Here is a 68160-nt window from a genome sequence, read left to right as displayed (position 1 = left end):
CAGTGTGTCCAGTGGCCAATGTCCGCGGAGCGTTGTCGGATTTCACACGTTCACACACTTCGTCCGCTGGCGCTCGGACGCGCGGCACGCACTGCAAACCCCCGTCCGTGGTAGACGGCGGTCCGACGGTAACCGAAAAATGAGGAAAAACTCAAGAACGGCGCTCGTCCAGCAGCGGCAGGCCGTAGAATGCATAACACTTTTTCCAAACCCTCTACACGGGGTCTCCCCCGAGAAAGCGGAGCGGATCGATGTCGCTCGAGAAGAGCGAAAAACGTGCGAGGCGAGCAGCGAGTCGCGAGTTTTCCATTATTCAGCGAGCTTTCGGGCTCGCATGCGCAACCGAGGCGCTGCCGCGTTTGACACATATCGGAAGGAATACTACCAGCAGCAGCAGCAGCCCCAACAATAGCGATAAAAGAAACAACGTGCATGCACTTTCGAGCCCGCCCCGACTGTGTGTGTGTGTGTATTGCGTGGGGCTGGCGAATCGACGGTTCCCGTGGGTGTCCTTTCATTAAAAACCCAACTCTTGCTCCTGCAGCGGTCGCTCGGTTGACATGGTGGCCGTCGTACCTGGAGCCATCTTCTTAACCGCCATTGCTACACTTATCTCACCAGTCTCCGGCCAGAAATGTTTGTTTTACGAGATTAATTTGCTTTGCACCGACGTTACCCAAAGCAAGGATAGACAAGGGAAGGCATGGCTGCGCGACATTAGTCAATTGGTCCAGCTGCGAAAGAGTTTCATTTTGTACAGCCCAACTGCCATTCCGAATCTAACGTCTCGAAATTTGAACGGAAACATTGTTTCACCGATTCATCTAGAAGCCAGTCGAAATCGAATACGCTCAAATTGATCACCACGCTTTCGTGATCAGGGAACCTCTTGCCAATCTCAACGGCCTTCTACGAATCGCACCGACCGAAGTGTATCCTTTTTTGTTTATTGTAGACCCATTTTGGGTTGCAAATAAAGAACATTTCGGAAAACTGGTAAAAGTGAACAATTTCGCAACGGCCTGTAACAACCTTGGCATCTGTCAAATGCGATAAATAAAGACGCACCACCGACTGTGTAAGCTAACAGCACCCGTTCCGGTTTAAACCATTCAACAAAAACCGGTCCCGATACACTTAACTTTGTTTACGCCATGGAATTAATTTGACCTAATTAATCCAGCTCTCCCGCGCAGTACTCGCCCGTTCAAACGGAGCTCCCCACCTGAACATCTAGCAACCTTCGGCAGTCGACCGTGAATCGCGCGGTGGGATTCGTCGACCACCTGCGCTGGCAACACTGGCAAGGGCAAAAATTGCACACCGGTAACACTAGCCAAGCGTTTGGTTTGGAAAAAGGCAAAAAACCAAGCGGTTTTTGGTTTTGTGTTCACGTTTGTGTATTTTGTGAGAAAGTGCGTGGTTTTTGTTCGTCCCGTCCCTTCCCGTTCCGACGCGACCCGGCGCGGCCGTATTAACCCGTGCACGCACTTCGTCTGGGCCCTCGTCGCACCTTCCTCGCTGATCGCTTCCATCGTTAACCCGAATTAGCCGATTCGAGGGCTTTGTTCCGGTGTGATTCCTTGCCGCTTGGTGCGAGATGTCAGCGAAGCGAAAGCCAGACGGAACGAAGAAGGCGGTGAAAAAGCGGAAAAACTCGGAATCGAACTACGATTCCGATCTGAGCGATGAGTATCCGCGCGTCGGTGGCGGCGGCGGCGGCGGCGTCGGTGAACCTTCGGCCCGCGAGGTGCTGGTGGAAGAGTTGCGCCCGATGGAGAAGCTGCCAGAGGAGTTGCTCGGTGCGTACGACAAGGGCCCCGGCAAGTTGCTCATCGCCGGCATGGTGTCCTGGGATATGACCGGCAAGCGGGACTCGAAGGGCGTCTCGAAGATACGGCCCAATCTTTTCTCCTTTCATCGGTTCACCGGCGAAACGGTAAGCAATGGCGAACACGGTGGTGCGAAAGCCGTTCGCTCGCTCACTCAGCTGCTGTTTGTGTGTGTGCGTTCGTTTTTTTTTTGTATACGAAGCATTTTTTCGAGTTTAGGGCAAGAAACATGATAAATCATCAGCAATGACCGGGTGCTGTGTGCGCGTCCCGTTCCCTTGTGTCCGTTCTTCTCCCCGCCTTCGGTCTCTGATTGTTTCGTCCCAATCCCTATTCATCTTTTCTGGTGTCACCCCTTCGTAGTTCCGTTCCGCTGCGAGTTTTTGCGCTGCCGCCCATTCAGTATTGATCGACTCCAATTGGAAGGCCTGGACCTTCGGTAAGCATTAGTCGGAAGCGTGTAGCTTGATGGTGGGACCGATAACACTTTTCGTCATCCCGACAGGACGTAACCAGATGAGCCAGCTGGGCCACAATGACACGACGACGTACGAAAAGCCGACTCAGGTCGCGGATCTGGCCGACTTCAACGTGATTCAAGCGGCCTGCGGTCGGAACCATACGCTCTTCCTCACCGACACCGGTACCGTGTACGCGTGCGGAGACAACAAGAGCGGCCAGTGCGGGGTCGCCAATAAGAACCCCACGATCCCGTCGCCGACGCGGATCAGCTACAGCGGACCGCCGATCATCAAGGTCGGATGTGGTGCCGAATTTTCCGTCATCCTCGATATCAAGGGCAGCCTGCACACGTTCGGGTTGCCGGAGTACGGCCAGCTGGGCCACAATACCGACGGCCGGTACTTTGTCAACTCGACCAAAATGTCGTTCCACTTCGAGCTTCAGCCGCGCAAAGTGCTGGTGTACATGGAGAAGAACAAGGAGGGACACGTGCTGCCGATTGAGAACGTTAACATTATCGACTTTGCCTGCGGCAACAATCACACGGTAAGGCCCGGGTTGGTGCTTCCACCCACGGAATAGAATCGGTTAATTGAAACGGTTTCGGTTCTTTTCCCCCGTATCCGTTAAAGGTGGCGATCGATTCGAAAAATCGTGCGTACAGTTGGGGCTTCGGAGGAATTGGCCGGCTGGGGCACGCAGAACAGAAGGACGAGATGGTACCAAGGTAGGAACCGGTAAGGTACGCCTGAAACCAACGGCAGACACTCATTCGCCTCGATCGCCGCTATTTTGCAGACTGATTAAATTCTTCGACTCACAAAACCGTAAGGTAATGCGTGTGTTTTGCGGCTCGTCGTACAGCTTAGCCATCACCGACATCGGCTCGCTGTATCTGTTCGGGCAGAACAAGAAAACGGGCGAAGCGAACATGTACCCGAAGCCAGTGCAGGATCTGGCCGGCTGGAACATTACGAGCGTAGGCACCGGGTACACTTCGATCGTCATATCGGCCGACGACTCGCTGATCGCCTGGGGCGCCTCGCCGACCTACGGTGAGCTGGTAAGTGTGAACCGTGAACCGCGTAGTCTCACGAGACCACGACCCCGGACGGCACGTCCCAAAAAATTAACCGTTTGTACTTAAACCACCCAGGGGCTTGGTGATCTGCAGAAGTCGTCCTCGACACCGAAGGAAGTGACACGGATGGAGGGCATGAAGATCCCGCTGGTGGCGCTCGGTTACTCGCACACGCTGTTGCTGGTCAACACGGAGCACGAGAAAACGAAGGAAAAGTACGACAACTTGCCCGAGTTCGTGGTCTAACTTTGCGCGCCAGGCAGCGGGGCGCCGTCCCCGACCGCACTCCTATCTCTCCACTCAATCATTCACAAACACTCCATTCTCGGATATGCGGCACGGAACAGCCGTCGAGCGCGCGCGGGTACACAGTGACATTATTTTATTAGATTTAATTTTCCATCAATCAATCTTAAAATATTTGTAATAGGTTTAGATTAAAAATGCATTTAAGCTTCCGGTGGGCTGCATTCAGCCGCCGGAGTAGCGTTTGCGGTTTTACTACAACAAAACTCCTGACTCCTGAGAGTGCCACACAACCCCGAAAGAACGGTCCGGCAGGTCGTTGATCCTTCGACGAGCGCGTGCACGGGAACATTCACCACGGAAGCTCACCACGGGGCGACAAGAAAGCTCGGCCGATGGAGCCAAAAGCACGCGACTGGTTCGCCCTGGCTGGAGGCGGGCGAGATGGCGAAAGTGGGGCCGTTTGAAATGTGAATAAAAATTGCCTCCACGCCAGCGAACGGCCACCGATACGCATGATCCGTAGACGGATTCGTTCATCAAAGATTGCGTTGCTCAGAACCGTTGACAAGTGAAGAAAAGGCAGCCAAACCGAACGCACGCCGTCACGCCGCGCCGTTAGTAGTGCCACCGTCGGCCCATTTGGTGAAAGCCTGACAATGAGTTCGTGCCCGTGAACGGTTAAGCGCGGGGCCACCAACGGATCGGAAAAGCAGTTTTCTTTTATTTCGGTTTCTGTTTCCGCCGCAGCCACGGGACGCGGGACGCGGTGTCGCGAGTGTTCGGTGCTTGAGCGTGTCACACTGCACGGTTCGTTATTTTTGCTCGATTTTACATTCCACATCCACCAGCTCTGGCCACAGCCTACTGAGCGCTGGGTGATCACGGGTGGTAATCTGAAGTGCGGTAGTCACAGATTGCTAGTCTGACGGTGCAACAGTTAAACGAGGGAATTGAAGGCGCCCGCAGCAGCAGCAGCAGCAGAGAAAGTGGCCAGCCATTCGGAAGAGATTCTTCTTGCCAAACCAATCAGCACCATCAGCAGTGAACGGCGAGCATCATCACCATGCTATCGACCATGCTCCTTGCCAGCGGCCATTGAGCTATCTTTTCTTCACGAGAACCCCGTCCCCGTCGGGCGGGAGAACGTGTCCAGCAATTAGTACGTGAATATCTTGTCCCTTATCGTTACAAGCGAGCGGGGGCCGTGCAGTGGGATAGAAAAACGGATTTCCCATTTCCCTGAAGCACCCTCATTTTATCGCCGAAAGCGCGGCGACGCTGTAGTAGGCCAAAAACGAGCCTGTGCCCGCCGTACCATCTTCTAATCATCCCATCAGCATCGCACTTCATAAAAATCTATAGGCCCCATCCTCCCTCCCCCACGTTCGCACCAGGGGACAAGGGGCCCCTTTTTGTGGCAGGTCCGCTCTTTGCACAATGCCCTAGGTGCACTGTTGATACACATCTAGATGTATCTCCGAGCGTGTGTGTGAGAGCAAGGACGCGCGCGCGCACCGTCAGAGCCGAACCGAAGGAAGGAATCAGCTTGCGAAAGCTTCTTCGGTCGCGCGCTCCGCCAGCGGTCCATTAGCGTTTCGACGGCGATAGAGAGGCGCCCGCAGCAGATGATGCCCCGTTTTGGCAGCGGACGAAAGCAGTAGTTCACCGAGCGGTGCTCCTGAAGCGGACCACGGAATGACGGAACGGTACGTCTGTGGCCGCCTGTTGAAGTGTCCGTGTTGAATCGGGCCGTGGCCCTACCGTGTGGTCGCGAGTGTGTCTCGTTGGACACCTGCCAACTGTCCAGAGAAAGAAAGTGTAGTAGTACTGGCCAGCGAAGTGGGAAAGTTGATGCAGTCCTTGGGCTCGAGAGGTTTCGTTTTCAGTGCCCGTCGCCTTGGCGATTGCTTTTCAAGTTCAATCCAGGGATCGAACAGCGATTCCCGCTCGGTGTCTAGGTTTTTCCTACATTTCGTCCCAAAGTGAAGACATCGGACGAAGTGCCCCAGTTTGCTCGATACTGCAACAATGTACTGTATTCCTGGTTAACCCAGTTACAAAACTCAAGGACAGTGTGTGTTGTGCGCCAGGTGTCCATGGGAGCGTGCTGGTATGCGTGCGCCAGTGCGTGTGTGACCACCAGGAGTGCGAATCCTTGTGCTGTGTGTGCGTTGAAGGTACAGGGGTGTTTCGGCAGGCCACGAAGCTGGCATTGGTGCTCCTGTGGTCCACGTTACCATTAGCCCACTTCGTTCTCGCTGTTCGCGAAAATGGAAAATTCAAACACACTCCCTCTCACTTACTTTTCGCTCTCTTCCCCTTCCTCTCTCTCTTTCTCTCTCTTTCATTCTTTCTTTCACTGGTGCGTCGTTTGCTTCTGCATTTTCTCTTTCCTCGGTGATCCTTGATCCTTTCTCTTGACAACTCTTTGTTCTCTCGCTCTCTCTCTATCTCGACGAATCGAAACGAGTGAAAGCTTAGGTCATGGCGCTGCGGAGCTGCGGGGCTTTGAGGATTGGCACAAAATCGCAAAATCGAACATAATCTCACTTTTCCGTCGATTGCCATCCCAGCAGCAGTATGGCGTGGTGGCCGTGGTGCGGGCATCGCCAGCACCAGCACAGATGCTGGCCATCAGTAGCAGGCTGTCATGCCGCAGGCGATATCCAGAGCCTTCGTCCTTGTCCGTTGCTTCTCCTCCGGCCGAGGAGCGAGTCTTTTGAACGTCGTAAATCACATACTCTCGGGCACCGTCAGTATCAGTAGCAATCACCAGCAGCAGCATCAACGCTGTCCACGACTCTCGCGCGCGCGAACCCTTCGGATCTCCCTGAGTCCCAGCGTCCGCGCCTGGATAGGCGCCCTCGGGGTTCGGTTATAGGGCATTGGCGAGTGAATGAATGAATGAATGAAATTTTCAAAACTGGGACACTGGCGCTGAGAGTTGGCAGTGCCACCACCACGATACGACGGTGAAGCATGCCGAGCATGGCCACTAGGTTAGGTGGGAGAAAACACGAACATGGACAACATGTGTCGCAGCCTGGTGCTGGTGTCCTTCGCGAATCGAGTTTTACTGCGGAACAAGTGTCGTCGGAAAATCAGTTTAGAGCACTGAACTCATTTCGATTTCACACCGCACGTGTATATAGCTGGTAGAAGTTTTTACTTCTACACGATATATATTCTTATATTCTTCTGTTCGTACATTTCTGAACTTTCTATCCCTCTTCGGCAATCCGCGGCACTTTAAATGTAAATTTATTGTCCCACACTATAGTTACACCCTTGCAAACCACTTCTTTCGCGCCTCTTTGCAGTAGAAGCAATAGAAACAACACGGTAAACCGAGATATTTCAGGCTGGACCACCCGCAGCACCAACCCGGGACCCGATGGGAAATAAGCTGTCCCCTTCTTCGAATTAACCCGGACAATTAACGTCCCGCTCCCGTGCCAACACGCGCTTACCATCGGTTTCGCGCAATCCCGTTCCTCGGTTCTGCCAAAAGGTCTCATCCTACGAGGGGTTGGCCCCACGTTGCCCAGGTCCACCGCTAGGATCCCGAAACGCGGCGCCAGTAGCATCGTGCTCACCGCCGCCGCGCCGCTCGCCACCTACTGCCATGTCCGTCTTCGCCTGCAAGCTACCCGTTTGGCGCCGGAATTGAACTGAGTCCAAGATCACGCTCCACGCTTGGCACGCTCCTTACGTTTAAACGGAAATATAGCGCGGTAGAGGATAGAAACCGATCTGGCGCACCTTAGACCATTGAATCCTTTGTGCTGCCAAAAATCCCACCTTCCGGACGTCGAACGCTCTGCTGGCCAGGAGGACAGCGAAGCACAGGAATTGGGCCCCCTTGATATTGGGCCACCGTACGCAAGGAATTGACTGAAGCTACGGCCCGAATTGCAAGTGGTCCGGGAAGCCGTTGGCGTCGCCACGGCAGGTCACCGGCGGGCAGCTTTGCCGCTTGGCATTGGTAGCAGGTATTACTGTAGGGAGCGCACCGTGGAACTGGCAGGCACCGTGAGGAGCGACGGCCACGACGACGACGGGGGCCGCTGGCACACCCGCAAACCCGCAACTGCCCACACGCACCATCCTCGGCCGCCATCTTGTCCCGCTTCGCTTCCGATGAAGGTCAAGAAAAACGCGTGAAATGTGTAATCGCTTGGCGTGGCGAAAAGATTCGTGTTGCGGCGTTGCGTTCAACGATGTATTTTGTTATGGATTTGTATCTCATCGTTTTGTGTCTTTTGGTCATTTACATTAAAGGTAAGCGTGCCCGACCGACCGCGCCTAGTGTGCGGATTTTGACGAAGGTTCTTGTTGTGCCCGGTATCCATCCCGTCCGCTTACAGATAGCCTCCAGGGACCGCACGAGAAGCGGCTGCTCAACAATCTGCTGGCCACGTACAACACCCTCGAACGACCGGTCGCCAACGAGTCCGACCCGCTGGAAGTGAAGTTTGGGCTGACGCTGCAGCAGATAATCGATGTTGTGAGTATTGCGCCTTTTTACGTGGCCCCAGTCTTTGCGGTTTAAACTTCCGTTCTGGTTTTTTGGTTTGGTTTTTGTTTCCGTGTTTGGACTTCCTTCAACGGTTGTGAAACTTCGGTTGATTGGTTCTTTCTTTTATCGGTTTTTGGATTTTTCCTTCGTCTCCTTTTTTGTTTGCAATTGTTCTGTGTCCAGGCGCGACGCGAAATTGAAGGTTTTTAGATTGTTGAACGGGTCCCACTTGACCGTGCTGCGTGTAACTTTAATAAACGTACCCTATTGAAACTATTTTAGGATGAAAAAAATCAGATACTCACTACCAACGCGTGGTTGAATCTGGTAAGTGGCATGTACCCGAGCGCAGCGACTCTCTTCACACAGCATATCGTCGTTACCGTACCAGGTTTTTGGGTTGAGTCTTTGCATTGGATGATGAAGCCTGCATATATTTATGAACAGTTACGTTACTCAATCCATACGACGGATGGTTGAAAGGATGATTTCTTCGGACCTCTAACAGTGACAGTATTTCACTATTTTTTCACTTTCTCTGTCGCTCTATCTGTCCCCCAACTCTGTGCAGCGCCACTGCAAGGCGGCGATCCCTTTTCTCTGTCCGCCAATTCACGTCCTGAACTTTCAGTTGATGGTTTTGATGGTGGTCACATTTTTAAACTATACAACTTTTCTTAATCCTATCGACACAACCTGAACTCCCTGCCAGCCAGCACAACACCTTAAACGAAAACCAGATTCGCCCATTCAACAGCACACACGCATAATCACAGCGCGCAGAAATCATCTTTTCAACCAGAACGGCATTAAACGGTGGTTTACTAATTCCAATGGTTTGCGCAACGCATTTTGCTATAAAATATTTGTCGTGCCTTTTCTGGAATTTCCGATCGGTGTGTGTACTTTGTAATTTGTGGACAAAAACAACCAAAAAATAACCATCAAACGAGTGCTTAAACCTAAATCCGGACCGGAACAGAGTAACCGCATTGTGCTAATCGGGCCAATTCAGCAGTCTTAAAAATGGTCTATAAAATCGAAACCCAAACGTAGCACTCAACTAAACCCTAAAACTTAAACCCGACCTTTAAACTGCTATGCTAAAGAAGATATAAATACGATACACAGATTGGTAAAGCTAAGATTCGTTAGAACACGGCATCTGTTTATGTCGCTTATAAATGGGTACATGTCATAAGTATAGATTATCGTTTGTGATACTTATCGTATTGTTTTATTTTCTAGCCGTTACATTGTTTCGTCTTTTTTTCAATTAAATCATATAACATTTCTAAAACGAATAACTGCATGTTTATTAAAATTGGAAAAATTGAAACATTTTATTGTTTTTGTTTTGGAAACCAGCAACGATGCTGGTTTTGAGCGATCCGTTGAAATATTATCACGTTCTTTCTCTTATGAATTGTTGCCATCTGCCTCATCTGCGTCTGCCGCATTTTCGCTAATATATCAATCGTCTCTCGAGTGGTCGCCATTTCGGTGTGTTCCTTATTTCTGTCTGCAGCGTGTTTTCTTACCATTTCGATTTTTCGTCTTCTTTAATTATCACAAATTACCCACTTTTAATTTTCGAACGCACCAGATCTATCAGTTTGTTGCGCAAATAGATTTGTTCTTTTGATTTAATCCTTTCATTTTTGCAAATTGAACGTTTGATTGTAGGACGAGAAGAATCAACTTTTAATAACAAACATATGGCTGTCGTTGGTAAGTTTCACGTCTTCACGGTAAATTTGCATGCCTTAAACATGGATTAAAATAACTAAATCACAAACTACTCTAACTGCCACGTACATTAGTTTCGGAAGTTTAGGACTGTTGGATGCGTTAAGTTTACACCATTTGTACCGATATCACTGGAACATGTTGGGGGCGCATTACTGCAAAGTATTAAACATGCTTCTTAGGTACTGCATTGCTGCAAACCTTGTATTTTTCCTACAATATCTCCTATGACTCTATCTGCCTAACATTTCAAATATCATAGTTGAAAAGTTGTACAAACTGCTTACTCACTACCTTGGATATGATGTACGTACTGCTCGAGATACTTTTCTGTTACCTTACATTATCACAAGTATGCATTACACTGACCTTATGAAGGGGTTATCGGATTTCCTTTAGAAGTTTTCTCTTTTGTCTAAAGATGTCTACATTCAACCAATCAAGCAATACTATCCCGAAGCGGGCTTTTAGTTACATGCCATTCTACTTCAGAATGAGGCAGCTTCAGGCCCGATATCTGAAACGAAAGATCAGCTAAGTTTCAACGTAGCGTAAAGTGCAGGATTTAACACATGAACTAAAACTATGCTTAAAACTGAACTAACTGGTTTGTAAAAACAAAATGCTTCATTACCGAAAATCACAATAATATTCTCTATTGCATGGCTCTTGAAAACGTTTGGCCTAACGGCGCATTTATATCTTATGTATTCGTGTCCCTTAAATTTACTCATTTGTTGTGATTGTTTTAATTGGTACGGGCGTTCCGTGTTGCATTGCTTTACGCGTAGTGGCATTGATCTTTAGTGTTACAAAAGAATGCTTCGGAGTTATTCCCATTTCTCACATTTCAGGCTAGCAAATAAACGGGGTTCCTTTGCAGCTGTACAGCTGGTCGAATCCTGCTTGCTCTGTCTGTGACCTTCAGCATCATGTGCCCATATACGCCATCTGTATCGCATGCTTGATTTGCTAAAAATACTAAAACGCTCTACCGCTTGTCGTAAATGTTCATAAATATGATTATCGCAACGGCTTCATATCATAAGTAGTACCAACAGTCTCATATGCAATCTCACTGGTGGGGTGTATGGTTTATAGCGCGACCATAAGGCGCCGTGCGGTCCCAAAATAGCATTGATTCAATTATTGCAATGCATTATAGGAATGGAACGATTACAACTTGCGCTGGAACGATTCCGAGTACGGTGGCGTGAGGGATTTGAGAATTACCCCGAACAAGCTCTGGAAACCGGATGTGCTGATGTACAACAGGTGCGGATCTATGTGCTAGAGAGGCGTAGCTCGCCCGGCGCCCGGCATCGCTCGTGCTGGTCAGAGGTTGCCACTATTCTCTATTGATTCTCCCCACAGTGCTGATGAAGGATTCGATGGAACATATCATACGAACATAGTTGTGAAGAACAATGGAAGCTGCTTGTATGTTCCTCCCGGCATTTTCAAGAGCACTTGTAAAATCGACATCACCTGGTTCCCGTTTGACGATCAACACTGCGAGATGAAGTTCGGCAGTTGGACGTACGATGGCAATCAGGTACGTTTTTCCCTCCGGTCCGGTTTCTACACATAGTGTCAAGTCGGCATTCATCTAAGTATATCGATTGCTTTAACGAAATTTTCTGTTTCAGCTGGATCTTGTACTAAATTCTGAAGATGGAGGAGATCTATCGGATTTCATTACGAACGGTGAATGGTATCTTATAGGTGCGAATCTACAAGCTTTACAAGTACTTTCAGTGCACTTTTTGCTAATCGCCGTTCGATCCGTAGGAATGCCTGGAAAGAAAAATACAATAACATATCAGTGTTGCCCTGAGCCGTACGTTGACATTACGTTCACCATACAGATTCGAAGAAGAACGCTTTATTACTTCTTCAACTTGATAGTTCCATGCGTCTTGATTTCATCGATGGCCCTACTGGGATTCACGCTTCCACCGGATTCTGGCGAAAAGTTGACTCTAGGTAAGCATTGGATCCGTGAGGGAAAAGCTCTTTTCTCCGTAATTATGCCAGCAGTCTCTAGGGTGCCGATGGGGTATCTTCGAAACTAAAACCACAATACCACCAGCACATCGTATCATCTCATTATGCAGCTGCGGAAAAAAACCGTAACATCGCTTGAAAAGACATTAACGCATTCTTAGATAATTACAAACAAAACGGATTCCATACAGTAACTCCGTTCGACGCAGTCCCACAAACTTGCCTGATTGTACCAAATTCATCGTCAGTGAGCCCGGGTCATTGCGGGTGGGCCGGTAACGTGAGCAGCAGCAGAAAAGAAACTACTTGTTAAATGTTACTTCCTACAGATACTCTGCCGCGCCGCTTGCCTTTGCCAAGTTTAACTAAACATAAACTCTCATTTCAGGTGTAACTATACTGCTATCACTCACTGTATTCCTTAATTTAGTCGCGGAGACGTTACCTCAAGTATCTGATGCAATTCCGTTACTAGGTTAGACCATTGAAATGTTAGGCATTTATGCGTTTCTTTCTTTCAACCTCAATCATTTTCGGTGAATGATTAGCTGTTGTCCCGATATCTGTAACTGTGTAACTGTGTGTGAATGCTTGGCTTGCTCACTTTGGTTGATATCGGTTTTTCGATCTCCGTTTCGTTGATGTTTGGCTTAGTGAAGATCGAACGTTCACTAGAGAAGCAACTAGCGCGCGTTGGGTAGTGTTGGCCCATTCCAGGCAGGCCGTACCGTAGCTGCAGCCTGCAGCAACACGAGTGCAAAAGGCATCTAAAAAGGGAGCAATCTTTTCGAAGCAATTCCAGCAAGCTATCGCAAGTGGGATTGAGTAACGAAACGGTGTGGTTTCTGATAATGTACCGAATTCATTCACGCGAACGTTTGCGCACCACATATCGCATATCGTGCTAATGCATAGCGGCGTGTTAGAAGTATTGCCCTTAGCATCAACCCATTCGATAGTGTTTCGTTTTCAATTCAAAACAATCCACGCTGAACAGCTATGTTACCTTTTTCCTTAATGTCATTTGAACTTTGCGCTTAGTGTTTTCTTCTTCCGCATGCGTAGATTAACTGGCCTTTGTTAGTTTTTGTTTGCGTACATCTTCTCTATACCTTCTTTGTGATGATGTTTGTTCCTGTTTAATATTAAACTTGTTAATGATTTTCTTCTCTTTTAATTTTACAACCCCTTTAATTCAAGAGTGGTTCTTGGCTTTCGGGCGAAAGTTTGAAAGAAACACGGTTTTCATTTATATCAACTCGCCGAACGCACACTTCAAGCCCATTGTTTTTTTTTATTATCTTTGTGTTAATTTTGTTGGGTGTTGGGTAAACAACCAAATTATTCGATAAAATATTGTGATTTTCTTCATTTTCGTGCCCCACCAACCGTCATCATTATTTTACGTTAAGCAATGGGCACATTGAAACGTTTAAAACATCTCTCTGGCATGGCATAAATACTATTTCTTCTTCAACATTTTCTCTTTCCGACTCTTTTCGATATACTTTGCATACTGTTTCTAGCTAAACAAGGGATGAATAATCTTCATAAACGAGAATTGGATGTAAAATCGCTCACCCGGATGAAAATAATAATTATTCCAAATGATAAGCAACTTAATATGACAACTAACCTATAAATACAGAAGCAAAAGATTAAAGCAAACGGCCACGTTTGACGTCGTGGCGAACTCATTTGCCTGTTATCATTTGACTTCATGTAGTACACTGATAGTATGCTTTATCCTTTACCTTTCACATTTCAAATGACATTCAACAAAGGAGAATTCCATTCCAAATTCAACTAATCAGGGCATCCGAGCAAAGTAGTACATTCCGGTGGAACAACAATATTAGCTACGAGATCGAAGAGTGTCAGATAGGAAATAGCGAGTACGTCGCGAAAGCAAGAGTGGAAGGAGCTTTCGAGAAAAGTAAATAGAATGCTACCGCGCTGCTGATGTTGTTACTGATCGATATTAACTCGGCATTTAACGGTTTTGGTCACCGGCGTTAGTGCAAAAACTGTTCCTTAATCCTTTCTACGATGAACGGCGCAAAGGAGTTAACGAAACCCGATCTGTCCAAATAAGATTTGGTGGCGGTTACCACGCTGAGACAGAAGGATGTGTCAATGGTTGTTGATTATGTTTTTCTTGTTATTTTTTACAGGACTTACTATACTGGTATCACAAACTGTGTTTTCATTATTAGTGGGACATGTAATTACGAAAACGAGCGAAGCAGTCCCTTTGCTAGGTATAGCCAAGCTTGTAGTACAAAACTATAAGAACTCGATTAATGTTAACCAGCCATAAAACTATGAACTCCAAACGAAACTTACTAAACCGTCCGTTGAATGGGCCATCCTCATTCACGCTAACGATAACGCGAGATAAAGCGGTTCGACCTAAACTGAAACTGTCGAATTATACATATGCTAAACGAAACTCTAATCTAATCTCGTAGCTTGCGGTACTAAACCAATACGCAAACAGGGCGCGGTACAGCAATCCAAAATTCTAAAACACAAGTAAACTACCAGATTCTCAAATCCTCTCCCAAAACTCCACACCCAACCATTGCACAGCACCAACTGTGGTGCTGTAAAAATGTCTCCAAAATTTACTACTTGCATGGTTTTACTTTTGCTTTGCTCCTCTGGTCACCGTATTTCGTTGAAGTTAGATTGTAATACCTAAAGTGTACTAGTGTAAGGAGTATGGAAACAAAACACTGCACAACATAATGTAAAGCTATCCTCCTAAGTTGTTGACTCGAAACTTTGTCACCGACAAACACTCTACCACTCGTTTCTCTGTGTGTAACTAGTATGTTTCAAACATCGTCTTGCATACTTTTCTGCTTGTTGATTGTAAAAGTAATTGTACATTACTTATTTCATCCATTGCGCACACGTATGCACCGGGTTTTGCTACTCCCCTGAGAGGATCATCATTGATCACTCACTGTCGATGGACCTTTGGATCGAAAGCTTTTTTGACTCTCTGTCAATGAAGAAGTAGAAACCAGTGAATCATTTTGAATTTTGAAGTAGCATAAATGGACCTTTTTCCAGTATTCTGAAGAATAGTATGAAGCATTTTAAAAGTCACTCAGTTTGTTGTGTTTGATTGATTTCGTTTGTGCAATGGAACTCATTCACCCGTAGGCGAAGTTGAACCAGATTAAGTTGACCTGGCAAGCGTATGTAACGAACTCGTAACACTTACTACTGGTGCTTTTGTGCTTTATTGTTTCTAGCTCTAGTATCACTATTGTTTTTTCTTCCTTTTTTGTACAACCCGACAGACTGTATCCATTGCTTTGTAAGCAACGTGAGTAAGCGTGCATTGCATGTGGCAAAGGTTTGCAACGACGTCGTGAACCGGCAGGGGAACCCTATCCTATTCGTCCCCAAACAATTCATAGAAACGCTTCATGTTCCGCTAATGATGAAAACACAAATTGAATTGATTTTTTCACACCCGAACGGAGTTTTTTAAACAGTTCTTTTGATCGTTACAACACTGCAGATGACGTTACTATTTTCATGCGCTGAGAAGATTGGTTTGACCGGGGCTATGGAACGAAGGTCAGATGAAATCTGAGCATCATCGCAGGTTTTTAGTTTTCTGCATTTTCATCATTTGTTTTCACAATAACAACAAATGATGATATATATGACGGTAAACAACAAGATAAGATCAGTTTTACAATACCACACCAAGTTACAGTAAGAACTAGCAACAAATAAAATGATTGAAACGCGGAAAAGATCCAACCAAATTTTGTTGTTTCGAACATCTGTTTTTACACGCGTTACACAGCTTTCAGTTCAAATGAATTTAAGCTTCTTCCAGTTTTAAAACACACACTGCATGTCGTTCGATTGTGTTATGGCATTGGCATGTTGTTGCTCTAGTCGTTAGCTTTATGTTTAGCATTATAGACTGTTTCCCTTCCGTTTCATTCGCTGCTTAATTTTTGTGTGTGAATAGATTTATTCTTTCTCATAAGCCGAACTGCGAGTCACGTGCCAGCGCGTCTGGGCTAACACATGTCGTCTTTCGATCTGGTCCGTTGTTACAGGCACGTACTTCAACTGCATTATGTTTATGGTGGCTTCGTCCGTTGTCCTGACGGTTGTCGTACTGAACTACCATCACCGGACGGCTGACATCCACGAGATGCCTCCATGGGTGAGTAGTCGTGAGTGAAACGATTCCATCGACCCATCGTCCCCCTAACCTCGTTTGCGCAGATCAAATCCGTCTTTCTGCAGTGGCTACCGTGGATATTGCGAATGGGGCGGCCAGGGCGAAAACTCACCCGTAAAACCATCATCCTGAGCAACCGTATGAAGGAGCTGGAGCTGAAGGAACGATCGTCGAAATCACTGTTGGCCAACGTGCTCGACATCGATGACGATTTCCGGCACCCGTGCTCGGGCATATCCGGTTCCACTACCGCCATCGGGGGTTCAGTGTAAGTACCTGCGGTGCTCGGTGATCCACCGTGTCCCGGTCTAACGGTTCGCTGCAACTGGTTCGGTTCCCACACAGCTTTACGCGTCTTACAACGGTCGAAGAGCAGAACACCAGTACCGGATGTTCGCACAAGGACCTTCATCACATACTGAAGGAGCTGCAGTTCATCACCAACCGTATGCGAAAGGCGGACGAGGAGCAGGAACTGATCAGTGACTGGAAGTTCGCCGCGATGGTTGTTGACAGGTAGGTGTGTGAGGGCCTGTCCACTGCAAGTGCACCACTGATTTGAATTGATTTTCTGATTTTGTAATGTTGCTGCTCCGCCGGCGATGTTTATCCATTCCATTTTCTCCGTCCACTCCACAGATTTTGCCTTTTCGTGTTTACATTATTTACAATAATTGCGACAGTCACTGTGCTTCTATCTGCTCCTCACATAATAGTGCAATAAATTGGAGACAGCTTACACTAAACCAGCTACCTACCATCGGGCACCGTAGCGCGCTGTAGCGTTGAGTTTCGTACAGACAGGCAAAACATACCAAAAAGTATATATATATACATAGGAGCATATATATACACACACACAAACACACGTATATATGTATGTATATACATACATACATGTGTATACATATATACATATACAGATATATAGTATATATATATATATATATATTTTATAAATAAGTAGCATCGTAAGCAAATAGTCGCAGTGATTCTAGATAAAACAAACGATGGAAGATTTTAAACGAATCCAATTACCAAATGAAGCCGAACTGCCGATTCCATGTTCACATTCGTTCGCCGATGCGCGGAGGATCGGCGCTCCCGAGTTGGTGTAGCAGGCTGAGAGAACCACCAACAACTGAGGTTGCGCCATACAGGAGCCAAGGAATGCGGTGGCTGCGCAGTGCCAGCATTTTTAAAACCCCACCCCATCTACATCGACACCGTGGGCCCGGCATCCGAACCACGTGAATCCGCGAACGTAATTCCGCGTGGAATTGAGACCGCTGTTCCTATCGATCCGATTAACGAGTTTGCCTGCGTTGTGGTTAAGTTTCGTTTTTCTCTTTGGAACTCCGTTCACCGTCGGTCGCGAACGATCGAAGCGGCGAACTTGGTGAATTTCACGGACGGAAGTGAATGATCAATACCCGTATTAATGCGTACGTGACAGCTGGAGCAGCGTCCGTTTGCTCGTGCCGTGAAACAATCTTCGCAGACGCACACATTTGGCCAAGGGCCAGCGAAAAATATCTTGCGTGTGTGTGCCAATTGGCCAAGATGCCAAGAGCGCGTGCCAAACACTAGAACATCGACTACCGATCGGAAGCAGCTGGTCACTGCAGAGATAAAATTAACTAAATCGAGGGCTAACAGTGGTCGCCGAGGCGCGCACAACGAACGTACACACACCGACGTGTCAGGGCACGGACGCACGAGCGAAGGATGCTAACCACCATCCAGGAGCACACGGAGCTAAGAACCATACGCAAGTAGGGGCGTTATGTGACGGAGCAACAACAGGGAAACATTAAAACAGCGGAACGGAATGTTGCTATATATACTGAACGGGCGAGCATCTTGATTTGAGACGAGAACGCGGTTTGATACTGTAGTGTTGTATTTTTGGAACTAGTATACTAAGTGTACTGAAGGAAATCGAACTACTTGATTGAAGTACTTTTATATTGACGGCTCCTCATCTATATGTAGATGGTGTAAAAGTAAATTATTTTAATTGTGTTTTAAACAAAACCAATGCTACTGAATAGCACGACGCGGGACGATGCGGGTGTGCGATTGAGCGCACGCTACACACTACGCATGGTCGGAGCGTGCAGCATAGTCGCATATGTTTAAAATATGCGTAACGAAATGTCTTAGCTCGAATTACTGATAAAAAGCTCTTATAGGTGCAACCAAAAAAAAGGAAGAAAGAACCTAAATTACGACTATCTTATTAGAAGAAGCAAATCGAATAGGCGCAACAAAGGATTAAAATATATATTATTAAACACGACACGCTAGACACCGCGAAGCATGCGCAATGGAGGCGGCGGCCACGGAGAAGTTGTCGCACTAAAATAGCAAATCGCCACATCAACTCGCATACCCCAGCATTCCCTTCGACTAGAGCCAGTTATGCGCTACTAGCGTTATTTAGTAGCCCCGGTGAAAGAGAGGGAGAGAAAGTATCCAGGATGTTTCGGGAATCTCGATGCAGCTAAGTGATAGGTTTCAGATAAAGTTTGACTATTTAGACATCTGATCTGAATGCAACACTGGTTGCGGTAAGCCAACCGAGAGCTGAAAATCGTCACCGGAGGAAAATTCACGACACACATAATACTTTTCACAGCCTAGCAAGCAAAAAGGGACACATAATGGAAGGAACACACACGCAGAAGAACAACCATAATATGAAACGTTAGACAGATGCTACACACGTTATTGAAATTACGCCAAATTGGATCGGAAGCCGATCGTTAGTTGAGTTTTTCGTCGCACGAGCGATCATCGCCATGCGTCAAGATTGTTACTGAATACTGAGAATTTGAGGGTCGCTAGTCGATGTCTGTTGAATGATAGATGATTATAGTATAGAGGTACTAGTCGGACGATGTACTGCTTACGTTCGTTGTTCTGTGGTTTTTGGGTTGTTTCGTTGGTACGCTACTGGAATTGATGCCAGGCGCTGCTGCTGCTAACAGTGCTTCTAGTAACACTACTGCTACTACTACTACTACTACACTACTAAAGCTACTGCTAATTCTACTACTGCACTACTACTGTTACTATGGACTACAACTGTTACTTATGCTGTTTTCTTCCACCCCGGATGCCCCCGGACGTAGGGTACCGCTTAGCCAACCGCTCTCCGATCGCACTACTCGAGGTGGACCCGAATCGAACTAAGTATACTGCGCACTATTTTACACAATAAGCGAGCGTCTCAATCAAAATGCAACATACTCGAGGAAATTGCAGCAGAAATGGAGCGAGGTTGATAGAACTTTAATATCTTTATATAATATATAGAGGTCGAGTTTATGATATGTTCCTTGCCAAATGACGTACACCATTTCGTAATGTTCAATTTTACTACTTTCGGACAAGTGTGTATGTGTGTGTATGTTTGCCGAGGCAAGGTGTGCACCGTTTGCTGTCACGTTACACAAAGTATTTAAACCAAAACCCACCAATGCCGCACGGAAAGGAATAATCATTTTGTACCTTAGCATATACTACTGGAACCACGTAGCTATTCGGTCGAGTACACTGGTCTGCCGTCGAGTAGTGCATTCCGTCGGAGGGAAGCGTCCGGGGCTTTCGGGGCTCTCTGTTTTGCTTTCAAACTGTTACCCATGGCTGCGCGAGTACATTTACAAATCAAAATAGTAAGGGCATGAGTCGAGCGACCGGAGCGCCAGTGTAATCAAGATATTGCCACCGTTTGTAATATGCACAAGTTTGGTCTTCTAACCTGGAGCTATAGCGGAAGACATTTCGAAGAGGATTATTGAGAAATTCTATACTTATACATGCAATACAAAAAAACCAAATATATAAATATACATATACATAGCTCTATATGTATATAGGCGAAGTTATTCATAGGTACGTACATATATATGACTATATATATATTCGTTTACATTACTTGTGATTCTAAACGTAGGAATGAGTTTAATTCAATTGCCAAATTGCAGCACTGTTTGACACGCTTCAAAAAATTTGTACCCCAATACAATTGATACGTAGTGCGTACGAATCTCCGTTCTCTGAAGGAGAGTGCTAGAAACTTAGTTACCGTTGAACTCTTACGTCTAGGTTGTCTGTTATTTCATTGTCTTCCTGGACTATGTTATTGCTGTTATAGAAAACAAAAGAAACCATTTTAATTGCTCAAAACGAAAAACAGGAAGAAACGTGTACACAACGGCCAAACTAAGACGAGAACTTACAACCGCGGATGCAGGGCAGTTGTCGAAAAGGTGTCGCAATCGCGCCAAAACACAATACCTACTCGATTACCAGCAACACAATGTGCAACACGAAACAAGAACCATGCGAGAAAGTACGAAGTATCCAGAGTGGCGCCTCCACGGTGCTAGCGAACATGGCCGCAGTTCATTGAGCGAGTATGAGCGCGCTGATCGTTAGCCTCAATAATACACTACCGTGAAGGCTGATGGCAGGTTTTCGTTTGTTCTCGATCGAGCTTTAAAGCTGGGGAAGCGTGCAAATTTAAATTCTTCGGTAGTCGAAGAGCGCCGTTCGGAGACAATTCGAGATCGAGCCAGTCGATCGAATCGAGCATACCGAGAGCATATTAAAAACAATCGTGAAAGAACAATACTTTGTCCCATTGCGGAAGGCGACGAGAAAGCAGAACGATGTGGCATCGAATGTCCACCGTACGAAATTTTACAGTTTCCCGTTTATTTTTTTAATGGTCATTTAGCCCCAGTGGACAGATAGGGGTCGAAAACGGGGGAAACATGATTGTAGTAGAGGCCGTAACGCAGCTGTTACTGTTTGTATTGCAGATATATTTATACGATTCTACCCACTCGTCACATCTTCACTTCACGGCACCAGACGGTGCCGCTGGATACCAGCCACCAAAAGATTAAAAGAAAAAAAACTATGGAAAACCTATTACCAAAAACGTGCTATACCGGTCGGGATAGCGGAGTGCAACATATTTACGTACGATTTACATGTTCTTTCCGACGTGTTTTTCCGTTAGGAAGAGATTTCGTTGATGGATATTCCGTGCTACCGTGTGGCATAAGGCACCTGGCTCGTCTAGAGTGGCAACTGTTCGAACCGTTCGTATCCCCGGCAGTCGCAATGGAACCGTAATACTTTCGCCGTCTAGTGAAACCCATACGCTCACTGGTGTTCCGCTTCGGTCGCTTGTCGCGTCCGCACAGGAAACGCTGAAGGAAATTATGGAAATGACAGGGCAATGGCTAAAGACCAGATCTCCATCGGGGAAGCGTTCGCAGAAGCGGAACGTAGGGAACATTCATTTTCGAATGGAAACCAACACCCCGCCATGAGCGCAGGACCCGGTGAGCAGCATCCGGGATCCGCCCGATGTTGTCGTACTTTCCAAGTATAGGAACCGTTGAAAGCGTGCTACAAACACGCTTCTTAATACTACTACTACTACTACTACAACTAACGATTAGCTGCATGAGAAGAGCGACTTACTAATGTAAGCATTACGGCACCAATCGAACGCGGTTGCGTTCTTCGCGTTGCTCCGCCCGACTGCGGGCGGAGATCGACCCGTTGATATCTATATCAGATCAAACGAGTAACGTACATTTATCTACAGTGTGTTAAGGACGCGCGCGTATCCGTTTTAGGATATCCAGAAATGGGTGACATTATTTTAACAACTAACGAACAATTTAGCGACCGCGCTGCCCGCATCGAGACCGCGTGGTGTTTGGTCCGGGAAGGCGAAGTGAACAGGGCTGTTTTGTGCGACAAATGCCAAATGTACCACCGACGACGGCACCACGACGGCCAGCGAGTGCAACATTTGGCATATTTAAGCACACTGCGCAATGCGACAGAAAACATTCAATAAACGTTGGTTCTAGGCAGATTTCTAGGGGAAAACGGTTTGTTCAGTGGACGTGGTCATGTCGGCCTCTGACGCAGGATTCAAAGGGAAATAGAGAGAGACAGGAGTATCGAACATAGCTCGACAAACAGTAGGAAAAACATTATAATTGGATGAAATAGTTATCGCCGAGCTTGCGAACGAAGTAGTTTCGGATTCGATTGTATCTTTTTCTAGGTATACCCAGTTTACCGGTAGTTTTTGTAGAGCAGAGAGCTTTGCTAGTGTATCATCATCTCTGAAAAACTAATTAGCCCGACTAGTACGTTACTGAAACGGAGATTACGATTCCTTGCGACTGCTGGCCGGCAGTTCGGAAGGTGTTTCGCTTGCACTCAGCTGATAGATGGTAGCCATATTGAAAAACTAGTGAATGAATTTCATAAATTCTTGCCAATCAATCAACAGTGACATAAGAATGCTAGTACGTTCTTCTCGTTTCGATTACATGCCCTGGATGGTACAAGGATGTTGGTGTTTGTCCGACAGCACACGTCCTTACACACACAACCGTACACTTCCCTCCACCGATCCGTTTCCCCGTTGATGTCCCGAAAGGTGGTCCGAAACCCGCTGGGTTCTACGCCGTCGTTTCGATGGTGTACGACACTTCGCTTCGCCAACTAGTTACCGCCAGGTCATAGTTATCCCTCCGCTCCGTGCGAGAGTAATGCTGTAAAACTGTTACGCAAAACGTTGACTACTAATCCCAGAGTCTCGGACGGAAGATCTATGTATGCCGAATGTTTTCAGTGAAAATTGCATGACATCACCGGGTAGCGAAAGGGGGGAAAAAGGAAAAGTAATTTTTACTAAATATAAGCCTGAAAGTTGAGGGCCTTAATAGTTCAAAATAATTACTAAAAAAATGTAAATAAGAATATTTTTAACAAACGCAAGTTTTTACGAAATAATAACTAAACGAGAGTCTGTTATCGGCGAGTCAAATTAACAGACGGTGTTTCGTCATATTGACGACTATTTAAACAAAAACTGAAATAATTTTAAGAACACTGTGCGTAACGAAGGAAGAATAAATAGTACGGTTTAAACGTAAATTAAACAAACCACACCAGTTAAATAGAGTTGACAAAACGCAAAAATGAAACGAAACAAATTCAAACCTTAAAGAAAAAAAGTAGTAGAATTTAAATTTGGCCAGGGAAGAGACAGGCACACGAGGCATCAACCAATAACTTGAGCAGGGACACAGAACATTGCTGGAAGGGCGCATCCATGGTGCGGGACAGTGTTCGGAGCAGCTCGATCGTGGCAGAGAAGCACCGATCAAAGGTGAATGGTTTGGATGGCCATGATGGGGAAAACCAACCAAGACCTAGAGAACAAAATGAGAATACCATAGAGAATCACAGTGAATCGATGGATATGTAATCATTTTCTTGTATCGCAATACGACAGAGCTGATGGAACTTATAGTTTTGATGTGTAAAACCGGTAATTCTGAGAAAAAACACGGAACTCGAAAACTGTTACACTACACGTGTACTAAAAGTGAAAGTTTGTGTCTGCATGTGTGTGTGTTTGTATATATACATGTTAACGTTTTATAATAAAATATCCAAATAATAATTGCGAAAAAAGGCTTTTGCTTGGTTTGGTCTACTTCTTTGCGGCAAACATTGAGAAGATCGGTCGGTCGTGATATTTCTTAAATAAAACTAATTATGCATTAGATGCTTTTGCCAATTTCACACTCACACATAATTCCATAATTCACATTGTGTTTTCGTGACATATTGAAACAAGCATTGGCCAAAGGAAATGGGAAGCATTTTTTGTGCGTCAATTGCACACACCGTAACTCTTGGCGAAGATCATAAATATGAGTCCAGCTCGACGGAAACCTGAGCTAGGGGCACAACAGGAAATTTAAACGATGTTTTAGAATCTTTCGGTTAATTCGTATTAGCAAAATATGAAGCCACTAGGTTGCGCGGTGCGAACACGTATCTGGCGGCTTTGCAAACACCGCCATCTTTTTCTTCCGTACTTCTTTTTAAACATCGCAACGAATTTATGCTATAATGGTCGGCGACACCTAACATGCTATAAAACGTTTGAATTTCGAAGCTCGAGAAAAGCTTTCACCATGACACTGCTTGTACGAACCTTGTGCTTCTGCTGGCCTCGCGGGTTTGACGTTTGGTATTGCGTTTTGAACCAGCCATAATTTGCTAGGGATGAACCAGCCATATTTTGACGTACGGTGACGAGAAAAAGATTTGGCATCGCAGTGTTTGGAAAAGGGCATCCCATTGCAGTGAACAGAAATTATTGTTAACCATTGTTACGAAGTGAAGTGCAACAAACAGTATTAGTGCTAGTGACACAGGACACAGGACACGGGACCGAACGAGAGCGCGGAACGCTGATCCCAGGATAAACACTACTACTACGTCCTGTTGTCACAGGAGGCTGGTCGCTGGTCACGCACTGTACGAAAGAGCGGCCCTGAAAGAAACGTGCACTCAAATGGGTGCCCACAGACGGCGATCGAAACCACACCAGCCCCTGGCGTAGGCTCCCGCACCTTTCTCCGCCGTGGCCGTCCTGGAACTGTTTCCTGCTGCAAGTTGTTAAGCACGCACTCCCAACCCTTGGAGTAATTGCACCCCTCCAAAAGACGGCGGGCAAGGCTTATCAACGCAGAAGGTGGCTAAGGTGAGAGCATAAACATAATTCGTCAACCTCCACAGGGCAGAACGTCACCCCAATGAGGGTCGTACAAAGAAACTACATTGTGTGCGAAGTGCGTAGAATGGATCAAGAGGGAAGTGCACAGTGCGGACTCGTGCAGAGTGATCGATCGACCAGACTCTCGGTTCGCTCCGTCTCTTTCTTTGATTCTCCATGATTCTGGTTAAAACTGTTTCAGCATCATTGTGAACACATCAACAACAACACCAATAGACGCCGTTTTACGATCCACAGATCCGCTACAAATGTCCAAAAGGTTTGGCCTATTTTATGTTTGCAAAAAATCAGCACCGAGATCTGACGTCTAGACCAAATCAGCACAAACAATAATCATGTCGCCGTCCGCTACTGCACTGGTGTGGGTTGTGGCGTTCTGCAGATGTTACCTTTCAATATCCAGCATGCCGTACAATCCTTGACATTCTCCCGTCTTTTTCGTTCGCTCCGTTTGCAAGATCGCCTTGCAGATTCTTCGTCTTTGCCCGGTGAGATGCTGCAGCCGGCTGACGAGGTCGACGAAGATGGCAACAAAAATATGGTCTCCAACATGCCGCTCCTGTTTGCGGACGGCTACCCGACATCACTGGATAAGATTAGCGAAGAACAGCTGGAAAAGTTCATCCCGTTCATGGTTCAGTGCTCGCTGGCGCATGGAGAAAACCACGCGCTGGCCGACTATAGGAAACCATCCTGGTGGCCAAAGGACGTGGAGTTCACGAAACCGTTCAAAAAACCCAAATCATTCACGGGGGTAAGCTGGCTGGTGCTTCTGTTCCGATTCTCCCAGTCAAATTTTACGCTTCGATCCTCACGATCGCTTACAGATCTGGCTACAGAAGATGCGCGAAATCGTAGTGTTTTGTTATTCGCATCATGCCTGCGTTTACCTGCTTCGGTACTGCAATGATTTGGCGTCCTATCAGCACACGTCACTGCGGTTTATCAACAACTACAACTCGACCACCTCGCTGTACGAGCGTTCCACGAACAAGCTGCTCGTGACATTCCGGAATGAGAATATGGTACGTGTCAAGCTATCAAGCGGAAAGATTATCTGCGCTGTCTCCACTTCCACTAACCTTTGTTTCTTGTCTTGCAGCTCTACGATCAGGAGCAGATCACCAGTCGGAAGTGCCTTCTACCGAAGCAATCGAGCTCACAATCGTCGCAGGCTTCTCAGGAGGAGATGGTCATATCAGCCACGTTTGATATCTACCTTTGCGACAATTGCGATGCGGAGCTATACTCGTACGGTGCATTGGTGGTGAGTCCCGAAATCGTCTTGGAACAACCGTTGCCGCAATGGGCGTTGTTCCGTAGGGCTATTCGCACTCAAAAGAAGAGACCGATAAGCACGATATGGTTTGAGGATCATAAAATGAAAAACTTTGAAGTGGGAGACAAAAACTATACGCGCAGCGGCCCCGCGCCACTTGAGCCTCGCATCAACTTTGTTTATGCACGCAATGCACATTGTGCAATGCATTGTGCCAAATTTTTGAAGAACCTGTTTGTCAAATCAAGAGTGGGCAATTATTCGCCTTTGCTCAATTTATGACCTACTTCCGATTCTCCACCATTCTGTCGTAGTAAGCTGTGTACAGTGCAGCAAGAAAGTTCCGTGATCGAAGATGTTTTCAACATTCCAATTATTATAGCATCTCACTGCAGTAGTCGCTCCACTGTATTTGCTACAGAGCGCGGAGATCGACCAATAGAGAATTGAAAGTATTTGAAAAACCCATTGACATTTTGACACTACAACTACATCCTTCTAACATTTTGTCATTGTGGATTGTCATTAATCTATTTAGGGTTATTACATTGAAAGAACAACCCCAAAATGTCACTTTCCATCGCTTGTAAAACATACCGAGTGAGCTACATTGTGCTATAGTCTTTTTTGAATGGGGCTCTCACCAATCTCCCTTTGCCGCCAAATTCTACCAAGTGGACCTTTCATCCGTCCCCGGAATAGAAGGAGTAAATTTCATGACGTTGTAAAGGTTGGCGTAAAACACGTGAAATTCCGTTGAATCTCAATTATTCGAACACTTAAACAAAAAGCACAGCGGGACAGAAAACGCAAGACTTAAGCACGTGGACATAAGAAGAACAAAAGGACACAAGACTTAAGACAAAGACTCTGGTTCGGTCGACTTCCGACGATGAAGTGCGTTTTATTCTTCTTCCGTTAACGAAATGTCATATTTGACAGCAGGGTTCGATCTTAAGCTACGTGAACATTGTGCCGCGCTACAGGAGGTCTACAACGTCATGTAATTGTTCAATATTCTTTTGCAGGAACACGAGAAAAGCTGTCTGAGCGAGCAGATCGATGATGAGCCGAGTGACGACGATGACGTGATCTTCTGTGGCGAATTCATCGACGAAATAAATCCACTCGGCCCAACTGCCAGGGAGCGGGCTGAACTGCAAAAGAAGACAGCCTTTCTGTCGCAGAACTTTGCGCTGTGCAGTAAAAAAATCTGTGAGCCAACTGCCCTGAAGGCTCTCCCGGCAATGGATGAATGTGGTGCAGTTCCTACTGACAAGAGCCCAACGAAACGTTCTCGCATGGCCAGGCGCACGCGTGGTGTAATGACACTGGCCAAGTGTGCGCAAATTCCTTTGTCTTCACCGGTTGGTCAGTATCTCCTGCGGACGACCAAGACCATCACAACCACGGCGTATCTGGCCGAGCGACACGATCGCCTTGAGCGCTTCTGCCATGCGCCAGCGCTTCCGCCCGGTATGGGCCAATTGATTCGACAGCGCCGCGGTAGTGCGATCAATGAACACGATGGACCGACGGTGCTCGACCGAAGACTACCGAAGTGGTTGCTGAGCAGGCCACGGGCAAACGGATCGATGCCTGGCGGCAGTTATGTGCCAGTATCGTTCAAGCGTTCAGCGGACGATACAACCGAACCATACCACGTGTACAAGTTCCCGCGGCGCCAGTTTTCGCAGCGGTGCCGTTGGGAAAACTATTTGTTCTACAACAAACCGCTCCTGGCGCGGTGTCAAACGTGTGCGGTGGAACTAAAAAGACTGAATGCGGACGAGCTGAAAGTGCTGTCCGAATGGCCCGGTATCGAACGGGTAAAGCGCGAAAAGGAGCAAGCGGCACTGGAACGGCAGCGATGGAATGTGATCGTCGAGAATGCAACAATCATCGACAGTATCGATCTCTGCTCGTCGGAAGACGAACAGGTCTTGAGTGACAGCGAGGGCTGCGATGGCACTATTGATGGCGGATTTCACGTGGCCAGTGAGCCCCAGGTAGATGAAAGCAATGCTGAGCAAAGTAGAAACGATCCACACAACGATGATGACGAGGACTTTGAAACGATCGTCATCGAGGAGGAGGAAGATGAGGGAACCGTGCCTCTGCCGCCGTCGTCGCTCGCTAGTCACCGGCGGAGTAGTGTACACTCCATCATTCAGCTGCAAACGAACTCCGTCGTTCCTGGTACCCTGCTTAGCGGAAGCACGATACGGCTGAATCACCACGTGTTCACCGGTCTCAGTAATGGCGAGCTGCTGGCCGACGGTCGGTTCGGACATAAATACACGAACTGCAGCGCAACCGCAATCACGGTGTCTAACACAACATCGAGCATCGCCAATGGCGAGCTGAAGGAGAACCGTGTCAACGGATGGCTACAGAAGGGCCTGGCCGTCCAGCCATCGTCGACCGAAGGATTCTGCAGTATAGTGTCGCCTGCTCCTCGAACAAGCATCGCCGGATCCACTCAAACACACACCGCTTCGCACATTCTGCTGACGTCTCCGATCGCGCCCAACACGGTGCTCGGTACGATACCGATGCCGTTCACGTCCCGGCCGGTCAGTTTACAGCCGAACGGATCGGCCACCGTCGTCCACACGCTCACGTCGGCGGCGATCGTTAACCAGGCGGTACGCAAGCGAATGTCGGTCCCACGGGCCAGCGGATCGACAGCGGGCACGGCCGTTACCGGAACAACAGCCAATCTCCAGTAGAACTTTCGTCTGTTTCGTCTAAAATATCTCCTCCTCGCTAATGCGCTAAAACAGGTACCTCACAACTCCACAAAGACTCAAACAAAATTGCCGAGGTTGAACATGAGTTTCGTGGAGACTGACTGAACGGTGTCCATGGCTTTTTTTCTGTGATGTCCAAGGAATAGAGAGTCGCTTAAAAGGCGAAATACAACCACGAAGCGTTCACAACATCACCCGATGTGTTTATGTTTTTATGTTCGGCACTCTATTTTTGAGCCTCGATGAGGCATTTTGTGTTATAATTGCCACTTTTTCTACTGTGGATCTCCTGAATACCAATCTCACGTAGACGGGAAGTTGCGCATTCTTTGGAGCAGATTAGGACTTTTGTCATTTGGTTCATCGTGGCAACTCTCTTCCTTATGTCACAACGGTTACCTCATGATACTCGTTGTGTGGATTAAACTGTTTTTGTTCGCCTATGTTGTACGTATTGTTCTACAACTACATATTTGTACTGTTAGTACCAATATATCATCTTGTACAGATGACGCCAAACGCACTCAACGCAAGGGATATTAAGGCCCATGTTATAAATTGTAAAATAATAGAAAACATTCAACTAGCGAAGTAACTTATTTATGTACTAATTATTCTTTAAAGACGCACAACGTCATGGTATTGTACATATCTGATCGATGAAGCATAATAAACGACATATAAGATTAACAAAAAAATTAAAACGTTCCAATCGTCTGTCGGCTAAAGTTGAGAATTTTCGCTGTACACTGGAACTCCTGGCGTCGATTCATGAGTTCCAGTATGCCAAGGTTGGTTCGAAACTATAGACTCCCCACTCGTGACTTCACTTAGAGATTTTATTCGGATACGGTTGCATATGGCTTTAGTGGAAAGTTTCAATATAAACAAACGAACGTATTACGTATAACATCAGAAGCTGGAATTTGGCATCAGAAACAAGTAACAATCAATTGCCGTAACGTTCCGTGTAACGTCCACGCTCCACTGCCCCACGATCGTTGCCGAAGTCCTGTGGAAAAACAAATCAATCGAAAGAGAAAATCATGGTGCAACTGCGTTTGGGAGCCAATGTTTCCGTGCACTCACACTCGGAGCTGTTGGTTTCCCGCGGCACAACCGAGACACGCCGGGAAGCGGATAAGTTAGCCATCCTACCGAGGGCCCGTATGGCATTTCCAGTTTTCTGAAAAGACAGTTTAGCCGGTTAAGCAAGGTGCCGAGGTTTAAACGGTCGAGAAGGCTCACCTGCCACTTTCTACGGATGATAAACTTCTTTAACTTATCGGTCCGGATCTGGTTCACGCCAACGCTGTCGCCATCCTTGAGCGAAAGCCACCCCGACTGGAGGCACTGCTGGGCACTGAGCCGGTCCTCCTGCCGGCCACGCAACAGCCCAGCAATGAACTCCTTCGCTTCGTCCGACACGAGATCGAATGCTTCGTCGTCAAAGTCGTACTCGGCGCGCGTAATGTTACTGAACGTGTCCACATCGTTGTCCCCCATGAACGGTGACAGACCGGACAGCAGCACGTAACAGATGACACCGATGCTCCACATATCCGATAGCACGCTGATCGGTTCGTAGTTGATGATTTCCGGCGCAATAAACTCGGGCGTCCCGAACAGGACGCGCGTCGGGTTCGACGCACACAGCTGCTGTGCCAGACCGAAGTCAATGATTTTGATCTACGGCCAAAGGTCGGAAGTAAAGGAAAAACAGGGGGAACCGTTGTTAGACGAATACTTGATCACCGACCGACTGTGCACGCTACCCGTCGTACCTCGTGGCTCGTTTTCGTGGCACACATAATGTTCTCCGGCTTCAGGTCCAGGTGCACAATCTGCCGGCTGTGCATGTGCTCGACACCGTGGCAGATTTGGCGCACGAAAATGATACAGTCCTTCTCGGTGAGCGTGAAATCGTCGGCCACCACCCGCTCGAACAGCTCGCCACCCGAAATGTACTCCACCACCATGACGATCTCCTTCGGCAGCTCGTACGTCGCGAACAGTCGCAACAGCTTCGGGTGCTCCAGTTTCTCCATAATGGCCGTCTCCTCCCAGACGCGTTCCTTGTCCTTTTTCAGAATACACTTGACCTTCTTCGCCGCCAGCACGGCACCATCGCGCCGAGCCTTCACCTTGTACACGACTCCGAACCGGCCCTTCCCGACTTCCTTTACCATCTCGAACTGCTCCGCAAACGCACCGTCGACCGTGAACGACATCTGCGGGGCTGTTGTCGGCGCCGGCAATGGTTGGTCATCGGCCAGCCCGCCGATGGCCGTCGCACACAGTTCACCACTGTCATAGCTACCGTCGGCACTGCTACAGACGCTGGCTCCACTCGATGCAGGACTTCTGATCGATCGCTCTCCGCTCCGACCACCATTGGTACTGCCATTCGCCGGAGGTTCAGTCCACGCGAGCAGAATAGGCTCACTGGCGGGTGTCGGAGCGCTCGAACCATGCACGTTCTCCGCCCGTATTCGAAACCGATACTGGAGCTCCGGTTCAAGCGGTTCCACTAGGCAGGAATACGAATTCGGTACACGCTTGGCACAGACCCACTGCCCCTGGTCGTTCCGGTCGATTTCGATCCTGAAGAACGGCGAAAAAACGGGAAACATAATGAAGTGTGCACCACCATTACGCAGGAAGCTCACGGGGGGACCTTACACAAATCCCGTTATGGCACTGCCTCCGTCGTACGGTGTGGCATTCCACGACACGGACAGTGTCGTCCGGTTCGCCACGGTTACCGTGGGTCGTCCTGCCGGTGGTTCCGGTGCAGACTCGACGCGCAGGCACATCGACAGTTCCGTTTCCGGGCAGGCCGGGTCGAGTTGAACGCTGTACTTGCCCCCCTGCGATGGTTCGATTTTTGTCAGCAAAAGCCGTGTCCGACCCGGTAGATTGCTGGTCGTGGCGTTACTGTCCGCGATGTACCGGCCCTGGAAAAGTCGCGACCCGATAAGCGATCACGTCAATTACTCCGTGCACTCAATTCGCTGGACGGTGGAAATTCGAATTGACCACAGCATCCGCATTGACGCTCTAATTGCGTTCATCCAATAATTGGCAGCAACCACGTTCGAACGATCGGAAGTTCCCGAACCCATACGCTACTTTTACGGTTTGTTTAACGAACCAACCCACAGAACTAGCTCATGAATAGACTGCCCCGATCGACCCATACTCACCGAGTGCTTCCAGCGTAGCTCCGACAGCGGAGATCCCTGGTAGCAGGCCTCGATGACGACATCGTCCCCTTGCAGAACCACCTCGTCCTGTAGGCCATGCAGAAACCGTAGCTTCTGGCCGGTGGTAGTACTGTACCGAGCGATCTCCCTGTGCTCCGTCGAACCGACGAACGCCTTCGGCAGCACGCACAGATCGGCGTATGCGTACACCCCGCGCAGGCTGTAATCACTGGCCGGGGTACGGGGAACGAAGCACTTTACCTCACCACTCTGCTTGTAGCCGCTGTTGAATATCCGTAAAATATGTTCACCATCGTCGCGAGATTCGATCTACGGAAGGAAGGGCACAACTCGGTGTTAGCCACGTTGCTCGTGGTGATTCCCACTTAAGTCCCACTCACCGAGAACCCTTTGGTGCCGCTGGTCACTTCCGCTCCACGGACGTACCATCGGAGGTGTGCGTCGGGCGGGTGGACACACGCACAGTACTCAACGTTATCACCCTCGACCGCAATCTGCGAGAGTGGATAGCGCACGAAATCGGCACCGCTGTCTGGCGGGTCAAGGCTTCCATTTTCGGACGCCGGCTCAGACGGGTGCTCCTGCTCGAGCACGTCCAGATAGCAGGTTGCGGTAAGCTGCTGCGTTGCCGTCTCGATGGTGCACTCGTACAGGCCGGCGTCATCGAGGAACGGGTCCTTCAGCCGCAACCCCAGCATACCGTTTCCGTGGTCGATGTAGCTGCAGAGGGAGAACACGGTTACATTCGCGGGAACCGCTCCATTTGCAGGTACCGTCAACACTTACGCGAAATCGATCGAATCCTTGATCGGGCGGCCATTTTTCTTCCACAAACACTTGAACAGCTCGGAGCAGTGCAGTTCCAGCGTTAGCTCTACCTCGGTCCCCTCGATCACGGTGATCACCTTCGGCAGTTCGCGCACCAACCGGGGCATCTTGTCGATCGGGACGGACCACTTCGGGTCCTGGACGTCGATTTCGGCCGACATCATCTTGATGCAGCCGTCGATCGTTTCCAACACGCACGTGTACGTGCCCGAGTCGGACGGTTTTGCCTTCTCCAGAATCAGCGACACGTTGCGCTGGCTGACGCTGCGATGGAATATCCGGCCATCGTCCAGCTCGCGCCCGTTGTGGAAGCAGCGCACGGTCGGGATGGACGGGGCGTAGTACTCGGCGTTCAGTATGATGTACTCGCCGACCTGGGGCGAATAGTCGTTGATGTGGCGGTAGATGCGTATACTGCTCGTCGCCGGTACGCTGGTGCGCTTGATGCGGTTAATCGTTCGGATCTTCTCCAGCACGACCAGCTCGATCGTCCGCTCCACCCGGCCGCTCCCATTCTCGATCACCAGCTGGTACTGGCCCGCATCCCTTGGTGCCACGTTCTGGAGCTTCATCGTGCACAGCGAACCCTTGCTCTGGATCGTCACGTTGCGCGAGGCCGCGCTCAAAGGGCGCCCGTTTCGCTGCCAGGACATCTGGGGCGCCGGGCTACCTTCGACGATGCACTGGAACACGGCCGTCTCGTGCTCGTACGCTTCGATCTTTTGAGGAACGTAGATAAACTTCAACGGTACCACCGTGGCCGCCAAACTGCCCTGTTCGGCAGTAGCTTTCGTGTTGGTGCTCGTCGATTGATTCATCAGGGCCCGGCCACCGCTGCCGTTCGCATCTCTTGGTTCTGTGAATTTGACGAAGAAGACAAGGGAAACAAACATTTACACATTTAAGTTGGAACAATTAAGCTATTTGATAAAAAAAGTGTTTCTAAATTCATAAACTGTGGTTTGTCTGTAGATCATCCGTCTGTGCGAATGAACGATTCGATTCCAATGCGCAAGGCGTCCAGGACGAAACATGACACTTGAATGTTAATGGCTGACAATACGGCTCAGTCCGATCTAAGCAGATAGGTAAACACATTAACCGTACGATGCGATCGACGGCTGATTCACGACGGAGAGCTTTCCGCTGACTGGTGCAGAACCGGATGATGAGTCACTCGAGGACGTCACAGCCACCAAGCGTCAACGGAAATGCGGCATTGCCATTTAATCGCAAATAGCGCGGCTCCACGTGCCGCCACGACAAATGGCCACCAAGAAAACCGAGCGCCGGAACCCGATTTGGTGTGGTCGATGAAAATGAAATTGTATTCAATTTAACAATGCCCCCTCCGAAAACACCGAGCGGGCCGGATTGCGATGCTGCCGCGGTGGCCCATATGCGCGCCATTCCTCTTAAGGCAGAGTCTTTGACGACGACGCACGCAGAAGGTCGTACTTTATGGGTTGCCATTGTGCGCCATTGAGCGGCATTGGCGTGGTCGAGGTACGGGGGGAGGCACGGTTCAGGGACGGCTGGGACGCGCGAAACGCCGTGCGCGCGCGGTGGTGAGGAGGAGGCTCAAGAAACAATGTCATTCGCTCCTTATGGAGAGTGGAGCATCTGACATTATGTTGAGAAATGTGCAAGAAGTTATCTCCCGGACGTGTCACCATTCGCGTGGCACGTTCACTTCTTTCTTTCTTTTTTCTCCCTCTCTCTGTCATCCGGGCCTCCCAAAACCCGATGTGGGCTTCAATGGCAATGGTTTGGCTAAGTTTTGGGACGCTTTTGGGCTACGCAATCTTTCCTTTCAACCGTAGCGCCGAACTTTATCGTGTATGACGCAATCACGAAATCTGGGATCCTTGCGAAACCGTGTAGATTGTAAAACTTTATATGTTTGCCATTTGCGACAAACAAGTCTGGTCAGGGTTGATCGTATCACTCGCAATGAGCATGGTTCAAATGGCTCGGTCAGCGGCTGTATTCTTGGGGTATTTCATCGTAAGCGTAATGCAGTAGAGCATCGAACGACACATTTTCCATTGTGACACTCTTCCAACTGTATAAATAGAGACTTTGCCCGCCATTTTCCTAGTGTGTCGTCAACACGCTGCCCATATTAAATGATGTCTCAAACGGCCAAGTGTTACAAATAAATAGTATCACGATATTTCCCAACTCTGCGTCCCTTTTAAGGGAGAAGCTATAAAAACACCTATCTATCTATATTTTTCACACCTATACCTATATTTTTCAGGGTGCATTGAGTGGCATTTCCTGGCTTGAGTGGCAAAAAGATTCCTAACACTCAAATAACATTGAAATACTCTGGAGCTAGTCAGCAACGTATTTGGAAATGTAGTTAGAACAAAGACTCACTTTCTAAACCCACATAAATTACATTGGAATAAATGTAAAAAGACATTGAGGGCACCACACCTATGTGAAAATAGAAAATCGATATGTGTCACATCACATACGAAAAGAACTTCACATTATTCAGAAAAAGTTCCTGATATCAATCTTAAACTTACCTCCCTGGCCTACTTGATTCCCTGGAACTTGACTACTACTACTGCTACTACTCCAACTACTGCTAATGAAACGGAGTACCTCAGTTTAAAGCTTTCGCATGCAAATAGCACTACGGTTTATTGTAAGTCACTTCTCGGTACCAGCCAAAGGCCGTTGAGTAGGGTTAATTGTTGGCTTAAAGGGTTACTTGCCGCTCTAGTGTTAATCTCTGCAGATCAGTGTTTTTTCGTCCTTTACTGTGAAAGGCGATTCTGGCACGGCACTATTTTGTCAAGGACAAAACGGAAACGGCTGCATCTCACAGCATGATGGCAGAAGCCAATGATGTGTGGACTTTTGGAACAACGTTGACTCCAGTTGGTGACAATCAGCTGTAAGTTATCTATAACGTGCCGTGCAATTGATACGTTCACGCGTCTAAACACTTAATTATACGCCTAGTGGTGCAAATGACGCATTAGCGGCGCACACGGTGCGAACTGAACGACCTTTGCCACATCCGAAAATGTAAGCTTCTGACCGGTTTTCACCGACCGGTGCTTCCCTTATCAGCTGCCGTGGCACGTCACTCGTCGCGGAGCTGTTAATTAGCGAATCACGCGCTTCGACCAGAATTCCTTTTTGAAAAATCTGCATCTCTGCTGCGGGGCGCGCGCGCGCACGTTAAGAATGTCACACGTGCTCTACTCACCAGTGACGAATACATGCACCGTAGCGGCGGCCGTGCCGTGCCCGTTCTCGGCCACGCACCGGTACGAGCCCGTCTGCTCCCTGCGAACGTTGACGGCCTTGAGCGTGGCGACGCCGCCACCGAAGACACTCCGGTAGCAGCAACCGGGCCCGGCGGAGTCCGTTACGCGCACGCCGTCCTTCTCCCAGCTGATGCGCGGCGTGGGCGACCCGCGGACCTCGCATTCCAGCCGGAATTCCTCGCCCACGGCGCAGCGCACCGTCCGGTGCAGTTTGGTGACCTGCGGAGGCCCTGCACCGGCCTGCCCCGCGCCGGGCCCGCGCTCGGCAGCTCCCAGCGATGCACTCATGCCGTCAGCGGTGACAGTGACGAACGTTGGCGGCGGTGGCGTCGGCGGCGACTGACGGCGTAAAGCTTTGCGTGCTTTGCGTGCGTGGCGCGGTCCCCCGTATGCCCTGGAAAGGGAATGAACGAAGGCACAGCGGTGAAAGCGCGCCGATTCGCTGCTCCGTTTCGCGTTTTTGCTTCCTTCTTTAGTTTCCAGCGCGAGCGCGGGAAGTGGGGCACACACAGGGCGAGGGGGGGGGGTCCATGCAACCACCCGCCCGGTGCCCTCACAGTGGCCCCTAAGGGTGTCGGGTGCGGGTTTCGGGTTGCGTGCACTTCACCGGGGATTGCGGGCGCGTGTGCAAGAGAGAGAGAGAGAGGGTGGCGAGATCGAGAGACAAGTAACCTTGTGCGCGTCCCTGCGCCACAGCCACCGCCAAATCCAAAGGTCAGGCGCACGACGCGGCTGGATGCGCCTTTATCGGCCCGCCACCGGTGGGTCGTTTCCGGGCTGCGGACCGAACTGATCGGAAACGGTTCTTTACGTCACCCGCAACCGAACGATCGCTTCCGGTGGCGCACTTTGCCCTCCCAACCGTCCCCAAACGCACGTTTTAGGAACAGATTGAGGCGCTTCGCTGGCTTCTACTTCTTCGTCGTCTTCCGCGCGAACCGGACCTCCGTGGAAGACCTTCGAAGTGGCGCCGATCCGTGCCACGGTACAGGCCACGTTTTTCCACCGCAAGCCCCACAGCAACCTAAATGAATGGCCATTTTTTTGTTTACTTTTTCACTCACTGCCCTCTCGCTCGCTGCGGGTCGTTATGTTTCGTGCCCCGATGTAACGGCCCGACGCGTTGCGGTGGCCGGCAAGTCCGCCGGCCATGATCGCCGGCCGTCGGATGGTCGCCCGTGGTCGGTAATTAATTGCAACGTACCTAACACACCCCGAACGGTCCTCGCCTCGGTGACTGGGGGAAGGAGTGCGCGAAACCGTGGCCACCGGAACGTGGCGCGTCCTCGACTGCCTGCCCTGCTTGGCGACTGGCCCAGACGGCCGATCGATCTAATCGATCGAAATTAAAGTAATGAGCCCGAACGGGTTTGAGGGGAAGAAAGAGAGATAAGCCGAGAGCGAGAAAGCAGGACTTGAGGGAAACGGAGCGTTACCGCCGACGACAAGCGGGCGCAGCCTCCGTGCTGTGGCGTTGGCTCAGGTATCGCAAGCGAAACGGAGAGCGAAACCGGGTTTTCCTTTCCGTTTCGGAGTGTTGACTAAATTTACGAACTCCGGGTTGGAGTCGTGTACGGCAGCCTAAACTGCGGCCTGTAACGATTCCGAACGACTGGACAACGCTTTGACATTTTTGACAAACCTCCAAAACAAAAACGAAAACCCTTTATGACAGGCAGTCAGACGATCGTGACAAAGGAGGGCGAAGAAACAACAGAGATCCCTAATAACTAGCGCCCTAGAGAGGAAGAGAGATAAAAGAGTGGAGGATCGACGGAGTGAGTATGCGCGTGTCACTTGATATCCCGCAATCAATTGAGGCTATCGATCCAATTCGCAGCATCCGCCTATCGGCCGACCGGTTGTCGGTGAGGTTGGGTCTCTGGCAAGGCGCAAGCCGGTTCTAATCGGCGCTAATCAGCCCGCATAGCACCGAGGCCGCCAAGGGCAGGTCCACCTGTGACAAGGGGTGGAGCACTGCACCGCGCCCGCCAGAGCCTGGGAGCCCCCCCAAAGGCAGGGCTCCAAAGACCGCTCGATGAGCATTAGACAGAGAGAGAGAGAGAGAGATCGGGTGACGCATACGTTTCGCAACACTGCACAACAACACTAGGGCTAGGGCGGCCCTGCAACACCATACACCAGCCCTGCCCCCCCTGTTGGCCACGCCAAAAAGGCTCGTCCCGCGGATCCATTCCACGCCGACACCTACCAATCAGCCAGCAGCGGGCGAATAATTTACACGCATTCAAACCGCTTGCGGAGCTGCGCACAGGAGGAGCCCGCTGCACTCTGGCACCGACCGAGGTAACGACTGTTTTCGGCAACCTAAAACACACACACACACTCGGGCTGAGGAAGGCAACGCGACCGGCTGTAGAAAAACGATAAATAACGCACCGCAAAAGGCGAAACCCGCAACTACAACTCCGCGGTGACCTTCAGCGTCTGAGTGGCGCGCCACTATACTGCATAGTACTGCTGCGGCCACACACACACACACACACTGTCCCTTTCGCACTGCACCTCCGGAGCCCTTATGGAGGGCCGGAGAAACGGGCCGGAAGGTGCTCGAAATGCGTCCGCCGAGCGCGGATTGCAAGCTGATCTCGCGGAGACTGCGGAGATACGACCGATCCGAGTCGCAGACGAGCGACGAATGACGGATCAGGCGCCACCACCCGCGGCTAGCGACCGATCGACGATCGGCAAAACAGAAGCGCGCGGCGGGGGTGCGTGGCGGGGTTCGATGCCGGGCTGGGCCGGATTGTCGGCCGGGGAGGTTCCAAGCAGGGTGGCGTGTTGTGGGTGCCTCGCCTGGCGAGGTGGGAGTTGTGGTTTTCAGCGGATCTCCGGGGCGCCGGTGGTGGGCTGGGGATTCCGAATGACTGTTACGAAAGACTGTGTGCTGTGTGATGGCCGCCCTCGAGTGAGGAAGAAGTGGCGCCAACCGAGGAAGGCCACGACAGAGAACGGTTTCTCTCAAATATGGGACACACGAGCGCGAAGCAGTCGTTGGGATAGGTTCGTCTCGTGCGACACTGGCCCCTTATCCGGCCCAGATGATCCACCGTTTTTTTAAACCGTCCTGTCGGAATCTGAGGCTTTGTTGGCTGCACGATGCCGGCCATCTGCCTAGGCGGACGAAAAGCTATCCTGGAAGTACCTTCACCAAGGGGAAGAGGGAGTGTGGCCACTATCCAGTTATTAGTTTTCTGGACCGAAAAACCTGTTCCCGTGTGCTCCTTTCTTGGAATCCAACCGAGATTGCAGGCTGTTGATTGACACACACATAACAGCACGCTATCGACTTTTAAGCCCATTTCCGTTGGGAGCGATTGTTTTGAATGCTTACTTTTGGATCGGAAGTTTCATGGAGATGCAGGATGGCCAGCCGCTTTATTTAACGACATCCCGGACGCGAAAGAAAAAAAAACACGCTTCAAGGTGGTGTCGTGAGCGTGAGAATCTACGGACAATTCGGCGATTCAATGCACAACAATTTAAATGTTTGTAGAGGGAATGCAGCTGTATTAAATCTGTCCGATTTAAAGCTCTTGAAGAACGACAAGAAACACATTTCACACTCCGAAGAGACCGTTTTACCTCAAAGCAAAGCTCATTTCGTGTTTTATTTAAGGCTTTGGATCAATGCAAAACAAAAACCCGTTCGTTGTTTCAACCGCTGCGCGTCATTCAAACGACTGTCTAACCTAGAGCAACCTTGGGCAGGCTTGGGAAACTCACCACGCAGCATACAGCAACCGTGGCCGTGGGGCCGATGTACGCACGCGTGGTGAAAATGTCAAATTAAGTCACTTAATGAGTTGTGTGCATCCGAGACGATTTGTGATGTCGGTTGTTTTATGTAATTTTTTGTAAATAGTCGCCGTGCGCCGACGGTTTCGTGATCGTGCTTGGTGCGGGGGTTGCTTCTAGCTGGAAGGTAATTGTGGTGCCCATAGAAAGCAGCGTGTTCTCGGTGCCCGGAGCGGCCAAAAGTGGCGCACGCACGGTGCAGCAGCTCTAGCATCCGTGGTTGTGATTGTATTGTCGTTGCGTCACACGCGCGGCGGCGGCCCATACATTCCGCCGTCGGAATCGACACACAACACCGCCGTGAGCCAGGGTGACGACGGTAGTCGCCTTCGTATCTTCTTGTGACAAGGGTAGGGATTTGATAACAGAGCGGCCCGCCGGAACCAACACACATCCGATTACCCCGATCCGATGCGGGATTTTGGCAGTGCATTTGGCGAGCTGGCTTTGGCGAAAGCTTCGGCACACGCCCGTAAGGAGCTGCTCCTCGATCGTTCGTCCGCGAGTTGTGGAACTATTGGATACCGATGGAACTGATGGGTAAGGCGTGCGTGCGTTCGTGTGGCGTGCTACGGTCTGCGGTTGCCACTTTCCAACCCGATTTCTGTTGCCACCAACCAACAAACAAGAATTGCATAGAAAGCGGACCGCTGCCCAGTGCGCCCATGGTGATCGGGCGCGCTGCAACGCCGACAGAGAGCTCCGAAGATCGACTGACCGAGTGATCTTGTTCGATCGCAACCACCGTCCCGGGGCGCTTGTAAACAATCGTGCGGAGGATCCCCTGAAAAGAGGACAACCCATTCCCGGGTCGCGCGCGAATCCGCGCGCTATGAAGCGGCGTAATCTGCTGTGCTGCAGGCGGGCGGCCATCGTCAATATTATGCCTTTTAATTTATTTGTTGTTTTTGTACAACGAAATCGATTCCTTTAATCGGAACCGTCCACGGAGGCTGCGTGCCGTGCCGGATCGCGAACGGTTTGCTTGCCGCGCGAATCGGGCCGGACCCCGCGGACGCGGATCAGGCCGGCCATAATCCGGCCGCTCCGGACGAGTGGGAGTGATAAGACCCAAATCAAAACAGCGATCAAGACCGTGGCGGATTTCGCCTCGCTCCTGCGGCTGCTGCTGCTGCTGTGAGGTGAGCCGTAATTATTCGCTCTCCCGGATCCACTCCACGCGGACAGCTCTTTGTCAACAATACGGCGGCAGGAGACGATCGCAGGGGCCACTCGACAGCATTGCTAGTCAAACATTGACGATGATGTTAACGACGAACGCTGATGATGATGATGATGATGTATGAAATTACAGTCTACGTTGAAGAGTTTAGCGGTGGACTTGTTTGAATAGCAGAATTTTTTGTGAGTAATCCATGGCCTCCGACGGGGTCGCTGTGTGCAGTACGCGCGAGCCGCGTACTCATCAGGCCCGCGTAGCGTAGCAGCTGCGTGACTCGCGTTGTTTTTCCACGCAAACAATTACGCCAACTCAGCGGGCGAAGAATAAAGAACGAGTACCAAGAAACAGAACTTAACGGCGCTCGGTTGCTTCCCCGTCGTCCTGTCGCTACGTACCGTGGCCCATCTTGAGTCCCCGGGTACATACCATAATGATCGTGTCATTCTTTGCTCGTGGCATTATTGGTCCGATAAGTGGGTGCTGGTTGATACGGGCGCGGGATGCCGTGCGGTGGACGTTGGTTTGTTTGGTCGTTGATAATTATCGATAGCCAAGGGGCCCACTGGCCAGGCGACGCGGTCAATGGTTGCGCCGCCCAAGCCTATGCCCAAGTCGTCCGAACCATGCAGCAGGAGCCCCGCGGTATGATAGCCACCCAACTGCTGTGCTAAGCACAAAATGGCATTGGCGCGTCCGGACGAACCACCGAAGTTGAAATTTGCGTTCGGCGAGAACAAGACTTCGTCCGCCTGGCCGCGAGTTGTTAGTACGAACCTGCTTTCGACAATCGTAGCCAATTTTTCAATGAAACAAACAGTCTAGCTCGCCGCGTGAATGAGGCCCTAATCTAGATGGCTTTGCCTTTGGCTCTCTGCAGCAATGATGCGACCGGTTCAACGATCGTACCACGCGCTGAGGACGATCAACGCTGATCAATGGTGGAGCGCGTGATTTTCTTCTCACTTTTATCAGGAAACAGTCAACGCGCCGCGGAACCAACCGAAGTGGGATGGAAATTTTCAACTCTTGCTCACGGCGAACTGGAACCTTGTTCCGGAAAGGTTCAGAAATGGTTTTGAAATTACATGAAGGATCGCCAAAAAGGCTCTCACGTGTGTGTGAGTATGGATCTAATCGGACAGCGAGCGCGCAAGGGGAATCAACACCGGTGAGGTGAATGCAAAAAAAAGAAACCCTTTTTCATCTCGCCCCAAAAAGAGTGTGATAAGCGAGATAAGAAAAAGAAGTGTGGCACCTCGTCTCGCGGGTTGTAATGCAGCAAAAAAAAGAGTTTCCTGATTGTGTAGTTCACGCTCACGGAGCTTCACAACAGAGGCGCACACTCACTAATCGTGCCTCGGCCAGTGTAGTTGGCCAGTCTACTGATTACGGTCGCGCCACAGACGAGGGAGGTGCCGAGGGTTTTCGATCGCCAGCCATCACACACTCGCTGCTGATCGGGTGCCAGGCTAGGAGGGTAATCTGTCGGCCGGATTCGGATTCGGAGCGGCACAGGCCAGGAGCGCGAGTTCCGTGATCGGGCAACGAACACACATACGTTTAGGGCACCAGAAGCTGCCACGACGCAGGCGAAGCGATTACGCCTTAGGATTTGACACGGAGCCTCCAAGCGGCAGCATGATGATGCAGTTTTTGCCTCTTACAGAATGTGTCCCACTGCTCGCGAGCCAATATGCTGTTACCAAAATGTCTAACACCGGAATAGAATACAACGAGCTGAACGATCGCACCAAAGGTAAGCAAGTGTGGGCAGTGGTCAGTCAGTGTGTTTGTGCTGGTGCGGGTGCGGGTGTGAAATAAAGCATAGTGGACTTAGCACAGATTCGTGCAGGACCTCCGTAGAGCGGCCGTGGACTGCGTGTCATGCTTTCTTGCTGCGATAAGCGAACTTGGAGGTGTGATTGTGTTTATGTTTGTGTGCGTGCGTGTGTGTGTGTGTGTGACGGGCACGACAACACCGCCATAGATGATCTAACAAGCGAACCAGATTCGATTAGTGCTGCTAATTATGTATGTATCTTTCCATGCTCCTCTCTCCCCAGGAAGCCAAGATAGTCCGAGTCACACGTCCGACACGGCGTATGACTCATGCCTCAGTCCGCTCCAGCCAAGCGATGGCTGTAACTTCAATACCACCATCAACGTGTGCGCCATTTGCTGTGATCGGGCAACGGGCAAGCACTATGGCGCCGCATCTTGCGACGGTTGTAAAGGGTTCTTCCGGAGGAGCGTACGGAAGAACCACACCTATTCCTGCAGGTACGGACGCAGCCGCCGCCACCGGGGAGGATCTTGTACCACCACATCATTCCTTCCGCTCCATTTTTGCAGATTCTCACGAAATTGTGTGGTGGACAAAGACAAGCGCAACCAGTGCCGCTACTGTAGGCTAAAAAAGTGCTTTAAAGCTGGCATGAAAAAGGAAGGTATGCGGCATCGATTGAGGCGCTCCTCGTTTCTTGTCACTGTTGATTTGTCCGTAACACTTTTCCTTTTCTTTCGCTCGTTATTAACGCTCCCTTGCAGCGGTTCAGAATGAGCGCGATCGCATCAGCTGTCGCAAGCCAAGCACGGACGATAAGAACACCATCGACGGGTTGTCGGTGAAATTTTTGCTGCGCGCGGAAAACTTTAGCCGCCACTTCGGGGCGGCCCTGGACGACACGAACGACGCGGACGAAGGGGATCTGTCGTCGAAGCGATTCGCCAGCATCAACGATGTGTGCGACTCGATGAAGCAACAGCTGCTGATACTGGTTGAGTGGGCAAAATCGATACCGGCGTTCGCGCAGCTACAGATCGACGATCAGGTTGCGCTGCTGCGGGCCCACGCCGGTGAGCATCTGCTGCTGGGATTGTCGCGCCGGTCGATGCACCTGCAGGACATGCTGCTGCTCGGGAACAATTGCATCATCACGAAGCAGTGCCCGGACGCCAACATGTCGCCCAACCTGGACATCTCGCGCATCGGGGCGCGCATCATCGACGAGCTAGTGAGTGCCATGAAGGAGATACAGATCGACGACTCGGAGCTGGCGTGCATTAAGGCGCTAGTGTTTTTCGATCCAAGTACGTTCCCGTTCCCGTACAAACCATACACACTCACTGACGATCACTTATCAAGATCCCGTACGATTCGACCGCTGAATCATTAGTTCGGCTCCGTGTGGTGGTTGCGTGACCGACAATGTATTCGTTGCTGGTCAACATCATGTTTACGACCTAACCTTGCTACCGCCATTGCATCATTGTAGGTGCTAAAGGACTGAACGAACCCGCCAAGATTAAATCGTTGAGACATCAGGTACTAAACAACCTAGAAGACTACATATCGGATAAGCTGTACGATTCACGGTAAGGACACCAAAAAAGGCTCGCGCATGCCTGGGAACACCTCTCCACTACTCCAGTCTGGTCTTTCCCATCTTTCCAAGGGGTCGGTTCGGAGAGATTTTGCTTTTGCTACCCGTACTCCAATCCATAACCTGGCAGATGATCCAGCAAATTGAGCTTGCCAAAATGTTTGGTGTCGCGCACATCGACAGCCTGCTGCAGGAAATGTTGCTCGGAGGTACTGAGTCTTGGAATAGGCGCGAAGAGAGTTTTTTCAATGCGCCATTCGGTTTGTCTTGCAGGCGATACGATTGATACCTCGTCGGCAATCACCTCACCGATGAACGCGATGAACACCAACAACAGTCCGTCGGACTCGTGCGATGGCCCGCAACTTGGCAACTCGATGGGCACGAGCGTTGACGGGTCACACGACCAGCAGCAGCAGCAACAGCAGCAGCAGCAGCAACAGGATTCCTTAGTACAAATGTCGTCGCTGAGCGGTTCCAGCTACGGCACCGATGCCGACAGCTTGCTGATTTCGTCAATGGACACCATCGCCGGGCCGCCGGCTGGTCCGAGCAGTGGTGGTGTCAGTAGCAACTACTGTAACCGTGCCAAGCTGGCCGGATCGCCCGGCGCGGACCAATTGAGTGGTCTGAGCGTTGGACGGACGACGAGCGGTGCTTACATGCCTCAGTCTGGGGGACAGCGGCACGGTATCGGTGCACCGGATGCAACGGTCGTCGCTGACATCTACTTCCACGCCCCGACGAGCGTCGGTGGCGCATCGCTGCAGCTCGACACCGACGTTGCCATGTACAACAACAACCATCTGAGCTGCTGCCAAAGCGAGCTCGGGCCGAAGGGCTGCGAGATGGTGAAGATCGAAGCGAAACGTGAGCCGGAGAATGCCTAACTCTAATATTCCACAAATCTCCCGCACAGTGCGTTGGGCAGATCGAAGGCGCACGAAAAAAGAGGAGCACGGGACACAACGGATATTTTCATGTGCGCGAGGATTCCCGGGTCAAGACTTGCCGGTGAATCTCGCTGCTTCCCATTTCTTTTGTTTGTTTTGTTGTTTGATTTGATTTGGTTGTATTTTTGTTGTTTTTTTTTCTATCGATGTTCCTAGCGGTGGTTTTGTGTTTTACTTCCGAATCGGTTTCTCTTTATTTCACTTCATTACTGTAGGCTGTTCGGTTGTGGGCAAATTATCGCAATACTTCTTTTTGTTTTTTGACAGTTGATAAGTGCGGAAGATAAGCGCAGAGTAGGTGGCAGATTAGATTGGGTGGGATGGATGACCGTTTGTTAGAAGAAGAAAAAACCAACCCTTTCCTTGACCGGCTGCGGCGGCGGCGGCGGTGGTGCCTTATTGCGTTTTGTGGCTGATGGTGTTGATATTTGTTAGAAACTTGCCAGGCAAGTTAGGAAATGTTTAGTTTAGTTTATGAAACAAATGTTTGACTCACTGCGTGAGGGTTTAGTTCTTGTACATATTCCGGGTGCGGTGATTCGGGGGCGGTGATTTGTTATACTCTTTTCCGTAGGCTAGGCGTTCCCTTCACTCCCGCGTAAAGGAAGCTATTCAGAGACTTGTTTTTACTTTCCTTTTCTGTTTTCTGGGACGAAAAGTGCAAATAAACAAATGAAAAAGTTGACTGTTATTTACCGCTGTTCTGTTTCGGCCTGATGATGAATGCCCCAAGTGGTGCCAATTGGTTCTTACTTTTGCATCCGAAACGGAGTTTGTACGAACAAGTATCACTCAATGTTATATTATTGTATTTGAATCTCTATTCTATTCTATTAGAAGCGCAATAATAAACTTAAGGAAAAAGAAGCGGTTAGCCACCGTTCATGGCCTTTACCTTACGCTTGACACTGTAGGTCGCCCTGTTCCTCAACGATCGCTGCCACGGTCGGTGCAAGTGAAGGAAAAATTGATAACCGTTGGCACGACCTGGCGTGTGACACAAGGCAAGATCGCCAGTCGGTCCGTAAGCCTTCGAGGTGCCTATCAACCGGGCGCGCAGTCGTTGTCGTCGTCGTGGCCAAACATACATTGCGGTACTGCAGTGCAACACCAGCACCTTACGCAGCACCGCGAATGCATAGAAAAGTGTCCTTTCATACGCCTAATCGTCGGTGTTGATCGGTGTGCATCGAAGCCACGTGTGTGTGTGTGCATACCGTGCTTTCATCTCGCAACAAAACTACAAAGTTCCTACAACGGCGCAGCTGCTAAACGATTACGAGCGAGGGCAGCTGCTGAACCCTTGATCGCGGATGCTCGTATCAGTTATCAGCCGCGATCGAGTTCATTCGTTCGAGTGTGTCCGCGTGCTGTGCCACTGTCCCGATACTCCCGTCGTACGTTTGGTCCTCCCGCGGAACCGTATCCTTTGCTATCCGGTGTGTAGTGTGAAGACCAACTGGAGACTACGGAAGGAATCAGGCTGTTGGCGGTGGGAACGATTGCTTCCGATCGCAGCGGCAAACGATCGGACGGCCGCGTGTGGACTCTGAGTTGTATGACACGCGCTGAGTGAGTGTTCATTCGTTCGGCAAACAACGGCACGCGGGAAGAGAGCCGATTCGACGGACCGCCGGGTGTCCGGGTTTCGCGGTGTCCGTCCGGACTGAGTGTTGGTGGTGGAGCGAACCGAGCGAGCCACCATCCGGTGAGCCAGTATGAGTGCAGGATGAGATACGATTGTGGCTGCAGTACAGATAGTTTGATTCCCGGCGGCCGCGCGAGGAATGTGGCGGGCGGAAGCGTGGTGCGTCCCGCTCAAATTGTTTTGATTCGAAACGAGGAATGCTGGTGTTGTTTGGTTGGCTGGTGGATGTGATGAGTCCGCTTTGTGCCCGCATGACACGCACGGAGCATAATTTTTATGGTTGTTTTTGCGCCCGTCTCCCTATACTTTGAACGCAACCTTGGAACCTTGCTTCGGGAAAGAGCGTTTGCATGGGAGAGTGAACTAATCGACGGCCGCAATCGCTTCGGAAACATTGAACACGTTTTACTTCAATCTCCAGTTCGCTCGAATCGTTGGTCCGCGGGTTCCGGTTGTTTGTGTTGTTTGGAGTGTTTTGTTTGGAGTTTTTGTTGGAGTTACGAAACGGATGGCTAGCGGGTCACAATGGCAGGACTTTCCGTGGCCGGTTTGAAGTTAGCAAAATGTTGACAGAACCAGAGATTGCGCAGCAGCACAAGAAAGAAAGGTGCACTCTCGGTCACCCTAAATGCATACCGTTCCAAGTGTCCTGGGCGGAATGAGGAATGCTAGTTTCATACATCAGCAGCATCGTGCCAATCGGATGCTGGAAATGATGACACATATCAAGCAGAACCACCGCATCGAGGACCACCGTAACCTAGACGAGTGGTCCTACTACGCGAACGGGTCGACACTGGAGTACTACGAGATGCCGATCGATATGCGCTTCAACTCCGGCCATCTACTCTCGATCATGGTGTATAGGTAAGGGTTCGGTCCAAGATCGGCCTCTTGAACTGTTCAACAGCGTGGTCTTTCCATTCCCAGCACACTCATGGTGTTTTCGGCTATGGGAAACATCACGGTGTTGAGTAGCCTCGCCAAGCGGAAGGGGCGAGCCTCATCGCGGATCAACATTATGCTCGCCCATCTGGCCATTGCTGATCTTTTGGTAGGACTGTGCACGTTTCGTCGTCACTTTCGTCAGGATTGCTGATGCCTCTTTTGTGCTTTGTAGGTTACATTTCTAATGATGCCACTAGAGATCGGGTGGGCCTACACGGTCAGATGGTCCGCGGGCGATCTGATGTGCCGGGTGATGGCCTTTTTCCGTACCTTCGGCCTCTACCTTTCCAGTTTCATTTTGATCTGCATCTCGATCGACAGGTGAACCGCGCATGGTGCAGTAATGTAGTGCAGTGCCCACTAACCTACTGACTGATCGCTTTCAGATACTTTGCCGTTTTGAAACCGTTGAAAGTACACGATCACCACCGAGCCAGGCTAATGATTTCGACGGCATGGATCATGTCCGGTTTGTGCAGTTTACCACAAGTAATTGGACTGAAGCAAAGGTAAACCAGTGGACGGTGGAGCCTCTGCTAATCTGCTCTTGTTCTCTCCCCTCTACCCGTAGTCCTTTATTTTCCATCTCGAACGCCACCCCAACATTACTGTGTACGAGCAGTGTGTTACGTACCACTTCTTCGAGGAAGAAGTTTATGAAATCATCTACAACGTGTTGGGCATGTGCTTTATGTACGCACTGCCATTGGTGGTTATCCTGTACTGCTACGGATCAATCTACTACGAAATCTTTAGCCGTACGAGCCCACGGAACTTAGGTATGGAGCAGGTTGTGAGATCACTCTTGATTGCTGCTGTCTTGATTGCTGTGTTTGTGTCTTGCAGAAAGCTTCCGACGCTCCAGCATAGACGTGCTGGGAAGGGCGAAAAGAAAGACGCTACGGATGACCATTACAATCGTCATAGTTTTCGTGGTCTGCTGGACTCCCTACTACGTGATGTCCCTTTGGTAAGGAGGTCGTGAGCAAAAGAGCAACAGATAACACAGCTAACACGCTCCTTTGGCTAGGTACTGGCTGGACAAGGAGTCGGCGAAGAACGTGGACCAACGGATACAGAAGGGACTGTTCCTGTTCGCCAGCACCAACAGCTGCATGAACCCGGTCGTGTACGGTATCTATAACGTGCGAAAGGAGCGTCCCAAAAACAAACTGAAGCAACCGGAGAAAAGCTGCGGCAGCAACGCTATCGTGAAAGCGTGACAGTGTGTAGAAGCGTTGTGGTGTGGCTTGTGTTGATGTTCTATGGTGCTTAGCTTCGTTGCTACCGTTCGCAGCGATCGAAGTGGAAACCAATAAAACTATTTCTAATTTTCTAAACATCACCCCTTCATAACGGAAAGTGCGGAGATTTACGGATTTTCTACAACGCCACTGCGCCGACTGTGAGAGCAACTTTTATATATATGTATTTGAATCTTTGTAGGCTACATTTAGTCGTACATGCTATGATTAGATTTGTTGAGGTTGTTGAACTGAACTGAGGTGTTTAACTGCGGTGATCCACCTGAACTTCGCGCTGCAAGCGCGGTGGCAGCTCGCGGTAGATTGCTTCCGGTACGTTGTCTGCAATGCATCAATGTCATAGACAATCGGTTACTGTAATTGAGTGGCCGCGGGAACCGGTTGACTTACCATTGCATCGATAAACCAGATCGGACCAGATGATCATCTCCTGCGAGAAGCAGAACACTCCCAGCCGGCCACCCTTGAGGGTGGAGTCGAAGATGTTACCGGAATCGGCCACCATTTGATCGCCGTCGAAAATGCGCAAGCGGATCAGCCCGATCTTGGGCCGATGGAGCAACAGCCACCGGTAGGCGGTTCGCTCCGACCAACCCACGTTGCGGGGATCCTTCCACAGCAGTTTCACCTGATCCTTGGTGTCGCCCGTGTGCCACAGGCTGTTGCGCAGCATCTCGCCCGGGCCGGTGTTGCTGTTGATCAGCTTCAGCTGGATGCCCGGTTCGGCCGACGCCCGGAACGGTGTCGCCTGCCAGTACGTCTGAATGTTCTTCTTCCACATCACCGCGTAGAACTTGTGGTTGTCCTGGTAGCTGAAGATGAACCCAACGTAGTCGTCGTCTATCTCCGTGTCGACGAAGAACGTGCCCTCAAAGTCGACACCACCGAACGCATCGTAGCTGGGGTGGAAGAGACGAGAGATCGGTCAGACTATCGAAATGCGGCCCCCCGTGTTAACCTACCCAACGGCCAGGCCAGGGTCACTGTTTTGCGTTTGCACAATCTCGGCACCCTTATTGTAGATCACCCAGTTTGGATCGATCTGCGAGTCACCCTCCGGGTCGAGCACCACCGTCTGATACGTGCGGAAATCCGTCGAGAAGATCTTGGAATTGTTCGGGCAGTTGTCGATGTAGTTCGGTATGAGATCCAAATCGAAATCGTCCTCACAGATGTCACCGATACCGTCGTCTGCAAGAAAGAAGGTAAGCCGCCGGCATCAGGCACCGAGTTTTTCGCATCCGGTCGCTGGCCATCTCACTGTTGGCATCCGTTTGATCCGGATTGAACACAATCGGGCAGTTATCCTCGTGGTTCAAAATTCCATCGTTGTCGGCGTCCGTGTCGCACAAATCTCCCCGTCCGTCACCGTCCGAATCGAGCTGGTCTGAGTTGGCCAGCTTCGGGCAGTTGTCCCGACTGTCCTGTATTCCATCGCGATCCCGATCCAAATCGCTGTCGCACGCATCCCCGATCAGATCGTTGTCGGAGTCCAGCTGCACGGCACAACGGGGTTGCACGGTTAGTGATCATTTCGGAATTCCAGAGTCAACACGCGCGAAACTACCTGATTCGGGTTCGGTATCTGCGGACAGTTGTCACAAACGTCCCCGATACGGTCACCGTCCGTGTCGAGCTGGTTGAAGTTGCTCACTTTCGGGCAGTTATCGTCCTCGTTGCGGATGCCATCGTTGTCGATATCCGGATCGCAAGCGTCCCCGAGTCCATCCTTGTCCACGTCGTTCTGATCGACGTTCGACACCGTCGGACAGTTGTCGCACGCATCACCCTGTTTGTCGCCCCCGTCCGCATCACTGTCGTTCTGGTCCGGATTGTGCACCAACGGGCAATTGTCCTAGAAGTCACAGAGCAATGATCAGCACGCACTCCGGTCCAGCGCGAGCCACTCGAAAACTTACTGGATTGTTCAGGACTCCGTCGTTGTCGGCATCCGGATCACAAGCATCGCCGATCCCATCATGGTCCGCATCCTCCTGGCCCGAGTTCGGAATGTTGACACAGTTATCGGCGCGACACTTCTCGTCACTGCACAGCAGGTTCGTATCGGGCCACCCGTCCAGATCCTTGTCCGAACCACACAGGAACCCGTCGCCCGCCCAGCCTACTTTACACTTACACCTGGACCCCACCGAACGGGAAGCGGGGGTAAGCAAACCGATAAAAGCATCGTTCGGACGTAAGGTGGCCGCCGGTTACCTACCGGTACTTGTTGTTTCCGGCGTGCTTGCAGACGGCGTTCGTATCACAAATCGTCCCGTCCGCGCACATCCGATCAGACGCCAGGCACTCGTGCTGCGCCGAGCTCCGGACGAAGCCAGCTCTGCACCGGCACTCGTACGATCCTTCCGTGTTGTGGCAGGCCGCGTTCGTTCCGCACCGGGCCGAGCCATCGGCGCACTCGTTTCGGTCGGTGCAACGCTGTCTTTGCATCGTGCCGTCGAACGTGGCTGCCGCAAAGCCTTCGTAGTGGATGCCGACATACCCGGATGGGCATGGATCGCAGCGGAACCCGGGCGCCACGTTAGTGCACCGGACTCGCACATCGCACGGCTCCACCAGGTCGCACTTGGATTTTGTGGGGTGGAGGGGAGAACGATTAAAGAAGGCACATTAGAGGTCAGCGAAGTAGAACACCGAAGGCGATGGCCACCAGACAAGCCCAGTGGCCCAGAAGCGTGAAGCAACATCCCGGCCACCGAGGGGCAAGCACACATACCTCGTCCAGATCGTGACAGGCGGTACCGTTGCCGGTGAAACCGGCTGGACAGGCACCACAGCGGAAGAACGGATGCTGCTCTAATCTACTGCAATGGACACCTTCGGACGCGTGGAAGCACATTCCAGCCGGGGTGAGGATACAAAATGAGGTGTGCGGTAAAACGTTGTGGTTGCATTGAGAATTGAGTTATGGTTTTTGGTGATTCACTCTTGCGTACCGCGCCGATGGCGCCGATACCGCGTCTTATAGTGTTTAGCAACTAAGAAAACAGGTCGATCTAAGTGTTATGCCTGATCACCCGATCACCGGATCAAGTGTTAAACGGACCATTTAAGGTGAAGTCATCTCAACCGGCAGAACATTGCAGACAGCTGCAGCTATCAGAGCAATCGTAGTAAGCCACAAACACGATCCGGAAGTAACTGCGTGGTTTACGGTGAACCATCGAGTGTTTAGATTTTAAACTACAGATTTGTTGATTATTAACACGTCAAACTTCATTCTAGAAATCTGGCAACATTTAGTAAAAACTTTTACATTTACAACGACAGTTGCAGAAAATTGGGAAATATGAAAATCTTATTTCATTTAAACTCATGCCGGCTTAGTTTTCTTCGAAAATGAAGAAGGAGCCGCCGTAACCGTCGATGGCGTACGCTAAAGAGAAATGTTGGCTCTTTGGCGAAATTGAAGTCGAAAACGTGGACGATATTTGGTTTCAGCAGGATGGTACTAAGTGCCATACAGCGGCAGCAACAATCGATCATTTTTGCCCCATCTTTCCGGACTCTAAACACTAGAAAAGCGATTCAGAATCCACCGGTGGCAATTAAAATAAGTGAACCGCGAAAGGACTCGAATGCTGGTAAAACTCGATCCATGAAGCGCCGTATCGCGGACCGTCATCGTCCGTTTAATCGTGTGTGAAAATAGGCATTAACTTCGCCGAGAAGTCACTCTAATCGCAGTAAACCGCGATCGGCGCCACAACGCCCGGTCGAAGCCTGCTCCACAGAGTGTTCCCCAGCTGCACCGCCAATCTGCCAGCGGTGATTGTGTACTGATTAAACTCATATACTCTTCTTTTCGGAAAGACGCCACCAAAACCTGATGCAATCACTCTGCACGATTACTACATACGGCTTAAGCGTACCGCGGCCGTGATTCTTCAGCAGCACATAAACCCACACAGAAGTAGACGAACGATCGGATCGCGTTTATTGGTCGTTGTTTTCGCAGATATTGCCGATGGGGGGTAAGCTTACGGTTAAGTACACTTCATGCGGTCGATATACGGTCGAAAGTAGTACAGTTTAGCGAAGAAAGTAAAATAAACTCATTATCATATAGTGTGTCCGCTGCGCGTCACCAAAAGCGGGCAAGAATGGTCGGACCCGATGGAATATTATTGGCCATACACATACACAGAGAGACGGCCCGTCGTATGGGGGGGACCCACCCGTTTACATTCACAACGCGTGTCGCGTAACGAGCTCCGTGGAGTAGGTTTGTGGGTGGAAGTGGATGGATGGTGGTGAAATTGGTACGCCCCCTGGTACCGGAGGTACCTCCGCTACGACAGTCCCGTAGGTCAGCGCAGGTTAGAAGGGGGTTCGTTTGAATGCAATGACTTGGATTTTGGGGTGCAATTACTGCCTACCTGCCGCGCACGGTTTGTCTTCGCAGGCGTCCCGAAACCGGCACTGCTTGCCGTCACCCTCGTACCCGGCCGGACACGGTCCACACTGGGCTCCCTCGACCGTGTCGTAGCACTGGACGCCACTGCACGCGAGGGGAAGAGGAAAAGAGAGGAAAACGGCCGTCGATTCGTGTGACTGACTTCCTAACGACGGCTACTTACTTGAAGCATGGCTGGTCCGCGCAGGTCTGGCCAGGGCGACAGGTTCGGCCATCGCCGACGTACCCCCGGGGACAGTGGCCACAGCGCATGCCGGTCGACGTGTCATAGCACTGTACACCTGCGGACGAAACACGTGGATCGATAAGCTCGAGGACCCTCGACGGGCGACAGCGTTGGCTGCGTCCGGACGTGGGGAACTTACCCGGGAAGCAAGGATTGCTGTACTGGCAGTTTTCACGCAGCGGCTGCGCCTGCTGACAGCCGGCACAGTTCTCGATCAGTCCGCGCAGATAGTTGACCTCGTGCCGCTGGCCCTTCACCTCTTCCTTGAGCTCCTTCACCAGCTTGAGCAGTTCGCCCAGCAGCTTCAGAATGTTCTCTGGTGGGATGGAAATGGAAATGATGGTGGTATGAAATGGTCGACCGAACGAAAGTCCCTCCCCCCCTCAACACGTACCGTCACAGTCTCCGTGGATGATGGGAATGTCGCCCCGGTTTGCGGAGAAATCGGTGTGGAACTCTTGCTTGTACTTCTCCGCAGTGTGGTGCCAGTTGCGGATGTCGCGTTTCTTATTGCGCTCAGGAACCACTTCGCCTGCGTTGCGTCGGGGAAAAGAAGACGGCGAAGTAAGTAAGAGTCCAGATTTTACTGTCCGGGGCAACGGAAACCCTCGCGCCAAGCTACCAAATTTGGGCGGCCACCTTTAAATGGCCGCCCGGTTGAGCCTACCCTGACTGTTCTTGTTCTTCAGCATCTTCTCCACCGTCTGCTTCTGGCGCGAATGATGTACGGAATTGCCGCCGCGGCGCAGCATCTTCTGGCAGCTGGCGCGGCTCAGCGCTTTATCGAGCTCGGAATCCAAAAACAGCGGATACTTTCGCTCCCGGAACTGGCAGGTGGGGAGATATAGCAAGAGCAACGGGTTTGCGGTATGAGTGATTGGACAGCACACGGTCGGTGGTGGAGGGCGACGGCAGGGACGTGATCGCCAAATTACCAGCTTGACGGTCGGCTCATCGCCACTGGCGAACAGTTTGGCCAGGCTGACGTCCAGCTCCTCGGTGGACGATTGTTTACAGTTCATGTAGACGGTGACGGTGCTCTGGTGGAACGCGAACGCCAACGATTTGATCGTGGTCGATTCGTTCAGATCGTTCAGGATCAGATTCTTCGAGTACACCTTCGCGTGGCTGTTGATGTCGATGGTCACTATATATCGGTGATGCGCATTAGTGAGATCGTTTCAAGAAGGCGCGAACGCCCTAATAGAAATGATTTGTCATTTCTGGCCTCGGCCGTCCGCCAGCTTACCTCGTTTGTTTTTGCGATCGAGATAGAAGGAAAACTTATGCTTCGATTCGGGGAAATCGATCATGAACAGGGCTTCGATGGTTATTCTAAACTTCCGACGTGGTCTGCAAGAAGATGCGTGCGCTTATCAAACGGGGCATTCTACGGGGTTTTAGTTCACGGTAGTCTAATGTTTGAAGTTGCACTTACCTTATGTGTCTCAGCGATATCAAGAAATCATCTTTAATGTATTCCTCCAATTCGGTTGACGCAACTACGGTTGTTTGGAATCAAAACAGAAGCAAACCAAACAGCATAAAACTTGAGGCGAATTCGAAAGTTTTCCACAAATAATGGGCCGGAAGCATTGGGGCACTGGTCCAACTTGAGCATTCAGACGAATTTTACTAGGTTACACTACAATTTTAAAGCTCCTTGTTCAAAATATGCTTGATTTAGTTGTACATTTGTTGGTTTGTTGCTTTGAGCTTCATTAGGTCAAGCTGTACAGATTTTGCTATTCACTGCTGGTTTTATCCTCAATAAGGCAATTTTGTGGACGGAACTTGTTTGGTGAGCACAATTGCAGCTGAGACTCATAGCACTGCCATTGTTAAAGTTAAGTTCACATGCCTTCGTGGAAGGTGAGTTCTCAGTCGCGAACAAGGAACGCTCTTGAAGGTCAACAGGGGGTTATTTATTACAGAGCGCTGGAGTAGCGACACTCGGGTAATCTACGCCAAAATAAATCCTTCGTTGAATCGTTAGAAAAATACATCAAAACCTAACTTTGAGGTACGAATATTTGAATGTTTTCGTACCCCAAAAAAGGGAAGCCTAAACGAAACTCATCAGACGCCGAATTTACTCAACAATCGTGCCGTTTTCGTTGGAATCGGAGAAGGCGCCGCTTAAATCCCGTTCTCCTTTTACGGACACAGCACCTCCAGCAAACGCCCGCAAAGCAAGCGCTGGCGCCCCAAACAAGAAATTAATTTCCATAAATCAATCAATAGCGCCACCAACGCACCGCCAAGACGTTATTGTTTCGTCCGTGGGCGCAGCTTCCAGGCGTACCGAGGCGTACCGAGACCCGCTGCCGCGACTGGAACGAAACATTATTCAGCACCCCATTAAGTGCCCCGAACCACGGGAGGTGTCAGCTGCGATCGGAACTTTGGTGGGTTTTGGCGATCGAACCGATCGATGTTTGCGCCCCAAAACGGGTGGGCTGATCGGGGCAACTTCCGCCCTCGGAAACGGTTCTACGGTTGCGCAACACTGGCGCAGTTACTGACGACATTTGGGTCGATCTGTGCTCGACAGAAACAGATCACTTACCGGGGTCAAGGGAGAGTGGTTGCACTTGCTGGATGAACACGAAAACCGACAGCAGCAGCAGTAGCCCGGCCAGCGGTAACGAAGACGCCATGTTGCCCACGTGCTGGAAGAGAACGGAAACCGCTGCAGGTTAGTTGTTACGGGGCACAACGCACCGCACCGGTTCTTATTTAAATTAACACAGTGATTCACTCGTTCGGAGACCCGACTCCTGGAGATCCTGCGACAGTTCTCCGACATTCCGACGCTGGAACACTTCGCCTAATGAGTTGTTTTATGGCACGAAAATTGATACCCCAAAATGAAGGGAATCGCTTCTTATCCGGGAGCCCCTGGCAAACCAATTAACACTCCACGAAGCCCCACTGGGCAGCCAACAGTTCAGAGCCCGCATGCAGGTGCATGCGCTAATGAGTTCGCGTACCGGAGATAACAAATTTTGGGTGTTTTTCTTAGCCGGAATCGTAAATCAAGCTTGTACATTCCGCGCTCCATCGCCTGTCTGCCGTTGTATTGCCGTTCCCACGGGGGTTTTTGTTGCCTTTCGCAAACCTGGTCCAGGGGTCTCCTGTTGCCCAATCGATTGCCACTTTGCATTGCGTACGGGGCACACTTTTATTAATTGACATTCTGGTTCGTTCACGTTTGTTCCTCCCGCCATCTGGACGCCATCCCCAACAATCTCCAGCCGGTTCGTCCATCGTATTGCTAGCCGGGTCGGGTGCGGTACTGATGGGTTCCGTCGACCCAAACCCAAACATGAGAAACACAGGAAAAAACGACAAATCCCTGAACCAGAAAAGCTCCCCGACGGGCGCACGACGAAATAGGTGACTTGAGCGACATCGTAATGTCGACCTGCCTTCCTGTCCTCTTCCGCCCCACACACACGGTGCGTGTGTGTGCCTGCGGAGCTGCATGCCTTGATGCGTGTACCTGGGGTATCGCGCGGGCTCTTGCGCCCTCAGGAAGGTGCGAGGATCGACGAGTAGAAACAGGAATTCCCATCCCCAAGAGAACTGAACTGATCGACGGAAGGCGGTCCGGAGCAGTGTGTCGGTGGCAGACGACGGCGGCAATCAAAACCGAACGCGCACCGCGGTCGGGGACGGTGGAAGCAGTGGAGGTGCGGTGCGAGGTTATGTGTTCGCCCCGCGGAGCTTCGGAATGGTGGCGCGCGTAGGCGTCGGTTAACACGGCGACGGCGAAGCATAAGGAGAGACACGCGAGAGAGAAGAAAAAAAGGCGTGTGGGCAGAGACCACCGCCGCCGCCGCCGCCAGCCGCCACGCGCGCGGAGGCTGCACCCCGCACCCGGGGTGGAAATCGCGCTTTGATTCGACCCAAACACTCTTCTCAGACCGCTCCAAGACCTGCTGCTGCTGGGCTGCGCCTCCTGTACCCCCTTTCTGTACCGAGCCCGGTGTTCCTTTGCCCCCACGTCCGCGGGCCTCGAAGTCTGGAAAGCGCTCGGACGTGAAGATCGGAGTCGGAGCACATGGGATTTCGAGTGACAATTTGCGCGTTTCGGGGGTGGTCTGCCCCAAAATAGACCTGCGGTCCGGCTGGACCGTGACGGAAATAAGCGACCGACACGAAAACCCGACCCCGAACCGTTGCCGGGCGGGTGCGATTGTCCGCTTTTTGGGGAATTGCCCAAAAACACTGCCCAACTACTACACGCTATCGACGTTCGGATCGGAAGGATCGACGTTCGTTTCGACTTCTAAACACCAACTCTCTCGGCGTCTGGTTCCATCCAGAGCTGGCGGCCCAGAATTAATTCCCCAGACCGTTCGCCTTCCTCACTCACTGGTCGAAAGAACGGAGGTCACTACGTGATCGATGAGGATCCCGGACCCAGAAGATGCACTGAGCACAACACAACACAGCAACCACTCGCGAACGACTGGCGAGCTTTGGGCTCCTACGCGTCCCGTGAACTACCACCAACGACGACAACGACGACGCCGAACGATCCTATAGAGTCCTGGATCTTCACAGCACACAACGCACCCACCACTTCAGTTGCGATCCCCGATCCCCGATCCAGATCCCAATATCCTACGAGACACACACACACACCGACTCACCATCCGAGACCCTCTCGTTCGAGGCCCGAGAAAGATCGACCAAACGCTGCGCGATCTCACAGCAGACTAAGCGCGCGATCGCGGACCACGCGTCTAGACGTGATCGCGATCGCGGGCGCTCGCGTCCCCGCGGCTCTCCGCGCTGTCCGCCTTCCCCGACCCCCCCTTCCTCCTTGTAAGGTGGGCAGCCGTGGTCTGACCGGGCGGGGGGCAGGTTTAGAAGACGTTACTTAGAGTGGCGCGCGTTTGTGAAACAGATTACGATTATGATGGTCACCGGGACCGGATTTCTTTTCGGTCTCTTTGGGCTGGATCACACCCGAAAAGCGGGGGCAGCCCGGGTTGGAATGTTGGTACCACGAGACCGCGGAAGTCCGGCCGTCCACGAAGCGGCGCGCGCCATGACGATAAAACTGTCACACCCCGCGAAGCATACCGAGGGTCTATAGCGAAATCAGCTGGAACCCGCCTGCTCCGCGGCACTCCACGCTGGTCATTACCGTCTAATGGGTTGGCTAATAAAACCGAAAAACTGGACGGAGGAGTGTCCCGGCACGGAACGACAAACCCATTGAGCGTAATGGACGAGGGGGAGAGGAGGAACTGGAAGGCTAGCATCTAAACCTGTCCAGCGCAGAGTTGGGCCAGTGTAAACCAACCAAGCTCTATGATGTGGCCGATGCTGAGCGTCGCGCGGCCTATCATCATTGAGAATTGTACTTTATGGAGCGCGCATTAAGCCCGACCGAGAAGCGGGAAGGCAGACGGGGCATTACAATGTTTTTCACATCACCACTCCGCTACACCCAATCGCAATCCGTGGAATCCGTGGGCCGGATCAGCGGTCGGTTGGTTGCGATTCGGGATTTTGCCATTTTTTGTTGAAGGCCGGCAGCAGCTCCAGCTTTGGCGCTGATCTCAAACGCAAACGCGTCCACTGGGTGGACGGTTATGTGAACTTTATTTATGATGCCCTTCACATCAAAATGGCGGCACATCAACATCTTCATTTTTCAGCATGTTGTCCGGAGCAGCGCAGGCCAATCAGAAGATGCCTGTGGCCTGTGGATGGCGTATATCCGGTGCGGCGACATGCAAATCGCGCGTGCTTCAGTGGCGTCTTCACCGCGGACCTCATTAAAGCACCCGCCGCCCGTCGCTGGTCCCAACCTGTAATCGGTGTAATCGAATGCAGCGGCTACTGCCATAACCTCCAAAAACCTGTAGTCAGGCTGGTGCGGCGGCCTTGTAGCCCACGGTCAATTGGATCGGACCGATGGCATCGCACCGATAGCATCGACGGACCGTCACCTCGGGCCCGCTGCTCCACATCGGGTCGCCACCATCCGGTTAATTGCATCCAGCCGTTACCCTATCCATCCATCCATCCATTGTCCCACCCGTCAGTGGACCTTTCGGGTCGCATACCGTGTCCTTGGGCCAACGGAACGGTACAATTTTATGTCAATATCGATTCGCCTTCCCCCTGGTTGGCCAGCAGAAGCTGGATTGGATGACAATGAATTAAAGAAAGTACCCACCTGACTCGCGCCTGACATTTAAACGGTGGCCGGTTTATGTGTCGGCCTGTGGTAAGCCGGTAATTTTTGTAACTCTCACGCCCGTTTCACTAATCGAGCGTATTGGTCAGGGCTAGCCCCTTTCGGTGGGCAGTAATTAATTGTCGGTTGTTTGCTTTACGCAATCAATCTTACGATACAATAATTCTTTCGGAATAAGAAGAGTTAGCGGACTGCCTAACAGGAGAAGCAAGAGTCCCAAATAGGCATTAATTGTATTCTTTCAGGCGATTGTGTTACGTGAATCGCCCCGCAAACGTTGTGCTTCGAGTGCGCCTGCATATATGCAAACCGTTGCTAATCAAAATTAACCCAAAACAATAATTGCGCCTAAAGTTATGTAACTGAGTCAAAATCTTTTCTGCAATTAACGGAGAAAAGGAAAACATTGTTGGTTTGGTAGCAGCGGCTCCCATTTTGTGCGCCACTGTGCGCGGCTAGGGCACCGAAGAAGAAATGCACGCTCTCGTATGTTGCAACCAGAGTGCGTTCCGTCGTATGCGTCGGAGCACTCTCACCGGCAGAGTCCCCACCTGTTTCGCAATACACCGTGCCACGACGAGACGTCGCCTTCCAAACCTCCACCCTGGGGCCGTTTCCGTGGATGAACAGCGGCCATTCGGGGTGGTGCTCGGGCATTAACATAATGGGGTATGGCACCGGACGATCCGGCTCGGACGACCAGAGAAATGGACGAGCTGGAACTTGCATGTTTGACATTTGTCATACGCATGTGGCGCGTGGTAAACAAAGCGTTATTCACAGCGTCGTGACGTTTCACTGCCAGGTGGACTGGGCTGCACTGGGCACTTTGGAACTCCCAAACGGTGAAGATCGTGAGAAAGAGGGTACGAATGTAAACAGCTGGGGGAGCTGGCCAATTCCCGGACGCATCGACACTCAACTTCCATTTGCGATCGGGTGTCACGGACGGGGAATGTCACCGCGCTTGTCACGGTTTACAACACGGCCGCGCGCGATGTCGGGCCTCCTCGGGACCGGCGCCGGCCTTGATCCAACAGATCGCCCCCGTGCATTTTGGGCACACGGGCGTCCCCCACGCCGGTGGGCTGTGGCTTCGGACACTGACACTGTTTTGCGTCGGATCGCCCCCCTCGCGAACCGCACCGCGAACGGCGAAGACCCGTCCGACGCGCCACGAAATGCCATGCCGTGCCGGCCGAAACAAATAAACGGCGCATTCTCAAGGAAGTTGGTCTAAATTTACTCACTCACGATCGCCGCCACCGCCACCGATTCCGCCAACACAAGGCGTCGCCTCTGGTGGAGGAGGTGAAGAAGCTGCGACGGACTGTGCTGTGCTGTATCCGATTCCTAACCATCGCGCATATTAGTGCGATCAAATGCTCTGCTCTTTTGCCAGCGAAAGATCATAGCATTTCGGATCACAGTAGTCGGGGGCGCTGCTGTCACTCCATCGTACCTCTGACGGCCGTGTTTGGTGGTGGCGGTGTTTTGGGCGTAAGGCAAAGATTTCGCTCCAAACGCATTGCCGTTACTCACTCACGGGGCGCCATCGGGCGATGACCAATGCCGCTGTCATTTAAATGCGCTCCTCGGTACGGTACGTCAACACCGGTTACCGCGCGACGTGGGGGCGGTTCCGTGGCCGGAAACGCAAAGCACCCCCTCTCCCGTGAGTCACGCCGGTTCCAGGCAAACGGGTGGCTCATGTACGGTGATCGTTCTCTGGTTTGAAGTTATTTGAATCTACGGTCCTTTTAAGGTTTTGCTGCTGGGAGGGCTTATAAGGTTAGATCAGTCGTCAGTAAGAACATAGAACCATTAGAGGTAACTTCAACGTGGAGAATTGTGGAACTATGTAATTTGGTTTTACCCGTGGCCCAATTTCCGATGGTCTTGAAAAAGCTGTCAAACGACGAGCAATTGTCCTACAAGACATTGCGGCCGTGAACTGCCCCTGCCCGTTGTCCCAATAGTTCACAATTAAGTTAACCAGTAAACGCTTTTGACACATAGGACGAGATTTTCAGTTCTCCAGATACTCGACACTCGCGACGGTGCATGCAACAAACGGTCATTGCCGTTCATCTGATTGTTCCTTGTTTTGTATTCCACTTTGAAAAAAGATCACCACAATGGCGTCGGGAAGGAAGCACCCGGTAAAGAAGCGAGAGTATTTACCATAGGAGTGGTGACTTCATTAGCACGCTTGATTCAATCGAGCGGCCCATTCTGACTGGCACGCGCGGCATGCAAATGTGCTGTGGTGACCATCTGTCGACTAACCCGCCCATTCCCAATGGCGTGCACGACGCCTTGGGTCATCCAGATGTGCAGCTCTGGTGGGGAGGTTCAAATTTCATCGCAAAACAAAACGGCTTATTAATTCATTATGGCCCATCCGTCAGCCGGCGGATCCGCCCGGTACCTCGCGGATCCGCGGATGTAGGTCGTAGCCGTAGCAGCTCGCAGAGTCCGTTCACCGTCCACCTTCGCCGAGCTGCCATATGGTGAAATATGGTTTCCCTTGTTGTCGTGCGCTTTTCACAACACGCAGACCACGCGCGTTCTCCCCCTTTCTATCTCTGTCGCGGGTTCGCCGGCTCTCGCTCTGTCGTTCGCGTTCTAATTGACGCACCAATTAGTAAGCCGCTCCGAGGACGAGGCTCGGTTTGCTTCCGGTTCGCAGGCGGCGGCGGCGGCGGCGGTGGTCCTGCGGATATTTATCGCGAAACACGAACCCCTGTTGAGAGCGGGGAAAACTTTCTTGCGTCGCGTTTTTCCACTTCCCGTGTCTCTCTCTTTGAGTGTTCAAATTTCTTTCGGAGTTTCTCGGAGAAAGAATTTCCCATTCGCTCACTCTTTCTCTCTCTCTCTCTCTCTCTCTCTCTTTCTCTTGCTCTCTCTCACTCTCTCGCTCTCTCTCTTTGTTTTTCTTTCTTTCTGCCACACAGCGTCTTTCACGCTCCGTCTCAGGCACAGCACTTGAAAGTCTCACGCAGTTTTCCGAATTTCCCAACGGGTTCTCAGCGTTGCACTCACACCTTCGAATCGAGGTGCTCGCCACTCATTTTCCTCGCGAACCACGGAGAGAAAGTGTGAAGCAGAGAGACAGAAAGAGAGAGAGGGAGCGAGTGTAGCGAATTTTCTCCGTCGCTGACGGAAGGTGGTTCTTTCCTTTTCAAGCGGCCAGCCCAGCAGACCGCGACCTATTGTCTCCGTGTACGTGTGCGCGCGCGGACAGAGGACACAGGCCACCAGACACTACAGTGGGTTGGATTTTAATAATAAATAGACCCGTTCGCCCGTTCGCCCGTGTGCCGCGTGCGTGTACGGACGCGAGCGTGTAGAAGGGCACGGGCAAAGTGCGCGGTGGAAGCCCAAGTCCCCGCCGAAGCGAAGAATTCCGGTCCCGAAGAATCCGAGCGGCCCGTGGCTGCTCTGTTGCTCCTGCGGCTCCTTGAGCACGGTACGGCACGGCACGGCTGTGTAGATTGGCGCTCGTGCGCGCGTGTGTGTGCGAGCGCGGGCCAGTGAACGGCCGAGTGAGTGATGTTTGTGAATGAGTGAGGCCGCAGCGCAGCGCAGTGAATCTCGCATCCCGTGCGCCCGTGTCACCAGTCACGGGAAAATTTCGACCGAGCCAAAAGTGCTCGACTCCGACGACGACGTCCAGAGCGACGACGACGACGATTGAAAATCGCGAAACGAAACAAGCAACGGAAAGCGGAAAAGCCCACGATCCGACCACCGACAAAGGACGAAGTGACGAAATAGTGGTTGGTGTGGTTGGCCTCCGCTTCTGGGAGAGTCCGTTCTTTCCGTTTTCTTTTTGCTGCTAAAGCCCAACAGAGCCCAACGCCATCACCCGTTTGGCCACCGAGTGAGTGGGAAAACGGTGGCGCAGAAAAGCGAAGTGAAAACCCGCAATCGGTGCCGTTGGGGTGCCCGGGTGACATCACGGGGCAGGCACGCAGCAGCGGCGCTGCTGACTCTTGGATCCCCGTCATTGTGTGTGTGGCACGGTGTGTGTGTGTACCCGTCGTGACCAATAGAAGTGGAGTGGAACCGTGTGGACCACACGGACGGGGTCGTTCTCCGCCGCAGTTGCCAGTAATACAGACACATACACGCGCAAGGGAGGCCCTACACACGCGCACGTGTGCATGTGCGGTTGGATAGAACGGTAGATATAGATAGAACCGTGATACCGTGCCCGTTCCGTCACGTTCCCCCGGTGGCAGGATCTCCTCATTCGCTTGCTACGACACCCCCCGACACACAACAATCACATTCGCATTCGCTGCAGTGGTCATCCGTCCCCCTTTCCCATGCCTGTGCGGTGGCCACTGAACCCCAGCCATGTCCTGACACGCACACACACACCCTTGCTGCGCTCATCGATCTAGTTGGAGGGCTCGATCCAGTGTGGCAAGTGTGTGCGTGCGTGCGTGCGTGGGGGCTTGGTGCTCGAAGCTTCGGCCGCGTCCACGTTCCCCAACGTTTGGACCTGGAGCGCGCTCCAGCTGACGAGGACCTCGCGCAGATTCACCTCATCGTCCCCATCTGCGGGAGCCTAGCAGTACCTGTGAGAAAGAGAGCGAGAGAGCCCGAGGGTGACAGAAATAGGGTCAAGTGTAAAAGAGAGAGAAAGAGAGAGAAGAAGGGCCCAACAGTCCCCAACTACTGAGTGTGGTGAGTGTGTCAGGAAGTCACACGAAAGGAACAGGCGAAACAGAGAACGAAGCTTGAAGAAAGGATAATTTTATGTGCCAAGCTCGTCGACCGAACTGTCAACGGCTGCCACATTGTAACCAGGACCAGGTCAAACCCTCGAACCGGGGGGGGCCTGCGTGCCAACCTTGAACGGGGCACGCACACAAAAAAGGGACACCGCGCGAAGTTGACTACAGTGGCTAGGATTTACGATTGTTGTTGGGCACCGGAAAACAGCCACCCGTGGGCTCCAAGAAGGCCCGGACTGTGTACCGGATGCGGTCAGAATGGTGCTCCCGCGGAAGTTGACCGACACCCGCCGTGATGCCCGGAACTGCGGCAGAATGCGTGCGAAATGCGAAAGGAGTGCGGGATGGTGCGCCAGTGTGACAGTGACTGGGATTTCCTCGAAGTTTTCCATCGGTCCTCTCGTGCCGGGCGCTAGTGGTCCACCTGTTTAATGGTGCGTGTGCTCTCCCATGATTCCCCCCATCGGACAGGCAACGCAATTGTCCGATTCGGAACGTGTGACTTCAAAGTTTGCTGGATTCGTCGTCCAGAGTGTCCAGCACCGCTACTTCTCTGGTAGATCCTACTCGGGTGTGAGTTTCCCAGTTTCGGTCGCACTGCAACGCTAGTTCCCTAGTGACCCCATCACTGCTGGTATTGTGTGACGTGTCCGCTGGGAACGCATGGTGCTCCCCCATATTCCTTTGGTCGGATGTGAACTAAATTGATGGTGGCCTACATCATGCGGATAAGGCCGGGAACACGTGAGGCTAAGTCCCCGGTTCGGTCGGAAGGAACAGGGTGGAACAGGGCGTGCGGCCATTATCGAATGGTCACCACGAAAGGTCGAACATAACGATGACCACATTCGACCAGGCAGCTGAGCGAGACAGCGAAATATATCGAAGCAGTGCGGAATGTGCTATACACGTGTGACTGTGTGTGACAGAGAGAGAGAGGGAGAGAGAAAGAGAGAGAGAGATTGACAGCTTTTGTTGGTGTGACAGATCGCGAGGAGCAGCGCGAACACAGTAACCCGTCCGTTGTTCTGTTCCGGCAGCGCCGCCGATGGCAACCACATGTTGGTGGTAGTGTACCAGTGCCAGTGTGTGTGTGTGTGTGTGTAGTGGTGTCGGTCGGTCGGTAGTAGTTGCCTTCGGGGTAGTAGCTGCCAATCGCCCAGCAGCCAACAGTCGGGGTCCTCCCGATGGCGGGGAAAACCTAGCTGTTTCCCAAAATACTGACGACGTTCAACGACGTTTTTTGCCCGATCGTCCGATCCTCAACGCGGGCCCCGCGCCGTTCACAACCAACACGCACGCACGCACGCACATCCCTTTCGGCAGTCGGTCGCTGGGCCAGATTTTGATCACTCAATCACTTCACGGCACACTCCGATCCACGGGACCAGAGTGGATCGAAGGCTCGCTTTGTTTATCTCTTCGCCCTCGATTGCTTTGGGCCTCCCATTGTTTGTTGTCATTAGTTGGGAGGGCTCCAGGACTCCGGCCCGAGTTGTTCTTCTATTCCGTTCCGGTTCCGTTCTTGGCGAGCCTCTCCTAGTATGCCCTAGTCCAAGTCCAACAATGAACCACTCTCTCTTTCTCTCTCTCTGTGTGTTTCTCATCTTTCTCTCGGAAAATTTTCCTCTACCAGCCTCTTTCCCTCTCTCTTTGTCTGTCTTCCATCCTCTATGTGTCTCTCTCTCTCTCTTTCGCACTTTCGGTTGTGTTCACTAGAGTACGTAGAGTTGGGGTGGTAGTTGGCACGTCCTGCGTGCCTGAACTCTGAGTTTTAGTCAGCCAGTCGGTGGCCGAAACCTTTGCTCCTGGCGATGGTGGACGTAGACGGGACGATGCTGGGGTGGCAAAGCGGAGCAGGCAGCAGCTGCTCTGTACGTACTGTCAAACGCGGGGTTCGGTACAATTTGTACACAGTTTAGTAGTCCGCGACTAGGCAAGGCTTCTACAACGCGCGCACGCCACAGTCCGTCGGGTGTCCACGGACCCTCACACGGTTTCGTCGATCTCTTGGTCCCCCCGCGAGGGTCCCCCCTCGGTTCCCCTTCGGTTCCCACTTCTTTTTGGCGCTCGCGGGGATGCGTTAGGTGCCGTGTGCGTCTCTGTGTGCGGCTGTGACTGTTGCACGTGTGTACATTGCGCTGCGTGTGTGTATGTGTGTGTGTTGGTGAGTCAAATTTTTGGTTCAGCGGTGATGCTATTTTTAAGACCAGGCTTACCACTGGCTGCTGCTGCTCGCCGTTGTACTACTCTTTACTTCTTCACACGTAAAAATAATGTGTGCATGTGCGCGGCGCGGTCCCTGTGTGCGCGCACCCATCGTCCCGGGCGTCCCCGACCACCCGACCACCCGACCCGGTGAAGGCCGACGTCCGCGACGCGCTTGGGTTTCGGGGCCTGCCAAACCGCACTCTGCCATATGGAAATGTGTTAAATGACTCCCGCGTTCGTTCGTTCGTTCGCTCGTAGGTAACCCGAGCCCCTGGCGAACCTCTCTCTTTCTCTCTCAGTCGGCGTCGTGCCCGGGAAAGAGAAGCCGAAAATGGGTACCCCATAGACGCACCCAAGAACACGGGGACTGCTGGCCAACACCTGGCCAACACTGAACGCCCGCGACATGATCGATAAATGGAAAAACCTTTGATGGTGGAACCCTAACCTAAATGTACCTCGTCGAAATGGTAGCCCGAGCAATAAGAACTAACTGGGGAGCCCCTCGGCGCTCGGCGGGGGGGCTCGAAGAGTTGCGTTAACAAAGATCACAATGAGATTGGCCCCGAGCCAATTGAGTGGCGCGGTGGCGCGGGGCTCGGGCCCCGTAAGACGATCTCGAGCGAAGCACGGTCGACGGACGGTTTCACTTTCTTTATCATCTCTCTCGCTCTCTCTCTCTCACACACACACACACACACACACCTAGGCATCCTTTTGTTGTATGTGGGGCCCTTCGCAACCGATGATCGGTTCCCCGATTATTAATACCCCCCGCCATCATCGATCATGCATAGGAAGGAGGGTCACCATTGGCGGCCGGCTCTGCATCATCTGCTGGGTCTCCAGTAGCCTGCAGAGTGGAGTTGGAGCGCATTACGCCGAACGCACGCAGCCCACACATTCACAACAATCGCTTTGCTGACCACGCGCCGCCCGAATTTCCCGACTGTTCCCGTTTTCCCACCCATTT

The 68160-nt window shown here is 51.1% G+C and overlaps 8 protein-coding genes across 14 annotated transcripts in view; 6 read left to right on the top strand and 2 right to left on the bottom strand.

Annotated features, from left to right (window-relative positions):
- Positions 1 to 1600: 1600 nt before the first annotated feature.
- On the top strand, positions 1601 to 3770 carry LOC128273227 (protein RCC2). The gene is made up of 6 exons (XM_053011161.1): positions 1601 to 1939; positions 2196 to 2271; positions 2338 to 2840; positions 2927 to 3021; positions 3093 to 3357; positions 3451 to 3770. Exons 1-6 carry the CDS (start codon positions 1601 to 1603, stop codon positions 3619 to 3621), a joined length of 1449 nt encoding a protein of 482 aa, XP_052867121.1. The 3' UTR covers positions 3622 to 3770.
- A 4074-nt stretch (positions 3771 to 7844) lies between these two features.
- LOC128274305 (neuronal acetylcholine receptor subunit alpha-7) lies at positions 7845 to 16845 on the top strand. 3 transcript variants are annotated; one of them, XM_053012454.1, is made up of 13 exons: positions 7857 to 7905; positions 7992 to 8131; positions 8426 to 8470; positions 9830 to 9874; positions 11058 to 11167; positions 11267 to 11447; positions 11542 to 11617; positions 11684 to 11878; positions 12288 to 12374; positions 15994 to 16103; positions 16166 to 16389; positions 16467 to 16637; positions 16761 to 16845. In XM_053012454.1, the coding sequence occupies exons 1-13, from the start codon at positions 7857 to 7859 to the stop codon at positions 16843 to 16845; spliced, it is 1518 nt and encodes a 505-aa protein (XP_052868414.1). The 3 variants fall into 3 exon arrangements, with proteins under 3 accessions (XP_052868412.1, XP_052868414.1, XP_052868413.1); XM_053012452.1 differs by lacking the exon at positions 8426 to 8470 and having other exon boundaries at positions 7845 to 7905; XM_053012453.1 differs by lacking the exon at positions 9830 to 9874.
- A 7764-nt stretch (positions 16846 to 24609) lies between these two features.
- Positions 24610 to 29454, top strand: LOC128273897 (uncharacterized). Its single transcript, XM_053011968.1, has 5 exons — positions 24610 to 24729; positions 25221 to 25516; positions 25590 to 25787; positions 25865 to 26029; positions 27070 to 29454. The coding sequence occupies exons 2-5, from the start codon at positions 25256 to 25258 to the stop codon at positions 28771 to 28773; spliced, it is 2328 nt and encodes a 775-aa protein (XP_052867928.1). The 5' UTR covers positions 24610 to 24729; positions 25221 to 25255; the 3' UTR covers positions 28774 to 29454.
- On the bottom strand, positions 29379 to 38651 carry LOC128273896 (myosin light chain kinase, smooth muscle-like). Of its 4 annotated transcripts, XM_053011964.1 has the most exons (11): positions 38582 to 38637; positions 38355 to 38516; positions 36082 to 36536; positions 32808 to 33705; positions 32402 to 32741; positions 32001 to 32330; positions 31477 to 31751; positions 30579 to 31398; positions 30043 to 30483; positions 29884 to 29980; positions 29379 to 29806 (listed from the first exon to the last, which is right to left on the bottom strand). In XM_053011964.1, coding segments are annotated over exons 3-11 (3552 nt in total). In that variant the 5' UTR covers positions 36431 to 36536; positions 38355 to 38516; positions 38582 to 38637; the 3' UTR covers positions 29379 to 29804. The 4 variants fall into 4 exon arrangements, with proteins under 4 accessions (XP_052867924.1, XP_052867923.1, XP_052867925.1 ...); XM_053011963.1 differs by having other exon boundaries at positions 38355 to 38651; XM_053011965.1 differs by lacking the exon at positions 38355 to 38516 and having other exon boundaries at positions 38543 to 38637.
- A 4131-nt stretch (positions 38652 to 42782) lies between these two features.
- Positions 42783 to 46171, top strand: LOC128274885 (hepatocyte nuclear factor 4-gamma). Its single transcript, XM_053013225.1, has 7 exons — positions 42783 to 42900; positions 43208 to 43424; positions 43497 to 43591; positions 43692 to 44234; positions 44420 to 44519; positions 44600 to 44736; positions 44801 to 46171. Exons 1-7 carry the CDS (start codon positions 42783 to 42785, stop codon positions 45415 to 45417), a joined length of 1827 nt encoding a protein of 608 aa, XP_052869185.1. The 3' UTR covers positions 45418 to 46171.
- A 548-nt stretch (positions 46172 to 46719) lies between these two features.
- On the top strand, positions 46720 to 49438 carry LOC128273857 (adipokinetic hormone/corazonin-related peptide receptor variant I). Its single transcript, XM_053011914.1, has 7 exons — positions 46720 to 47995; positions 48059 to 48182; positions 48249 to 48397; positions 48463 to 48565; positions 48648 to 48855; positions 48923 to 49046; positions 49107 to 49438. Exons 1-7 carry the CDS (start codon positions 47757 to 47759, stop codon positions 49297 to 49299), a joined length of 1140 nt encoding a protein of 379 aa, XP_052867874.1. The 5' UTR covers positions 46720 to 47756; the 3' UTR covers positions 49300 to 49438.
- Positions 49439 to 49476: 38 nt separating this feature from the next.
- Positions 49477 to 58718, bottom strand: LOC128275165 (cartilage oligomeric matrix protein). 2 transcript variants are annotated; one of them, XM_053013575.1, is made up of 18 exons: positions 58667 to 58718; positions 56575 to 56677; positions 55444 to 55507; positions 55255 to 55358; positions 54941 to 55152; positions 54673 to 54832; positions 54400 to 54537; positions 54145 to 54321; positions 53943 to 54060; positions 53742 to 53863; positions 52079 to 52179; positions 51563 to 51927; positions 51261 to 51480; positions 50909 to 51196; positions 50603 to 50837; positions 50304 to 50532; positions 49732 to 50240; positions 49477 to 49662 (listed from the first exon to the last, which is right to left on the bottom strand). In XM_053013575.1, the coding sequence occupies exons 1-18, from the start codon at positions 58667 to 58669 to the stop codon at positions 49586 to 49588; spliced, it is 3225 nt and encodes a 1074-aa protein (XP_052869535.1). In that variant the 5' UTR covers positions 58670 to 58718; the 3' UTR covers positions 49477 to 49585. The 2 variants fall into 2 exon arrangements, with proteins under 2 accessions (XP_052869535.1, XP_052869536.1); XM_053013576.1 differs by lacking the exon at positions 58667 to 58718 and adding an exon at positions 58387 to 58539.
- Positions 58719 to 63886: 5168 nt separating this feature from the next.
- Positions 63887 to 68160, top strand: part of LOC128270058 (junctophilin-1) — a 13366-nt gene continuing 9092 nt past the window's right edge. The window contains exon 1 of the mRNA XM_053007462.1: positions 63887 to 64417. The gene's annotated coding sequence lies outside the window, so the exon portion shown is untranslated. The remainder of the gene's footprint in view (positions 64418 to 68160) is intronic.

Source organism: Anopheles cruzii, chromosome 3, assembly GCF_943734635.1.
Source record: "Anopheles cruzii chromosome 3, idAnoCruzAS_RS32_06, whole genome shotgun sequence".
NCBI lineage: Eukaryota > Metazoa > Arthropoda > Insecta > Diptera > Culicidae > Anopheles > Anopheles cruzii.
This window is presented reverse-complemented; position numbering and strand designations above follow the sequence as displayed.

Coding starts and splice junctions, on each gene's coding strand:
- LOC128273227 (XM_053011161.1), top strand. CDS start 1,601: ATGTCAGCGAAGCGAAAGCCAGACGGAACGAAGAAGGCGGTGAAAAAG. Junction 2,272..2,337: donor TTGGAAGGCCTGGACCTTCG/GTAAGCATTAGT, acceptor TCATCCCGACAG/GACGTAACCAGATGAGCCAG. Junction 2,841..2,926: donor CCTGCGGCAACAATCACACG/GTAAGGCCCGGG, acceptor TATCCGTTAAAG/GTGGCGATCGATTCGAAAAA.
- LOC128274305 (XM_053012454.1), top strand. CDS start 7,857: ATGGATTTGTATCTCATCGTTTTGTGTCTTTTGGTCATTTACATTAAA. Junction 7,906..7,991: donor TTTGGTCATTTACATTAAAG/GTAAGCGTGCCC, acceptor GTCCGCTTACAG/ATAGCCTCCAGGGACCGCAC. Junction 16,638..16,760: donor GCCGCGATGGTTGTTGACAG/GTAGGTGTGTGA, acceptor TCCACTCCACAG/ATTTTGCCTTTTCGTGTTTA.
- LOC128273897 (XM_053011968.1), top strand. CDS start 25,256: ATGCTGCAGCCGGCTGACGAGGTCGACGAAGATGGCAACAAAAATATG. Junction 25,517..25,589: donor AACCCAAATCATTCACGGGG/GTAAGCTGGCTG, acceptor GATCGCTTACAG/ATCTGGCTACAGAAGATGCG. Junction 25,788..25,864: donor CATTCCGGAATGAGAATATG/GTACGTGTCAAG, acceptor CTTGTCTTGCAG/CTCTACGATCAGGAGCAGAT.
- LOC128273896 (XM_053011963.1), bottom strand. CDS start 36,430: ATGAGTGCATCGCTGGGAGCTGCCGAGCGCGGGCCCGGCGCGGGGCAG. Junction 31,399..31,476: donor AGTGCCATAACGGGATTTGT/GTAAGGTCCCCC, acceptor GCCGTTCTTCAG/GATCGAAATCGACCGGAACG. Junction 30,484..30,578: donor CCACGAAAACGAGCCACGAG/GTACGACGGGTA, acceptor CTTTGGCCGTAG/ATCAAAATCATTGACTTCGG.
- LOC128274885 (XM_053013225.1), top strand. CDS start 42,783: ATGATGATGCAGTTTTTGCCTCTTACAGAATGTGTCCCACTGCTCGCG. Junction 43,425..43,496: donor AACCACACCTATTCCTGCAG/GTACGGACGCAG, acceptor CCATTTTTGCAG/ATTCTCACGAAATTGTGTGG. Junction 44,235..44,419: donor GCTAGTGTTTTTCGATCCAA/GTACGTTCCCGT, acceptor GCATCATTGTAG/GTGCTAAAGGACTGAACGAA.
- LOC128273857 (XM_053011914.1), top strand. CDS start 47,757: ATGCATACCGTTCCAAGTGTCCTGGGCGGAATGAGGAATGCTAGTTTC. Junction 48,183..48,248: donor TGGCCATTGCTGATCTTTTG/GTAGGACTGTGC, acceptor TGTGCTTTGTAG/GTTACATTTCTAATGATGCC. Junction 48,566..48,647: donor GTTTGTGCAGTTTACCACAA/GTAATTGGACTG, acceptor CTCTACCCGTAG/TCCTTTATTTTCCATCTCGA.
- LOC128275165 (XM_053013575.1), bottom strand. Junction 55,359..55,443: donor ATATCGCTGAGACACATAAG/GTAAGTGCAACT, acceptor ATCTTCTTGCAG/ACCACGTCGGAAGTTTAGAA. Junction 52,180..53,741: donor AGACAAACCGTGCGCGGCAG/GTAGGCAGTAAT, acceptor ACGCGTCCGAAG/GTGTCCATTGCAGTAGATTA.